Below are 72,089 nucleotides of genomic sequence, written 5' to 3'. Positions count from 1 at the left end.
TTAAATTGCACTGCAATCTGGAGCTAAGATGAGGCAGGCCCAACCTAGTAAAGAAGTTGAGTGAATTTTGAGGTTGGAAGATCTACTGCCATTTCTTGGCATGATAGCACAGTTATATTCATGGCTAGTAGGTGTTCCAACCCTCATCATTCAATCCTGTCCGCATCCCGTTCATCCTTCATTTTCCCACAACCCTTTTACACACCCATGTAGCCACATATTTTCCCTGCCTCACATTCTCAGTTATGTTGTATGCCTGCTAGTCATAGATGCTCACTCTCCCAGTATCCACCATGTTCAGAGCTCATCAACTAAATAGTAATGCTGGTAAGACTTTGAAATGTTTAATAAATAAATACTTTTTAAAAAAATTCGCCGTTCAATATCCACGTGGAAAAATTTACCTTTCTTGCAAGCTCATAAATCTATCAGTTTGTCAGCTGTACTCACGCTAAAAGCACATTTAACCCCTTTAAAATCCAATAATTCTGTTTAAATAAACAGAAAAGCATTTTACAAATCATAAAAAGATATATCTAATCTCAGCTCATAGAACTGTCAATCAGATAAGAATACCAATCCTTTTCCTACCAATAAACATTCCACACAGGTCTAAATTAATTAATCCTGTAGAAATGAATTCATACTATCTATTGAATCTTTAGAGTGAATTAAAATAATTCTATGACAGCATGTACCAAATAGAAAATCAAAGTGATTTCACTGTTTTGTGGTCAAGGGTTGAAATGAAAAGCTTGAATGAACAGGAGGTAGTCCAAGCTTTGTTGCTTTAAGTAATGCCTATTCCTTTCCTGAAGTCTGTTGTGGAAAAACACAAACGCTAAATGAATTACACTTAAATCTGTGCTAAAGTATATGACCAAATAACACTGTTAAAATGCATTTTTTAAATGCTTTAGAAAATGCCTATTTGATTCCATAGGTTCTATCAATCTCCTGCCAGAATTATTGTGGGAGACAGGTAGAAACTTATAAGGTTGACAGAGACATTGTTGTTTTTGTTACCATTATTTTCAAAATTTTTTACTATTCAATATCCATTTTTTTTCACAGTTATTTTTATTTAGCTGTCCATTTCTTTGCATAGAAAAATGAAAGTGATGCTATTCTTGAAACAAAAGTAGATAATCATCTGCAAAATCACCACTGGTTTCAGTCATGTAATGATGCAGTTTTGTTGTAGCACTCATAACAGTTCAGCAATCAGGGTGATGGGAAAAGAAGAGGGGGAATTGCAAATGGATTGCAATGTCCCAGGCTCTCACAACAGCTCAGGGATGAACAAAACTGAAAGCCAGTCAAGACATAACCAGGAGATAGTAACGACTGCAGATGCTGGATGCCAGAGTTCATGACGAAAAGTTTTGCACCAAAACCTTGACTTTCTTGCTCCTCAGATGTTGTCTGTGCTCTTCAAGCTTCACATCTCAAGACATAACCAGTTTGTCAATTAATAATTGAAACTACTTTTTAAAGTGAGATATTTCACAGCATTCATTTATTAAAACGGCACATGACAAGGTTAAAGCAAGGCATGCCAAAGTTTGCAGCCAACAACAGAACTGGTTGCCAACTGTGCCTTAATAACCCTGAGCTGGCACATTTATATGGCAATGAAATTGGGGACCTCCTTTTCAGAGGGGTTTCCAGTCTGCAAAGTGACAGTCAGCAGACTTGGACCATCTGTTGCATGAACACATCCAGCCAAGCTTTAGTATGCAGCAGGCAATGCCATGGCAGCTGCAAGTTTTAACCTTTTTTTTCTGGCTCCAAGCCAATTTTTTAATATTTGTAATCTTTACCTTAATTTTGAACTGATTAAGGTTTTCATTACTCTTTACTTCTGGGAAGGTGTAAATTCGTGGAAATGTCATGGATGAGTAAGCAAGATTTGCAGGTGCAATATTGTTGATGCTTGTGCGCTCACACACTTAGAATGGTCAAAATTAAAAACCAATTCTGTTTTACTCTATAGGGAAAATCTCTTCACTAGAGGCTGTTGGAGGCAAGGGCATTGAATGCTGACTTCACTATGAATCAAGACATTATGAGTAATAGGCAGGAATGTAGAGCAGAGACCACAATTAGATCATAAGACATAAATGAATGAGCAGAAGCAGGCTATTCAGCCCATTAAATCTGCTCTAATATTTAATAAGATCAAGAATGGTCTAAAAGATCCTCAATTCCACTTTCCTGCCTTTTCCTAACATTTCTTAATGCTCTTATTCATAAAACTCTAGCTATCTCAGCCTTCAATAGACTTGACAGCCCAAGCAGTACAGTCAGCTGTGGAAAGGACTCTAATAATTCACTATCCTCTGAGAGAAGAAATTCCTCCTCATCTCTGTTTTAAAAGTGGAATCCTTATTCTGAGATTATGCCCTCTGAACCTGGACTCTTCCACAAGGCAAAACAACTTTACTGCATTTACTCTGTCTAATTTCCTAAGAATCTTTTTTAGTTTCAATATATTCACCTTTCAGCCTTCTGAACTCTAATGAGTACAGATGAAATTATTCAATCTGTCTTCATAAGACAGCCCCTCCATACCTGATACCGACCGAGTTTACTTTCTGTGGACTTTCAATATGTCATTCCTTGGATAAGGGGAATAAAACTGCTCAGTATTTCAGCTGGGGCCTGATTAATTCCTTATAAAGTTTTAGCAAGACCTTCTTATTTTTATGTTCCATTTCCTTTGAAATAAAGACCAACATTTAATTTGCCTTCCCTACTAATTGCTGAACCTATTCTTGTATTTTTAAAAAAGGTTTAAATGTTCAGACTCCCAAATCCACCTGTGTTATAGTTTTCTGCAGTCTTTCTCCAATTAAATAATATTCAGCTCCTCTATACTTCCTGCCAAAATGCTTAACCTCATATTTTCCCACATTATGTTCTACCTGTTGAATTTTTGCCACTTGCTTAACCTGTCTACCCTTTATAGACTTTTTATGTCCTTTTCACCCCTTGCCTTCTCACCTACTTTATGTCATCTGCAAACTTAACAATATTACATTCACTTTCCTCATTGAGGTTATTAATATGCATTCATAGATTTCATAGAATACTTAGTGTGGAGACAGGCCATTTGGCCCAACAAGCCCACACTGACTCTCAGAAGTGTAACCCAGCCAGAGCCATTCCCTGGCCCTATCACTCTACATTTCCCCTGAATAATGCACCTAGCTTACACATCCCTAAATACGATGGGCAATTTAGCATGGCCAATTCACCTAACCTGCACATCTTTGGACTTTGGGAGGAAACTGAAGCATCCGGAGGAAACCACACAGACACAGGGAGAAATTGAAAACTCCACACAAACAGTTGTCCAAGGCTAGATCAAACCCAGGGCCCTGGCACTGTGAGGAAGCAATACTAAACACTGAGCCACCATGCTGTCAATTATTTTAAACAATTGTGGACCAAGCACTGATCCTTGTGGCATTCCACTAGTAACATGTTGCCATCCTGAAACTGCCCCTTTTTTTTGAACTCTCAATCTTGTATAAGTTAGCCAGCCTCCTAATTATGCTAATGTACTACCTCCAACACATGGATCTGTCTTATTAAGGAGCCTAATATCTGATACCTTATTACATGCATTTGAAGATCTAAATGTATTGCATCCACTGCTTATACTTTATCTACCCTGCTTGTTACATCCTAAAAGAACTTGAATAAGCTTGTCAGACATGATTTTCTCTTCATGAAGCCATTTTGACTCTGCTTCATCATATAATATTTTCTGAATAAAGGACATGAAGCTAACTGGCATACAGTTACCTTATTATTTTTATCTACTCCTTTTCAAATAAAGGTATTACATTGACATTTTACCAAACCCCTGAGACCTTTCCAGAATCTAAAGATTCTTGGAAGATTACCAACAATGCATACAACATCTCTGTAGATCCTTCCTTTAATATTCTAGTATTCATCCCATCAAGTACAAAAGTCTTAGTGGCATTTAGGCCCATTAGTTTCCAATCGCTTTTTCATCAGTAGTATTTATTATATTTATTTCTTCTCCTCCTTTTGCTCCTTGAATATTTAGTACTTTTGGAATGCTTGTTAGTGTTTTCTACTGTGAAGACTGATACAAAACATTTATTCAATTCCTCTCTACCTTTTCCAGGTTTTCCATTATTATTTCCTCAGCCTTATTTGCCAAGAGGCCTATGTTCACTTTGGCCTAGCTTGCTTTTTGTATGTTTCAAACAATCTCTCATTTTCTGTCTTGATATTACTTGTAAGTTTACACTGAAATTTATCTTCTTGCTCTGTTATTTTTCATCCATGATCCTGCTGAATGGCAGAATAGGCTTGAGGGAGCTTCATGGCATACTCCTATTTCTGTTTCATTTGTTTTTATGTTCTTATGTGGCCCTCACCTGGTTCTGAGTAAAGGTCACTGGACCTGAAATGTTAACTCTGATTTCTCTCTACAGATGCTGGAGACCTATTGAGCTTTTCCAGCAATTTTTGTTTTTCTTTCTGATTCCCAGCATCCACAGTTCTTTTACTTTTTCGTTAGGTTTTAACTATGTACCCCACCCGGAAGCACCCATTTCAATCAATTCTAGCTCCATAAAAGCACATTCTGTTCTTAGAATAACTTGCCAGTCCATGGATATCTGCCAAAAGACCAGTATCACTTTTACTTGTGCCATTTTTAAAAGGACGCCTGCACTAGGACAAACATTGGCAATCCACTTTGCTCCTCATCAGCAATGCAACAACACAGCAAGCACAAAGCAATTGCTGCTCACTGCACATAGCTGGAAGATTGGAAAGACAAATCAGGGCAGGAGTAATGCACTTAATGGTAAGATCCTGGGGAACGTTGCTGAACAAAGAGACCTTGGAATGCATGTTCATAGCTCCTTGAAAGTTGAGTCGCAGGTAGATAGGATAGTGTAGAAGGCGTTTGGTACACTTGCCTTTATTGGTCAGTGCAGTGAGTATAGGAGTTGAGAAGTCATGTTGTGGCTGTACAGGACATTGGTTAGGCCACAACTGGAATACCATGTGCAGTTCTGGCCTCCCTGTTACAGGAAGGATGTTATGAAACTTGAAAGGGTTCAGAAAAGATTTACAAAGAAGTTTCCAAAGTTGGAAGGTTTGAGTTATAGGGAGAGGCTGAATAACTGGGCTATTTTCCCTGAAGCATCAGAGGCAGAGGGATGACCTTTTAGAGGCTTATAAAATCATGAGGGGCATGGATAGGATAAATAGACAAGGTCTTTTCCCCAGAGTGAGGGAGCCCAAAACTAGAGGGCATAGGTTTAAAGTGAAAGAAGAAAGATTTAAAAGCGATCTAAGGGGCAACTTTTTCATGCAGCATTTGGTGTGTGTATGGAACTAGCTGCCAGTAGAGGCTGGTACAATTACAACCTTTTAAAGGCATCTGGATGGGTATATGAGTAGGAAGGGTTTAGAGGGATATGGGCTAAATGCTGGCAAATGGGATTAGCTCTACTTGGCATATCTGGTCAGCAAGGATGAGTTGGACCGAATTATCACTTTCCGTGCTGTATATCTCTGTGACTCGATGACTCTATGGCATCCCTGACATTCCTTCATACTTTTAATCCATTTCTTTCATCACTGTTTTATCAGTGGGTCACACTTTAATCTGTCCTTAGGCAAATCCTATCTAAACGCCATATTTAGGCCTTCTGATCAAAAGCTGTCCAAGCAGAGAATTGAATGTGGCTAAGCTCTTGAATTGATTGTAGATTGTGCCCGTGACTAACATATGAGATCCCCCTGAACGATAGGGCCCTTGCGTGACTGAACTGAAGACTAGCCCCTACCCTCGATATGATTTGGTGTGAATTTGCCATATAGAAAGTCAGCACATGACGCAGTTGTCACATTGATGCCTCGGTGTGTGCTGTACAGCAAGATGCCCACTCTCCAAACCTAGACATATTCTTACTGACAATTAGCTTGCCTCTGTGTCTGTGCACAACAGCATATCATTGCAACAGTGCTGATAGACGTTGGCTGTATTTAGTGTCACACACTAACAGGCAAAGCAAGGTAAGTCATGCATGCTGCGAGCATGCAGGCCAATGTTAAGTGAGTGAGTGAGGGAGAAATTTGAAAAGAAAGTCTTAAGATACAGCCTGGTCCAGTCTCTAAACAGGGTGCCCAAAATTGTCCTTACAGTAGCCTTTCAATGCTTATGGCCAGTGTGTCCTGCAATGCAGGTCTGTGCTTCCAAAGCAACCTGCCATAATATCAGAGAGGTGCCTTGAGGATTCTGATTGGTTGGCAACTCTAAAATGTCAACATCCTTGGATGAGGCATGCATGCAGCTAGAGCACATGGACAGTGCCCTGAGATGCTGAGTAATATAGAAGCTCTTTGCAGCCAGTGGTGAGCTGAAGTTGCCAGGTACAACTTTGTCTTCCACGTCAAGAATTCTTGGCATTGAGTTTGCTCATGGCTGGTGATAGAATGAGAATTGCGAATTAACGAGGTGAGGTATGCAGTGCAGAAGGTCATTAACAAACAGTAATCCCTTAATAGTCAACTTGCTGCTGCCTTGAGAGAATCTCATCTCAACATCGAGAAGATGCTTGAAAGATGTAACAAGTTCTTCCCAATGCTAAGACAGACCCTGCTGAAGTTCTTGTATGATTCTGCAACATTTATCATCATAATCCATATTGTTTGGGCACCTTTAAAAATCTTGCCAATATGTACGTGAAGTTAAGTTGTGGTTCCTGTCTGGTTGATGAAATGCTTTGTCTGATCATTATCGACCTGATCCCCATAGGCACCCAGTTATCCAGACTGTGTCCATTTGACTGTTCCAATTGCCCTGCTTGGTGTTGTCTCTCACCATTGCCACCTGCTGCTAAGGTTTCCATTATATTAAAACTTGCCTTTTGACTAATTTTTCTAAGTAAGTCTGTTTTCTCTCCACAGATGCTGTCAGACTTGCCGAGATTGTCCAACAATTTCTGTTTTGCTATTTATAACTCAGTATGAACAATAATTTATGTTCTGTCTGTTCCAACTCTTGTCTTTTCTTTATATTTTATTTTCACTTATCTCCCTTTAACCTAATAAGTAAATTAGTTAAGTAAAACAATACATAGCTATCTATAGCTGTGTTTCTTTTTAAATCATTAAGTTTAACTGGAGCATTTATCTTGTTATGTTGAACACTAAATTCACATTATTATGTAGAGCAAGATAAAACAATGGGTAACAAAAAATGAGTTCTATGAATATGTGCATCCTTAATCTCCAGTGGTGACCATGTCAAAGCATTCGGATACAAAAGAGGTAATTTCAGCTAAATACATCAATTTAATATCAGTGTCATTAGGGATGTAACTAGGTTGACCACCAGATTTGGACTATGGTATCGCATGGCATTAACTAGCAATTCCAGCATTCAGAAACATGCCAGTAGTTTTAGAACATAGAATATATAACATTACAGCACAATATAGGCCCTTTGGCTCTCAATGTTATGCTGGCCTTTTATCCTACTCTAACATCAAACTAACCTACATACCGTTATTTGGACTCAAAGCTGCTAGTCAACAAAAATGCTTGATCAAAGTTTGTGAAAAGATTTGTAGTTCTGGTGCTCGTTGTTGTGGTTCTGTTCGCTGAGCTGAGAATTTGTGTTGCAGACGTTTCGTCCCCTGTCTAGGTGACATCCTCAGTGTTTGGGAGCCTCCTGTGAAGTGCTTCTGTGATCTTTCCTCCGCCATTTGTAGTAGTTTGAATCTGCCGCTTCCGGTTGTCAGTTCCAGCTGTCCGTTGCAGTTGTTGGTATATTGGATCCAGGTCGATGTGCTTATTGATTGAATCTGTGGATGAGTGCCATGCCTCTAGGAATTCCCTGGCTGTTCTCTGTTTGGCTTGTTCTATAATAGTAGTGTTGTCCCAGTCGAGTTCATGTTGCTTGTCATCTGATTGTGTGGCTGGTTGTGTCGTTTCATGGCTAGTTGGTGTTCATGGATGCGGATCGTTAGCTGTCTTCCTGTTTGAAGCAGCAGATTCAAACCACTACAAATGCCAGAGGAAAGATCACAGAAGCGCTTCACAGGAGGCTCCCAAGCACTGAGGATGTCACCTAGACAGGGGACGAAACGTCTGCAACACAAATTCTCAGCTCGGCGAACAGAACCACAACAAAAATGCTTGATCTATCAACCAGGGACAACACAGTTCCAACCTTGGCTGTCCTCTCACCCAACCAAAGCCCCTTTTTGATGAAAGTGTCTGTTTTTTGTGCAAGCAAAGGCTCAAATCCCTGTAAACAGAGTAGAGATAATCAGGGTTCACCACATCAACTCCAATCTAATTTCTGGCCATTCTGTCACACCCCCTACATTAGTTGATGCCAAAAGAGTGTAACATCGTTCATTTTTGAATTGATTCTTCAAGAAGAATGCTGTGAGACTTTTCCAAAAGATGTGTTCTGTTCATCTTCAGACTCATCCTTATGATCATTCTCAAATGTTGTTTGTTCCTCAACAGTCCTATTGCTATTTCATTATTTCACTATTGAAGAAAATAGCTTTGTTGAGTCTCATGTGCACTGTACTTTTAATTGTAGATCCTGGTCTGTCTGTTTAATATCCCTTTTGATTTGCTGTTGAAAATGTGCATGTTCTACCTGTTGTCAAGTTTAACATAGAAGTCAGTGGGTGCCACTGCGGCCTTGGTACTTAAACAGAAAGAGAATGTTTTTGAATGTGTTTAAGTTGTCTTCAACTGAGAGATTGATTAAAAATTTGCACAGCTATTCAGTTTAAATTCTTACCCCATGTTGCCCTTGCTAAAACTGATTCACTCAACGATGAAACCCCAGACCATTTTGAGCTTAATTATTTATAGTTATGTATGACTAACTTTATCATTTATCATTACACAGAGAAACTTGCTCTCATACTTACTCTTGTGTACCAAGCTTCATATCACAGTATTTGAGAAAAAGCCAGGCAAAGTCATCAAAGTACAATAAGTATGCTAAACATAACAAAAATTCAGAGACTCATATTTTGTGAATTATTTAGTCAACAAAGCATGCTTTTCATTATTCATTCACAGGATATAGGCGTCACTGGCTGCTCAGCCAGAGTTGATTGCCATCCTCAACTGCCCCAGAGAAATGGTTGTGTATTGCCTTCCTGAATTGTTGCAGTACTTGGGGTCATCATACTATTCCATTGTGGAAAGTAAACTGATGGTAAATGATAGATGCTTTCAAAAATGTGTTTCTAATCAGCCTCTTCAGGCATGTTATGACACAGCACTGGACCAATTGAACGTGATGCTGGACCTTCTGGCCTGGAAGTAGGACACTATCATTACACTATAAGACACTTAGCATGGATTCACACTAACTTTAAGAGGAACTTCTCTAATTTCCTTTCAAATCCAAGATGACAGTCATCGTGGTCTTATGGAACCTTGCAGGCCTAACTGTTTCAAGAGGCCAGATCAGCTTGAATAGCACTCCCCCAACTGTTGGATTGGGGAAGACTCAAGACAAGTGTCTGACGTCAGGATGGGTAGAACTGTACTAGTTCCTACATTTTCCCAAGTGCGCACTGGAATGTGCAGAGCTGGACAGCCCAAATCTTGGAGAACACCAAACCAAGAAAACAGAGGTTTCTGTGAAATCAAATGATAGTGACACAGTGAGGCGTTATCTATAGATACAACACCTCAGGTCTGATGTCCTAGTACTAATTGGAAGAGGCCATCTCAAGATTTGGAAAAAATTTTTTAAAAATTGTACTATCTTATTTTCTCTCATCAATGTTACCATTAGGTAAGAATGCAAAAATGCAAGCTTTTATGGTGAAGGTTTCCAAAGATTTTCACACATTTGTTCTGCCTTTCTATTTCTTTGCATTCATTATTTGCTTTAAAATCCTATTTATTTGCAATCACATACTTTCAAAATATTGACAGCCCTCAAAATAGATTTGCAAGTAAAGATCAGAAGGGAGGCAAAATTTGCCTTGCAGCAAATGTAGTGAATTTTTAGAATGTGAGTGGTCTAAATTAATGTTCAGTTGGCAACTATATCATATTTTGGTGTTAGTCATTACATTTTCCACTTATTATCACCAGCTGAATGGTGTGGGACAATAGCTGCACTCAGTTCAGAGCACACTTTTGAATTATGCTGCAATAACAGCATATTTTAATAACCTGCCTCAGTGTTAGTCTGTATTTCCATACCTAGGGCTTATTGCCTTTGGAAATACACATACATTATAAATAGTCAGTATTGCTGATGATTCAAGCATGAATTTTGCTCTGTTACCAGCTGATAATGACTATGCTGTGCACCAGCATTGATAAAATACACTATTAAGCTGATGTTTAGAGTGTCAAACAATGAAACATTAGGAATTATAAATTTACCTGCATCACCTTTTTGAGCTCAGATGTCATGATTTGCAATCCGTCCATTATGCTTCTGTTGGACATGGACAACATAAAATTTGTTGGTGTCACCTCATCGCTTTGACCATAGTGTACATGGATGATTGGCACTTTTTCCATGCTCTCGCCTTATTGTGAGCATTGATTAGCACAATTGATGAATCAGTGCACTAAATGCTAGTGGTGTCTCTGGATTTGAATATTAGCTATTTTACAAACAAAAAGGGAAAGAGAACGCTCTCTTCCTATAAGTGAATGATAGTCATTGATGAAAGGGTCAAAAATCCAGAGGAAACTCTTTTAAGTTATGCGCAGTGGAGCCAAGACAAAGAGGGGGCAAGTGTTTTTCATTCAGCAGTGAGTAGTTAGGAACTGTAATGCACAACCTGAGAATGAGGTGGAGGAAGATTGAATCATGGGCTTCAAAAGAAAATTAGTTGGACTCATAGATGTTTGCAGCACAGAAAGAGGTCATTTGGGATGTTTTGTCTGCAGTATTTATCAAAGAACTGACTACACTAATTTCATATGTTAGCTCTTGGCCCACAGAGGCCCACCTTTCAGGCAGTGAGTTTCAGAAACCCACCATCCTTAGGAGAAAGCATTTCATCTCAACTTCCCTCTTAGCCTTCTTCCTCATACCTTACATCTATGGCCCTGGTTCTTGACTGCTCTACTAACAGAAAACAAATGTTTTCCTATCCACCCTGACTTAATCTTATACACCTTGATCAGTTCCCCTCTGACCCTTTGCTGTTCAAAGGAAAATAACCTATCCTATCTAATGTTTCCTCATAAATCAGAGTGTTCAGCCAGGCAGCATTCTGGTAAATCTCCTCTGTATCTTCTGTAATACAATCACATCCATCCCAAAATGTGGTGACCAGAATTGCACACAGCACTCTGTTTGAAACAACATTTTATACAGTTTCAGCATCATCTCCCTGATAATTACTGCTACAAGCAAAATTCAAGGGTGTTGAACTAACTGAGACACTATGACTCTTTTAGATGAATCTCCGAAGTGGGCATTGCCTGACTAGTTGCCTATGGAGCTGGGTATGTATGTAGTTTTCAACTGAAAATGTGTTGCTGGAAAAGCGCAGCAGGAGAATCTACGTTTCGGGCATGAGCCCTTCTTCAGGAAGGTTCCTGAAGAAGGGCTTATGCCCGAAACGTCGATTCTCCTGTTCCTTGGATGCTGCCTGACCTTCTGCGCTTTTCCAGCAACACATTTTCAGCTCTGATCTCCAGCATCTGCAGTCCTCACTTTCTCCTATGTACGTAGTTTTGCCCATTGTAGTACCTCTGATAGGCCCCGCCAGAATCAGCAGTGGGCCACTTTTGGTTATGGATGGAGGTGCTGAGTTGGCTGGCTAAATCAATCGACGGGGAGTGCAACCAACCACTCATGGTTTTGACTGGGGTGGAAGTGCTGTATATTCCCGAGATAAAAGCTATGAGGGGCTGTCAATCCGCACGGATTGGGGTCTAGCTTCATTTAAAAAACAACTAGAATTGACGGCTGACCCCTCGAGTTTCCTTAGGGCAAAGTCTTAAATAGTCCAGTTGGGATGTTCTGGCATTGAAAAATGTCCCTATAGGGGGAGTGGCAGCATCTGGTGTTAAATACCAAGTGCCATTTAACATCCAATATCGAGTCATCTTGGCTGGAAACCTTATGACGAAGACCATTTGCTTATGCTCCCATTCCGGTTGTCAGGTGTGAGGACTGGGATTCACAAAGATGACTCACTATACTCTTTGTTGGATGGCATCCCCAATAGTTAAACAACAAATCAAGTGATGAGTGGTCTACCTGGAATGGTCTTCAGTCAGTTACTGATTGTGGACCAGAGCCATGTTTGTTGACGCGATAACCCATTGTACTGTCATTACCCATTCCTCTTAACATCACTGGCTTGGTAGAGGCATTATGCCCATTAAGAAGTGACATAAAAATTCGGACAAGGCACTCCGATGTTTCAAAAAGAGAGTTACCCCAGTCAGGGGTTGAACAGCCTTCTTCTATGTTGTAGCATTTCTTTGAATCTACTTCAGGATATCAAAGGATGCAAAGAGCTAAGAAGGTAAATGGAGCTGAAAAAGATCAGTCATGAACAAATTGATTGGTACGGCAAGTTAAAATGGCTGAATAGCCTATGTTCCTATATTTCTGACATCTTCCTAAGGCAATCAGAGGCTAGATATTCTGCACTGAGTAATTCACCATCTGAATCTCCAAAGCTTGTTTACCATCTGTGAGGGCCAGTTAGAGAGCCAGAGATGGATGCCAAAGAAGTGGGTCAGCTTCAAAGTCAGAAGCAGGGAAAGGAGAATTGAAGCCGATCAGTTAGAGCAGTGGAGGATGGAAATAACAGCATGAAGATTCACAGGGTGGTCAGTTATAGTGTTGTGGTGGAGGAACAGCAGTGGGGAGAGAGGTGAAGTGGTGAGTTATACCATGAAGGAGGGGAGAACAAGAAGGTAGAGGTCAAGTAGTCAGCGAGGGCAGGAAGCGAAGGGCTGGAGGGGATACTCAGAGCATTAATATGCAGCATTCTCTTCACCCACTACAATACGATCTACAATCTCAGCTCTCTCCATCATTGAAGAAAAACCGTGGTCTACCATTGCAGCGTGGTAGTCAGTCTGTAGTGGCCTCCCATGTTAAGGGAAACCATGCACAGGCATCTTGCAGCCTCTTAAACTGGAGGTTGGGACCTGGAAGACAAGAACCTCATGGACAACTCCAGCAATGAGAGTCCTGAACATGATAACATCTGGTCTGGGTGTGACACAGCTGGCAGGTGAAGGTAAACTCAAAGAGCAAAATGACAGATGTTCCATCTTCTGGAAGGGTAAAACCAAGGAAAAATACTGGCTTCACCATCTCAAAAAGAGAATAACATTGAAAAAAAGAACAGAAGTCAATTCAGATAATTCTCTCTATTTGCCTGGATGTCTGCAGCTTCAATATCACCCAAGAAGCTCAACACCTTCCGGGATAAAGCAGAATACTTGACTGGAATACAATCTACTCTCCACAATGCTCAATCGCGCAACCACCAACACTCCATAACAGCAGAGTGTACTATATATAAATGTCTTACAGAAATTCACCAATCCCTCTTCAATAATATCTTTTGCAAGGTTAGTAGACACTGATGAAAAATGAATATTTTTTGTTAGTATTCACACAGATTAGCAGATCACTTTCACTTTGGTAATAGTCACCACAATTCAGTTACGTTTACTTTAGCTATGGAAAGGGACAGGTATATTCAATAAGGCAAGAGTTACAGCAGGGGGAAAGGCAATTATGATGTGATAAGGCAAGATTTAGAATGCATAGAATGTGGAAGGAAACTGTAGTGGATTGAAGTATGGAGCTTGTTCAAGGAACAGCTACTGCATTTCCTTGATAAGTATGTACCTGTCAGGCAGGGAGGAAGTGGTTGAGCAAGAAAATCGTGATTTACTAAAGAAGTTGAATCTCTTGTCAAGAGGAAGAAGCTGGCTTATGTAAAGATGAGATGTGAAGGCTTAGCTAGGGCGCTAGAGAGTTACAATTTCGCCAGGAAGGACCTAAAGAGAGAGCTAAGAAAAGCCAGGAGGGGACATGAGAAACCTTTGGCAGGTTTGATCAAGGAAAACCCTAAAGCTTTCTGTAGGTACGTTAGGAATAAAAGAATCACGAGAATAAGATTAGGGCCAGTCAAGGGTAGTAGTAGGAAGTTGCGCGTAGCATCTGAGGAGATAGGAGAGGCACTAAATGAATATCTTTTTGTCACTATTCACACAGGAAAAAGACAATGTTGTCGAGGAGAATACTGAGATACAGGACTGGATTGAGATTCATAAGGAGGAGGTGTCAGCAATTCTGAAAAGTGTGAAAATAGGTAAGTCCCCTGGGCCAGATGGGATTTATCCTAGGATTCACTGGGAAACTAGGGAGGAGTTTGCAGAGCATTTGGCATTGATCTTTATATCGTCATTGTCTACAGGAATAGTGCCAGAAGGCTGGAGGATAGCAAATGTTGTCCCCTTGTTCAAGCAGGGGAGTAGAGACAACCCTGGTAATTATAGACCACTGAGCCTTACTTTGGTTGTGGGTAAAGTGTTGGAAAGGATTATAAGAGATGGGAGTTAAAATCATCTAGAAAGAAATAAGTTGATTAGGGATAGTTAATACAGTTTTGTGAAGGATAGGTTGTACCTCACAAACCTTATTGAGATCTTTAGGAAGGTGACCAAACAGGCAGATGAGGGTAAAGCAGTTGATGTGGTATATATGTTTCAGTAAAGCATTTGATAAAATTCTCCAGGGTAGTCTATTGCAGAAAATACAGAGGCATGGGATTGATTTAACAGTTTGGATCAGAAATTGGCTAGCTGAAAGAAGACAGAAGGTGGTGGTTGATGGGAAATGTTCATCCTGGAGTCCATTCACTAGTGGTGTACCACAAGGATCTGTTTTGGGGCCATTGCTGTTTGTCATTTTTATGACCTAGATAAGGGCATAGAAAGATGAATTAGTAAATTTGCAGATGACACTAAAGTCGGTGGAGTTGTGGACATTGCAGAAGGATGTTGCAGGTTATAGAGGGACATGGATAAACTGCAGAACTGGGCTGAGAGGTGGCAAATGGAGTTCAAGGCAGAAAAGTGTGATGTGATTCACTTTAGAAGGAGTAACAGGAATACAGAATACTCAGCTAATGATAAGATTCTCAGTCATGTGGATGAGCAGAGAGATCTCAGTGTCCATATGCATAGATCCCTGAAAGTTGCCACCCAGATTGATAGAGTTGTTAAGAAGGTGTAGAGCATGTTAGTCGAAGAGCGTAGTGCTAGAAAAGCACAGCCAGTCAGGCAACATCCGAGAATCAATGTTTCGGGCATAAGCCCTTCATCAGGAATGAACTTTCTGCTGCCTACAACAGTAGTAGATTCACCAACTTTAAGGGCATTTAAATGGTCATTAGATAAATATATGGATGAAAATGGAATAGTTTAGGTTAAATGGCCTTCAGATTGGTTTCACAGGTCAGCACAACATCAAGGGCCGAAGGGCCTGTACTGCATTGTAATGTTCTATGCTTCATGTTCTATGCATGGGAACACCACCATCTGCAAGTACCCCTCCAAGTAACTCCCCATCCTGAATTGAAAATACATAAATATTCATTCACCGTCTCTGTGTCAATATTCTGGAATTCCCTCCCTAATGGCATTGTAAATCTACACATGGACTGCACTTGTTCAAGAAGGGAACTCACCATCCTCTTTTCAATGGCATCTAGAGATTGGAAATACATTGTGATCAAGACAGAGGTGCTAATAACCTAACAATATATTTTAAAATCAAATGACTGTCATGGTTTACAACAGAAGAGGAGTGGAAAACTGCAGGGTGAAAGCAAAATGTCATATGCATTGTTTACAGTCACTTTTCAGTGTTTACAATTACTGAATAGTAGATACATTTGTAATATTATATTCCATAAACAATTATGGAATAAATGGAAAGTTCAGTTGTAAGTTACTGAGTATGGAATTCATCCTAGCTGTGAATGGATCCAGTCATGCTTACTTAACGTGAAAGGATTTGCATCTATTTTGCAAATTTTGGCAGGGCCTGTCTTCACCATTGTTGCACTCAGTTTTAATCCTTCAAAGCTTCTGGTCAACTGAGTGTTTCAATTTTCCACAAGCTAGTTTTGTTATTTCAAGGCTCAAAGTCTCCACTTTATTGACGTTTATAACTGTATAAGAGTTCAGTTCAAAGATAAATTAAATGCAGTTAAATTTACTGCTAAGTTCGCTAGGCCAAACCTGACCAGTGTTTGTGAACAAGTTAAAGGACCTTACAATATTGTCTGACTGAGGATTGCCAGCTATATTGGAACATTTATTTCTTGAGAGTTATACTGGAAAATCACTGAGAATACTGACCTCCAACTAGGAGGTCATCTTCCTCTGTGTCAAATATGACTTCATCCGGCAAAGAGTATTCTTGTGGTTGCCATTCACTTCAGTTTTGCTAGGGCTCCTTGATACCACACTCAGGCAAATGCAGCGTTTGATGTCAAGTGGTGTCACTCTCACCTCACCTCTGGGATTCTGTTCTTTTGTCCATTTTTGAACAAGGATTGTAATGAGGTCAGGAGTTGGGTGGACCTGATGAAACTCAAACTAAGTGTCAGTGAGTGGGTTTTAGCTGAGCACATCAGTTTGAAAGCACTACTGATGATACCTTCTATCACTTTACTGATGATCAAGACTAGACTATTGGGGAGGAAATTACACGGGTTGGATCTGTCCTGATTTTTGTGCACAGGACATGCGTCGGGGAATTTTCCACATTGCCTTGTCAATGCCATGTTGTAGTGATACCGGGGCAGCTTTGCTAAGAGGGTGGCAAGATTTGGAGCTCAGACCTTCCTATACAATTGCAAGGATGTTGTCTAGATATAGTCTTCACAATATCCTGTCTTTCCAGCCATTTCCTAATGTCACATGGAGTGAATTGAATGGAAACATCTGAAGAAAGCTGTGATATCACTAACTTAGAACTGCTGGCTGAAGGTTGTTACAAACAATCTGCATTATCTATTGCACTTATGAGCAGGGCTCTCCATTATTGAGAATGAGGATATTTGTAGAGCCTCCTCTTCCATTGAGTTGGTTGACTGCAGAACATTGGCTGTGGGATTGCTTAACTCTGTCCATTACCTGCTGCATATGCCATTTGGCATGCAAGTTTTCCTGTTGTTACCTATTGTTTAGATATACCTGGTGTTGCTCCTGATATGTCCTCCAGCACTCTTCCCCTAGTATGATGGTAATGGTTGAGTAGGGGACATGGTAGGCCATGAGGTTGCAGTTTGTGTTGGAGTACAATTTTGCTGTGGCTGATGATTCACAGTGCTTCATGGATGCTCAATCTTGAGTAGTTTGAAGTCTACCACCCACTTAGAACTGTGCCAGTGCCACACAACCCGATGTAAGGTATCATCAAAGTGAACTGTAAAATTCTCTATACTGCAAATAGAAGCTATTCGATCTATAGAGTCTGCACAACCCTCCAAAGACCATCCCACCCAACCCCCAACCCAACTTTATATCTGCAGTCCACATTTCTCATGTCTAATCCATCTAGCCTACACAATCTTGGACACATAGGACAATTTAGCATAGCCAATCCACTTTAGCTGCACCTGTTTGGAGTGTGAGAGGAATCCTGGGCACCCGTTGGAAACCTACACAGACACTGGGAGAACATGCAAATTCCACACAGATAGTGACCAAAGGCTGGAATCTGACTCAGCAATGCTAATCAGTCAGCTATCATGCTACCCCAGTCTCCATGTATGTGTGTGTATGTGTGTATAGGGTAGAGACAATACATGGCAATTACAATGCCAATTACCCTATTTGGCATGATGCCATGCAACATCATGGGATCAAGGACAACTACCTCCTGACTGTATGCCACTCTGCTAGGTATGTCCTGCCAGTGAGATAGGACATATCCAGAGGTAATTACATTTCTTACAGTGTGAAAACAGGCCCATCAGCCCAACAAGTCCACACTGACCCTCTGAAGAGCAACCCACCCAGACCCATTCCCCTACACCTAACATTACACGCAATTTAGCATGGCCAATTCACCTAACCTGCACATTTTTGGACTGTGGGAGGAAACCGGAGCAGATACAGGGAGAACATGCAAACTCCACACAGACAGTTGCCTGAGGTGGGAATTGAACCCAGGTCTCTGGCGCTGTGAGGCAGCAGTGCTAACCACTGTGCCACCGTGCACATGGTGTTGGCTGGATAATTGGAAGTTATGCTTCTGTAAGTACGACAATGTCAGGCTCTTGTTTGACCAGTCTGTAAGAACAGCTCTCCCAATTTTGTCATTAGTCCCACATGTTAGAAAATAAGTCTTTGCAGGGTCGACAGGGCAAGATTTGTCATCTTCAGGAGCTTTACTCAATATCAGGTGGTCTGTCCATCTTCATTTTTTTTAGACTTTCTAGCAAGTGATAACAATGAGTGCTTGCTAGGCCAATACAGGTGACAGTTAAAAATCAAACATATTGCTGTTGGTCTGAAGTCACATAAAGCCAGATCAGGTAATGATGGCTGTTTCCTTACCTACATGTCATTTTCTGCTTGCTTTATTTCAGCCAATATTGGATTCTCCATGTCATTACCTTGGATCCCATTAGTTCTTACTTTCTTGACTAGCTTGTAATGGGGGACCTTATCACAAAGGTGGATAAAGCCAATGTAGATCATATCAAATGCATTATCCTAATCAAAACTCCCGGTTACCTCCCCAAAAATCAAATTTGTTAAACATTATTTTTCTTAATAAATCCACAATAATGATTGATCCACAGCTCTCTATGTGCAGATATATTTCTTTCTGATAGCTTCCACACCACTGAGTTTAAACTGATTGGTCTATAAATTTCATGGTTTATCCTTTACTCCCTCTTTTGAAATGGAACAATGTTAACAATCCTCCAGCACCTCACCTATTGCCTGAAGTCATTTGAAAATAACTGCCAGAGCCCCTAATATCTACTCCCTCACCTCCTTCAGAGCTTAGGATTTATCTTATATGGGCCTGTGGACTTATCCACTTTGAAGACTACTAAACCTTTTAGTCCTTCCTCTCTCTGTGTATTAATTTCTTCTGATGTTTCACAGTCCCTTACCTGATGTTTATACCTGTCTCATCCTTTCCATTGAGAAGACTTATCCACTTATTAGGGACTCTGCCCATGTCTTCTAGATCTATATAGCTTTATTATTTTTACATTTCTCTGAAATTTGATGACATATTATATCCCCTACCTGTCTATTTGTGGCCCATAGTACAAACCCAGCAGCGTATTTGCCCCTTTTCTTGTTTTTAATTTCTATCCACCTGGCCTCATTTGATAATCCTTCAAATAAATCATCATTCTAAACTGCTTTACCTGATTCCTTGATGAATATTACAAACTCACCTCCTCTCCACGCCCCTCACTACCTCATCTGAATATCTAAGAAGCAGAAATGTTGAACTTCCAGTCCTGTCCAACTTCCAGCCAATTCTCAGCCATAGCTATAATATCATACTCCTCCCTGCCTATCTGTTCCCTCAGATCTTCTACTTGATTCCTCAGGATCCTTGTATTAACACATATTCTTTTTAGTCTTGCTAACCTCATTTCTTTCTTACCTAGTCTATGTTTCCTCTGCTTTCCAGATTCACTCGAATTTTTACTTCTAATTCCATCTCAGCTTCTCTCCTCTCTGAATTATTTGCTCAGGATCCAACTTCCCCGCCAATCCAGTTTTATCCATTCTAACAGCATTAGCAAATTTTGCTGTTCCTGTTCAGATGCAATTAATCCACCTTGAATCGATCCCAATTGAGCCAGTAATGGTCACAATGCCTCAGGAATCTAAATCCCTCCCTCCTGCACTCTCTCTCCGGTCACACATTCCACTGTGCTTTCCCTCTGTTCCTAACACTCAATAAAGTATGGCACCAGGAGATATTTACTATCTTTGAAATCCTGCTTTTCAATTTCCTACAAAATACTCTAAGGTCTTTTTGCAGGATTTCATTCCTCTTTCTTATCCTGTCATTGTTCCCAAACTCTATTTATCTTTATCCTCCTGAATGTCGTGTAGTCAGTCCATGGTGTCTTTAACCCTGGCACCCAGGAGGAAACTTTCTTCTAGCAGTTACATCTATGACTGTAAAAGCACCTGTCTACTCCCCTCCCTCATGAATCCCGTACTGTTATTGCACTTCCATATTCTTCCTCTTCCCATGAGCAGCTGCACGACCCATCCCCTATTACAGGGTCCACAGCTCGCCCTCTTTTCTCTGGGATGTTGACTGCTTGTCACACAATCCTCAGCTTCGTGATTGCTCTCCTCTTAAGCAGATATCTTCTAAAAACTATTCCAGCTTTTAGTTCCAACATGGTTTATTATGATGAGTTTAAATTCCTAACAACTCTTCGCATAGAAGAAATCAAAAATAATTTACACATGGGAACTCAAGAATGCTACAGTGCCCCACTTTTTGAAGTTGGTCACTGCCAATATCTCTAAGAATATAATCGTTTTGTACTGCCCCCTCCCTTCTTTGTCACATTCAAATGGTTTGAACAACATGCTGCATTGGATAATTCATTAAATTTGCCACTATGGTTCATCAACTGAAGGAACACGAAAGCTGAACCATAATAAAACCAGTGCAGTCAAGCTAATTGTTCATTTTTGCTGACACTTATGCTTGAAAAATTGTAAATGAAGCCATGATAGTAATTGGCTAATTATCCACACTTCATTGAATGCCAGCCTTAATTTTTGAAAAGCTTCCATGCATTACTGAGCTAAAAGAGCCTGGCACCAGTTGGTAAATAAACCTACACTCCCTTTAAATCTCACAGTCTCCTAAATATGAACAATCGTGACACATACTGTTAATCAGATGTTCAGAGAAAATATCAGACAATTTTCTTCATGTGAGCTGAATAACTTGATTAGCACAAATTATCCTCTCGTCAGTCTGTAGTGTTATGTGTGATTCGATCAGCCAAAAATTATTCCTCATCTCAAATCGATACACAGAATAGAACCATAAAAGCAGTCGAATTCCTGAAATTTGTTGTCATGCAGTACTGAACAGAGCAGATGGCCAGGTACAGTATACTGATGAAAATCTCAGGAAACCTTTTTTTAAATCCCGTTTTAATAAAATTATATCCAATGAGTAACACTAAACCTAAAAGAATGAGCAACAGAATTGGCTGACTCAAGGAAAATCATCTGTATTAACAACCCTGTAACAATGGTAACCAGTATAAGAATTCTCATTAGCAAATGCTTCAACTGAAATAGCTCAGAAATGTTCCATCACAATACATTCATCATCCTGTTCCATTAGCTTACAGTTTTTACGTAGAATTACACACAGAGGATTGATTTTAATTGTTTCCATATTGCAGAAAATGAATGGATGTGGATTAACCACTGACTAGACACCACGCAATCTATCTTTCCTTTGGCTTCTATTTCCTTGTTAGTGAAAACATTTAAAATCAATCCCATACGTTCTACTGCACAGAAACTGACATTTATCTGTTGTTTCTTATTGACATGAGTCTGGACTCATTCTACTTACCTATTCCCATTTTGTTCCAGATCTTCTGTTCCTATTGCTGTATTAGACTCTGGGTGCCAACCACTAGTAACTTATGTTTGAGGGAGCAGATATCACCAATCCTCCATTTTACTCTTAAAATGACAATCTTTAGCAGGTAAAAATGACCCCTTCTCCCCATGGGGCACTCTTTCCAAAGCAACAAATGGTTAATTGACATTTATAGAAACAAAACTAACCAAATCAAATAATGATTTTCAGGGAGAGATGCACCTGTGGTGCTCACTGGACTCCAAAGGCCTCTGTATGGGCCTCAGGACCCATCTAATTATCAGTGGCAGAGGATAAGCCATCTAAATACTTTGTGAAAAAGATGGAACGCATGCACATAACTATAGGTTTGCATTTAATTGGCGCTCTGTCAGAACTTCAGTTCTTTGAAGAATAAATCAGTCTTCATTTTATGGATCAGCAAATAAACAACAAAGAACAATAGGCAGTCAAGCCACTTTTCCCTTTTGACACTGGAGGTTTAAGAAGAATAAAAGCTTCCAAAATTTCAGATGGTAACCATAAATCATAGAATTCCTACAGTATAGAAACAGGCCCTTTGGCCAAGCAAGTCCACACCGACCCTCCAAAGAGTATCCCACCCAGACACATTCCCCTACATTTACCCCTGACTAATGCACCTAACCTACACATCCCTGAACACTATGGGCAATTTAGCATTGGCAATTCACCTAACCTGCACATCTTTGGACTGTGGGAGGAAACCGGAGTACCCAGAGGAAACCCAGCCAGGCTTAGGGAGCATGCGCAAACTCCACACAGACAGTCGCCCAAGGCTAGAATTGAACCTGAATTCCCAGTGCTGTATGGCAGCAATGCTAACCAGTGAGCCACCATGTTTCCCTCCTGACAAGAATATTCAAATCTTACAAGATTAATTTAATACGGTCTCGAGTTCATGTCATACTACTAACAACCAGGAGAAGTAATTGACCAATTCACAGGCAGATATCAACAGAAAGGTACAGGACATGGCACCTTAGCAGAAAGAATTATGGAGCCAGTCAATTCCCCAAACACCCATCAAATCTGTCTGAAAGACACATCTGGACAAATCCAAAGAATATCATTGATGCTCAAGTTCAAAGCAATTTAAGCAGGCCAACAGCATCTGAGCAATCAACAGATTCATTGGAGCATCTAAATCATGTATGAGAAGTAACTTGTCACACTTACCAAGAAAATGTCCAGCATTCAGGACATATGTAAACTGTATTCCACAAGAGGACATTGGGCTAAAATGTGAAAGAAGTCTAATCACCCTATGCTAACCAGGAGCAGCATACAAGGCAGGGTCAACCAAGGAACAATGCAACAGAAGCTTGCAAAATGTTATTCTTGGTGCACAAGAATACGTCAATGAAGTCCAAGAGATAACCACAATGTTACAGTTAACAAACCCCAGTCAAATAGAACTTGACATCCCACATGGACATTGCAAAAACACCTATTCCCCTCCAAGTAACATATCCCAAAAGGAATAGATAAGTTATATTATATGTCAAGATTAACACTGGTTTCAGGGATAACATCATCCCTTATTGCATCTTTAAGAGATGTACTCAAGAAACTATCACTATGCCGTGTTGTCCACAAGCAATCAGCTAAATTCTTACAATGGATCTAACATCCCATGTACTAGTATTATTTGCCTAAAATGCCAATATGGATCCTTAGATTGATACCTGAAACCTTTTACATTGTGGAATGAACAGATGAACCTTTTTCAGTAATTTGCCAGTGCGTACAGACCTATAGGTTATTATGATTTGCAAGGTAACAAACCTGCCAGTTGCAACAAAAAAGGTTCCACACTCCAACTTCAAACTCATTTTGGTCACAGCTGGACAGATCAGATCCAGCAAGTTATATCAAAGGATGACCAGCTGTAAATAGCTCAAAAAGATTGTAACCACTCAGATGGCTTGAACTCATGCAATAGGTTTGTGAGCTGATGCAGTCATGAGATGAACTAAGACTCTCCAAGAATGTAATCTTTAAGGGCAAACTAGTCATAAATATTGCAACAGATATTTTCCATGTCCAAGGACACTATTACATTCTGGTGATTGACTATTTCACAAAGTTCCCTTTTGTACATCAAAAAAAAACCACTAGTGCAATGGTTGTTGACACATTGACAGCTATATTAAGTACGTTCAGTCCATTTCAATAAATTGTGTTTGACAATAGTCTGCATTTTTTCCCAGTATATATTATATACTACTTCTCCTCATTACCCTCAGCCAAATAGTCTCACTGAATGCACAGCTCATTCTGGAAAATCTATATTTATTAACTGTAAAGTGACTGGTCAAGATTTTCAGATAGCCATGTTAAATCGCTAAGTTATTCCTATAAGCAGTGATTTACCTTGACTGGCTGTTTTAGTGTTTGGGAGACAAATCCACACAGTTCTTTCCTCCCATGCTGTCAACTAACAACTACAAGAATATTGTTGGGAAGAAGGGAGAAGGGAAGTTGGGAAGAATAGTGCAGAAACATGATCAATGATCATGTAGAACATTATCTATCTTGAACCAGGTAGAAGCATGGGAGTTAGAGATTTTCACACAAACATGTGTTCATGTAAAGATTTTGTAATGTTATGTCCAGCCTAAGCCTTATGATTTTGTAAAGTGCAATGGTCAGGTCCTACAAATAAATGGACAATGTAACTAAACTGCAGATCATCCACAAGTGAAGAGTGACACTGAAGACATCATACCAGGTAATAACCAAACAGCTATCACAAATGATACATATTTTTCCACAGTGACAAATAGAACAATTTAGAGTGAAGCTTCACCACTCAAAGTCACTATAATTATATAAGGACCCAGTCTGGTCATGTCATGCATCCAGCAGGGCCTTAACTGAATGCATTGAAAGAATCATACATATGTATCCTTGTGCATGTTATCTAAACAGGATTTACACTTTTTTAAAAACAGGGCTTCCCAAGTGAAGTCAAGACCCCAAAAGGAATCCAACATTTACTCACTGAAATTCATTACCTTACATAGCATATACAATTCCCAGTTTGTTATCTCAATGTTTTATTATTTTCAAAATGTTCTCTATCAATTGCAATCTACCCAATGCAAGAGAAAAAGTGCCAAAAGCCAAAGGAATCAAATTCATAGGAAGCTTTAGCAAGGAAATATGCCATTAAAAATATTGGCATCTTCAAAAGCCTAAAAGTGCCCAAAGAATTTGTGCTTTCACCAATGTTTCAAGTTATCTATATCCTTTATTGCAATTGTATGATATTTGCATTTGATTCTATGATTGTAGAGAGATTGTGGTAACTAAAATCAAAGCAGAATGAAGTCTATGAAATCCATATCAAATGTGTTAATCTTCAAATTTCAGCACTAGTAATTTCAGTTTTGGTTTATGTTTATAAACTATTCCAAGGCTTTTGACATTGCCCAGCATTATGGTCTCTGAAAGAATTTGATGTACCCAAACATCATTTGTGACAAACATAGTTGCTATTAAGAAATTATGGTTACTGTCTTTACCAAGATGGAATATGCTAACCAGGACATGATGAAAGAGAAGGAAATTCAGTTGTTCAAATGATTTCAAATTGATAAGGAGGCATTGACTAGTGCTGTCTGTACTTAAAGTTGACAAGGCACTGGGACTGGACTTGATACATCCAAGGATACTGAGGCAACTACGATTGGAAATTGCAGATGCTCTGACCATAATGTTTTAGAACTTCTTAGATTTAGGTGTGGTATCAAAGGACATGAGAATAGCAAATATTCCCTGTCGTAAGGATAAGCCCAGCAATTATGGACCAATCAATGTACCTTCAGTAATGGGAAAAGTTGTAAAAACAATAATTCAGGACAAAATCAATACTCACCTGATCAAATGTAGGTTAATTAAGAGAGCATGCTTCTGGGAATATCATATTTAATTAACTTGATTCAGTTGTGGCACGGTGGTTAGCACTGCTGCCTCACAGTGCTAGAGACCCAGGTTCAATTCCTGCCTCAGGCAACTGTCTGTGTGGCGTTTGCATATTCTCCCTGTGTCTGTTTGGGTTTCCTCCTGCAGTCCAAAAATGTCCAGGTTAGGTGAATTAGCCATGCTAAATTGCCTGTAGTGTTAGATGAAGGGGTAAATGTAGCAGAATGGGTCTGGGTGGGTTGCTCTTTGGCGGGTCGGTGTGGACTTGTTGGGCCAAAGGGCCTGTTTCTATACTGTAAGTAATCTAATCTAAAAACAAATATGGAGATAGCAATGTAAAGCAAAGGGCACTGTTATTAAGGGATTGTAGAGCAGAGGAGTTTGGATGTAAATGTGCGTAAGTCCTTAAAGATAGCAAGTCAGGTTGAAAGAGGAGTTAATTTCATACAATAATATGGACTTCATTAATAAAGGTAGAGAGTACAAAAGAATTTGTTGAAAACATATACTGCACTAGAGTATTCTGTAGCACCAAATTTTAGTATAAGCATGAAGGCATTGGAGAAAATGCAGAAGAGGTTTCTGAGAATGATTCCAGGGATAAGAAGTTTCAGTTCTGAAGACAGATTGGAGAAGATGAGATTATTATCGTTGGAGAAAAGAAGGCTGAGAGGAAATCTGATTGATACATTCAAAATCATGAGAGGTTTGGACAGAGAAAAAGGAGAAAATGCACCCACTCAGGAAAGGATTGAGAACAAAAGACTTCAAATTTAAAGCAATTAGTAAAAGAAGTAAAAGCAATACAGGAGAAATATCTTCGCACTGTGACTGGTCAGGATCAGGAATAAACTTCTTGAGTGTGCAGAGTTGACAGGTTCAAGCAAGGCTTTCTAAGACTATTAGATGATTATTTGAGAGGAAACAATATGCAGGGCTATAGGGAAGAAAGCAGAGGTATAGCACAAAGTGACAGAGGAGTTGAAGAGTCAGTAAAGTCACGATAGGCTGAATGGCCTTCTTCTGCACTGCAACAATTCCATGATACCGTGAAATCCTTCAGGAGTTGTCAGAGTTTGTGATGAGTATAAAAAACAGTTTTAGTTTGAGAATGGAGTTAGGCAGGGATCTCTTCTGCCATAAATTCTGTTTAATTCTGCAGGAGAGAAGATAATGGGGATGGTGCAGGAGGGAAAGGTGGCTAAATCATTGCTAATGCAATCTCAAATATTTAGAGGATAATATCACAACTTGTTATAGCAACTGCTGTGCCCAAGATTGCAATAAATTACAGAGAGTTGTGAATGCAGCCAGTCAATCATAAAAGCCAGCCATCCTTCCTTCTCTCTACACATGCCGTTGGCTCGGGAAAGCACACAATATAATCAAAGATCCTTCTCACTCCTGTTATACTCTCTTCCATTCACTTCGATTGGGCAGAAGATGCAAAAGTTTGAAAACATTATAGGATGTTGAGCAGATTTAAGAACAGCTTCTTTTCTGTTGTTATCAGACTTATCAAGCCTTTCACATATTAGAGTTGATCTTTCTCTGCACCTTCTCTGTAGCTGTGTAACAGTATATTTTGTATTCTGTTCTATTACTCAAGAGTACTTATGTAAGGTATAATTTGTCTGGTTGGTACACAAAACAATAAAGCAAATCCAGCCATAACTCAAAGGAGATAGCTGGATACAGATCAGTTGCAGATATGGGCTTGGGAAATGGCAGATGGAGTTTAGATTAGATTCCCTACAATGTGGAAACAGGCCTTTCAGCTCAATAAGCTCACACCAACTCTCTGAAGAGTAACCCAGACCTATTTCTCTCTGATTAATCCACCTTGGGATAACATAATAGCTCAGTAGTTAGTACTGCTGCCTCACAGTGGCAGGTACCTGGGTTTGATTCCAGCCTTGGGTGACTGTCTGTGTGGAGGTTACGTGTATTGACGTTTTAAGTTTTCCCACTTAAAAAGGGACCTACCTTGGGAGTTGGGCCTCCATTTTTGAAAGAGCAGCAAGGAGAGAAGGTGGAATGAAGCAAGGGCTGCCGGGAAGGGTCAGGATTTGGGCAGCAGCTAAACCCGAGATACTACACGTGTAGTATTACCCTCCTGCCGGAAAAAAAGGACTCTGTAAAGTAAGCCTTTTGTTCTTTCTTTATGTTTCTTTTTCATATATTTAAGTGCATTGTTTGGTTTTAGTTAGTTGATATAAAGCTAACCTTACAATGGCAAGGGAACCTCAGACCCGTTGCATGTGCCTCTTGCTTGTTGTGGGAGCTCAGGAATGTGGCTGACGTTCCTGACTCTTACACTTGCAAGAAGTGTGTCCAGCTGCAGCTGTGGTTTGACCGTATGACGGCTCTGGAGCTGCGGACGGACTCACTGTGGAGCACCTGTGATGCTGAGGAGATTGTGGATAGCATGTTCACTGGTCACACCGCAGGTTAGAATTGCTGAGGGAGACAGTGAATGGGTGACTAAAAGACAGAAAAAGAGTAGGAAGGCAGTGCAGGTGTCCCCTGCTGTCACCTCCCTCCAACAGGTACACTGTTCAGTGGCGGGCACTGCGGTTCAGAAGGGCAGGAAAAAGACTTGTAGGGCCATAGTCATAGGGGATTCTATTGTGAGGGGAGTAGATAGGCGGTTCTGTGGCCGAAAACGGGACTCCCGGATGGTATGTTGCCTCCCAGGTGCTCGACTCAGGGATGTCACTGATCGGCTGCAGAGCATTCTAAAAGGGGAGGGTGAACAGCCAGTTGTCTTGATGCATATATACACCAACGATATAAGTAAAAAATGAGATGAGGTCCTGAAAGAAGAATTCAGGGAGCTAGGAGAGAAGTTAAAGAGGAGGACCTCAAAGGTAGTGATCTCAGGATTACTACCAGTGCCACTTGCTAGCCAGGGTAGAAATGAAAAAATAGGCAGGATGAACACGTGGCTTGAAAGATGGTGTAGGAGGGGTTCAGATTTGTTGGACATAGGGACCAGTTCTGGGGAAGATGAGACTATTACAAAATGGATGGTCTACATCTGAACCAGACTGGGAACCAACGCCCTTGAGGGAGGTTTTGCTACTGCTGTTGGGGAGGTTTTAAACTAATGTGGCAGGGGACTGGGAACCAGAAGAGAATACAAGTAGGCAGCGAGGTGGAGACTGGAGACTGTAAGAATTATGAAGATAGCATTAATAACGGGAAGAATAGGCAGAGAGCAGATGAACACAAAAGAAGTGGTGGCCTGAAATGCATCTACTTTAATGTAAGGAGGATAGTGTGTAAGGCAGATGAACTTAGGGTTTGGATTGGTGCCGGGGAGTATGATGTTATTGCAATCACAGAGACTTGGTTGAAGGAAGGGCATAATGGACAATTAAATGTTCTAGGATATAGATGCTTCAGACAGGACAGGGAGGGAAGTAAGGTGTTAGTGGGGGTGGGGGGGAGCGGAGGTGGGGGTGGTTAGAGCTGCATTGCTGGTCAGGGATGATATCATGACTGTGCTAAAGGAGGACACTATGGAGGTCTTTGGTAGTGAGACATTATGAGTGGAGCTGAGGAATAAGAAGGGTGCAGTTACATTGTTGGGGCTGTATTACAGACCTCCCAACAGTGAGCGTAAGGTAGAAGAACAAATAGGTAAACAGATTATGGAAAGATGTAGAGGCGATAGGAGAGTGGTGATGGGAGATTTTAATTTTCCCAAAATTGATGAGGATACACTTAGCGTTAGAGGTCTGGATGGGGTAAAATTTGTAAGAAGCGTCCAGGAGAGTTTTCTAGAGCAGTATGTCAATAGACCTGGTATTGGGGAATAAGCGAGGACAGGTGGTAGAAGTTGCGGTGGGGATTTATTTGCGAACAGTGACCACAATTCTGTAAGTTTTAGAACACTGGTAGACAAATATGAGAGTGGTCCTAAGGGAAGAGTACTAAACTGGGCCAAGGCCAATTATATCAAAATTAGGCAGGAGCTGGGAAATGTGAATTGGACACAGCTATTTGAAGGGAAGTCCACATTTGAGATGTGGGAGGCTTTCAAAGATAGATTGAAAATAGTGCAGGATAGGCATGTCCCGTTGAAGGCAAAGGATAGGAAAGGCAAGATTTGTGAACCGTGGATGACAGGAGAAATTGTACGACGAGCCAAGAGGAAAAGGGAAGCATACATAAGGTCTAGGCAGCTAAGAACTGAATGGACCCTGAAGGAATATCGGAAGAGTAGGACAAGTCTTAAACAAGGAATCAAGCGGGCTAAAAGGGGTCATGAAATAGCTTTAGTTAGCAGAATTACGGAGAAAATCAAAGCATTTTATTCTTATATAAGAAGCAAGCAGGTAACTAGAGAAAGGATTAGTCCACTAAAGGATAATGAAGAAAGGCTGTGTGACAAACCTGAGAGAATGGGTGAGATTCTGAATGATTACTTTGCATCAGTGTTCACTGAAGAGAGGAACATGATGATTGTTGAAACTAGAGATAGAAGTTTGATTAGTCTGGATCACGTTGACATAAGTAGGGAAGATGTGTTGGGTAGGCTAGAAGTTATTAAGGTGGACAAATCCCCAGGACCAGATGGGATCTATCCCAGGTTGCTGAGGGAGACGAGAGAGGAAATAGCTAGGGCCCTGACAGATATCTTTGTGGCACACGTGAGGTGCAGGAGTACTGGAAGGTTGCTAATGTTGTCCCATGTACAAGAAGGGTATCCAGGTAATCTCAGACCGATGAGTCTGACGTCAGTGGTGGAAAATTTGCTGGAGAAGGTACTGAGGGATAGGATCTATTTATATTTAGAAAATAATGGGCTTATCAGTGATAGGCAACATGGCTTTGTGCAAGGGAGATTGTGCCTTACCAACTTAATAGAGTTCTTTGAGCAAGTGACCAGGTTGATAGATGAAGGAAGGGCTGTTGATATCATATACATGGACTTTAGTCAAGTGCTTGATAAGGTTCCCCATGGTAAACTTATAGAGAAAGTGAAGTCACATAGTGTGCAGGGTGTTCTAGCTAGGTAGATAAAGAACTGGTTGAGTAACAGGAGACAGAGTAGTAGTTGAAGGGAGTTTCTCGAAATGGAGAAAGGTGACCAGTGGTGTTCCACAGGGATCAGTGTTGGGGCCACTGTGGTTTGTGATATGTATAAATGATCTGGAAGAGGGCACTGTTGGTATGATCAGCAATTTTGCAGATGATAAAAGTTTGGTGGAGTAGCAGAAAGCATAAGGGACTGTCAAAGACTACAGGAGGATATAGATAGACTGGAGAGTTGAGTGGAAAAGTGGCAGATGGAGTTCAACCCAGACAAATGTGAGGTGATGCATTTAGGCAAGTTTAATTCTACAGCGATTTACACAATGAACGGAAAAGCCTTAGGAAAGTTGATGGGCAGAGAGATCTGGGAGTGTAGGTCCATTGTTACCTGAAGGTTGTTGCACAGGTGGATAGAGTGGTGAAGAAGGCATATAGTATGCTTGCCTTCATTGGACGGGGTATTGAATACAAGAGCTGTACAAGACATTGGTTTGGCCACATTTAGAACACTGTGTACAGTTCTGGTCCCCAGATTACCAAAAGGATGTGGACGCTTTGGAGAGGATGCAGAGAAGGTTTGGAGAGGATGCCTGATATGGAAGGTGCTAGCTATAAAGAGAGGTTGAATAGGTTAGGTTTGTTTTCATTAGCTAAAAGGAGATTGAAGAGGGACCTGATTGAGGTTTACAAAATCTTGAAGGATATAGACAGGGTGGATAGAGATAAGCTTTTTCCAAGGGCAAAGGATTAAATAACGAGAGGTCACGCTTTCAAGGTGAGAGGTGAAGAGTTTAAGGGGGATACAGGCGGCAAATACTTCATGCAGAGGGTGGTGGGTGTCTGGAACGCACTGCCAGCAGAGGTGGTAGACGCAGGCACGGTAGAATCATTTAAGATGCGTCTGGACAGACACATGAGTAGGTGGGGACCAGAGGGATACGGATGCTTAGGAATTGAGCGACAGGTTTAGACAGTAGATTTGGATTGGCTCAGGCTTGGAGGGCCGTAGTGGCTGTTCCTGGGCTGTAAATCTTCTTTGTTCTTTCTTCTATTCTCCCCGTGTCTGCGTGGGTTTCCTCCCATGATCTAAGGATGTGCAAGCCAGGTGAATTAGGCATAGGTGAGGACTGCAGATGTTGGAAACCAGAGTTTAGATTAGAGTGGTGCTGGAAAGGCACAGCAGGTCAGGCTGCATCTGAAAATTTTCCTGCTCCTCGGATGCTGCCTGACCTGCTGTGCTTTTCCAGCACCATTCTAATCTAAACATAAGTCAGGTGAATTAGCCATGCTAAATTGCGCATTGTGTTAGGTGCATTAGTCAGAGATAAATATAAGAAAGGGGAATGGGTCTGGGTGGGCTGCCCTTCAGAGGGTCAGTATGGACTTGTTGGACCAAAGAGCCTGTTTCCATACTGTAGAGTATCTAATTTAATCTAACACTATGGACAATTCACCTGACCTGCATAATCATCAAACTGTGGGAGGAAACTGGAGCACCCAGAGAAAACCCACACAGATACAGGGAGAATGTGCAAACTCCAGACAGACAGTCGCCCAAGGCCAGGATCGAACCTTGATCCCTGGCTCTGTGAAGCAGCATTGCTAACCACTGAGCCACCATGCCACCCCAAACCTATTGATAGGTTTAATCCAGGTAAGTGTGTGGTGCTGCACTTTGGGAGATCAAGTTTTAAGGAAAGGTATGAGGTAAATGGCAGGACACTGAACAGCATTGATATACAGAGGGATCTTGGGGTTCAAGTCCATAGCTCCTTGAAAGTGGCAACGCAAGTAGATAGGATGGTGAAGATAGCATATAGCATGCTTGCCTTTATTAGTTGGCGAACTGAGTACAAGAGTCAAGATGTCATGTTGCATCTTTATAACACTTTATTTAGGCCACACTCAGACAACTGTGCTCAATTCTGGTTACATTACAGGTAGGATGTGGAAGCTTTGGAAAAGGTGCAGAAGAGGTTTACCATTACCCTTCCTGGATTAGAGGGTATGAACTATAAAGAGAGGCTAGAAAAACTCGAGTTGTTTTCTCTGACATGGCAGAGGGAGACTTGATAGAAGTCTATACAGCTATGAGATGCAAAGATAGGTTTGATGGTCAGAATCATTTTCCCAGAGTTGAAATGTCTAAAATTAGAGGGTATGGACTTAAAGTGAGGGGGGGAGGTTTGAAGGACTGTGAGGGACAAAGTTTTTACACAAAGAGTGGTAGGAGTGAGGAATGCGCTACAAAGGGTGGAGATGGAGGCAGACAAGATCAGGGTTTTTACAAAACCTTTAGATAAGCTCATGAATATGCAAGGTTGGAGGGATATGAACGAAGGGCAGGCAGCAGGGATTAGTTTAATTTGGCATCATGTTCAGCACGACTTCATGGACTGAAGAATCCATTCCTGTGCTGTGCAGTTATATGTTCTAACCATGATTTTGAAGCTATTGCAAAGATTTGGTTTTGGGAGGGACAAGACTGGCACTAATGGTCACAGATATACATGGTTCAAATGACATAGAGAAGGATGTAAAAGAGATGGGAGAGTTGTGTTCCCAATAAGGGAGAATATAACAGGGAGGACTCCTTGGATGGTTCAGCTAGTGAGACCCTATGGATACAGCTCAAGAATAGGAAGGCTGCAATCATTTTGATGGGAATGTACCATAGATGTCCCAACAGCCAGCACGTGATAGAGGAGCAAATATATGGCAAATTTTGGAAAAATGTAAAAACAACAGAGTCGGTATGGTGAGTAGTTTTAACTTCCCCATGGAGTTATTTAGTGCCAGGATGGGGGACTGTGGAATTTGTTTGGTATATCCAAGAATTTTGTTCTGAAACTATATGCAAATAGTCCAACTTGGGAAAGGGCCATACCAGACCTGATATTGCAGAATAAGCCAAGCTAAATATTCAAATTTTCAGTGGTGCACCATTTTGGGAATGGTAACCATAACTGTATAAGTTTTAATTTATAGGTAAGGACAAGAGTAGTCCTCAGGTAAAAGTATTAAATTGGGGAAGGCTAACTGATACAATATTAAGCAGGAACAGGAGAATGTAGATTAGGGGAGGCTGCTTGAGGATAAACCCACATCTGCATGTGGGATTCTCGCAAGTTGATTAGAGTTTAGGACCAGCTTGTAACTATAAACATGAAGCATAAGGATAGCAAGATTTGGGAACCTTGGAAGGCAAGGCAAATTTATTGTTTAGCCAAAAAGAAAAAGGAAACATATGTAAGGTTTAGGAAAGTGAAGACAGAGAGAGCTCTCGAAGAATAAAAAGAGATCAGGAAAGAACTCAAACAAAGAATTAGCAGGGCTAAAAAAGGCCATGAATTCCCTTTGGCAAACAGGATTAAGGAAAATCCCAAGTTCTTCTCTGCATATATAAAGAGCAAGAGGGTATTTAGGGAAAGGGTAGGTCTACTCAAAGACAAAGAAGGGAATTCATGCGTGGAGCTAAATGAAGTGGGTTAGGTCCTTAATAAATACTTTGCTTTGGTATTCATAAAGAAGAAGGACATAGTGGATGGACATGCTGAAATTGTGGGACATGATACAAAAAAGGAGGAGGGGTTGAGTATTTTAAAAAGCATTAAGGTATATAAGTCCCAGGATCGCATGGGATCTATCCCAGAATGTTGAAGGAGGCAGGTGAGGAAATTACTGGGGCCTCGTTCTCGAACTTTACATCCTCTTTAGACCTTTTGGAGAGGTCCCAGAGGGCTGGTGAACAGCCAACATTGATCCTTTGTAGTGATGTCCAAATTATTCTTATAATCAGTCAAGTTGCAGAGATGCATTAAACCACCAAGACTCTACTCGATAGACCAGAGGCAACTACCCTCATGCACACAAGACCACATAAGTCTCTAAAGAATCAGTATGTTGTCTTTATAGACTTTAACAAAGCCTTTGACAAGGTTCCTCATGGCAGGCTGATGCAAAAGGTAAAGTCACATGGGATCCGTGGTGAGCTAGTAAGATGGATTCAGAACTGGCTTAGTCATAATGGACAAAGAATAATGGTGAAAGGTGTTTTTCACATTGGAGACCTGTGACTATTGATCTTTCACAAGATCTGTTTTGGGATTCCTGTTATTGGTAATGAATATAAATGATTTGGAAGAGAACGTAGATGGCTTGATTAGTATGTTTTGCAGACAACACAAAGATTGTGGGGAAGCTGCTGGTAGTGAGGATTACCTATGCATAGAGCAGGATCTCAAAATGCTAGAGACTTGGGCAGAGAAATGGCAGAAGGAATTTAAGCTGGACAAATGTGAGGTGATGCATGTTGGAAAATCTAGTGCTGGAGCAAAGTATACCATAAATGGTAGAATGTCTAATTGCATTAACAGACAACAGGATCTAAGCGTGCAGATCCACAGTTCCCTGAAAGTTGAAACATAAGTGAATAAGGTAGTTAAGAAGCATATGGCATGTTTGCCTTCATCGATTGGGACATAGAATATAAAAATTGCCAAAGCATGTTACAACTATATAGACTATTACTTAGGCCACATTTGGAATTTTGGGTACAGTCCTGGTCGTCACGCCAAAAGGATGTGAAGGCTTTGAAGTGGATACAGAAATAGTTTATCAGGCTGTTGCCTGATTTGGAGGATTTTAACTATGAGGACAAGCATGTTTCTTTTCTCACTTGAACATTCAAAGATGAGGGGTGACCTGATAAAAGTTTACAAAATTATGAGAGGCATAGATAGAATAGATAGTCACACTTTTCCCAAAGTAGAAATATTAATTACTAGGGGACATAAGTTTAAGGTAAAAAGAAGCAATTTTAAAGGGGATATGAGAGGCAGGTTTGTTACACAGAGTATGGTAAGTACCTGGAATGCACTGCTAGAGGAGGATAGAAGTAAATACAACAGCAATGTTTAAGAGGCATCTTGACAGATATATGTATAAATAGGGAATATAGAGATACGGGCAGGGTAGAGGCAAAAGGTTTTCACTTTAGAAAGACATCGTGATGCAATCCTGGTGGATTGAAGGGCTTCTTCCTCTGCTGGACTGTTCCTTGTTTTTTTTATATGGTTTTGGAAGGGTCTGAATGGGGTTAATATCTGCTTGATTGTTATATACACCACACACAATGTAATTATTCCATGTGGACTTGGGGTGAAAGTAAAGTCAGATCTTGTGGGAGACAGACCAAGTCAAGGTCATCCCAATAACCTTTGTAGTGATGTCCAAATTATTCTTATAATCAGTCAAGTTGCAGAGATGCAATAAATCACCAAGACTCTACTTGATAGACCAGAGGCAACTACCCTCATGCACACAAGACCACAGAAGTCTCCAAAGAATCTACATACTCAGAAGATAAAGGTTGCAGCCCACACAATACTTTGCTCAGTGCGTTGGTTCTTTCAGGTGTGGAGGTCAGTATTCAAATTCATCACATTTCCAACTTGCTAGCTGTCAAATGAAATAACTAGAGTGAATGATCCCTCTTCCTGCCCTCTATGATTAGTCATCTGATCCACTTTCAGATTGAACAAGGCTCTGCAATAACAGCACTACTCACATTATTTATCTACATGCACGAGAGGTCATAGAAATTAGAGTTTTTTTATTTGTTCATGGGATGTGGGTGTCACTGGCTGGGTGAGCATTAATTCTTGAGCCTAGTTACCCTTGGTGAGCTGCTTTACTGCAATTTTCATAGGAAATAAATGTCAGCATTCAGACAGGTCCTCATGCAATCTCAGATTGTCAACTTTAAACCCCCACTGGATATTCCACTATAATTGCTGTCAGAATGATTTCTGAAGTTGCATACATATATTTATTTCTATTTTCTATCCAGAATTGTAAAGCCATCTCTGAGGACCAATATAAATTTTGATGCAAGTGGTGTGAATTATAAAGAGGTTAGTATAAATGTTCCCAATTTGTCAAGGAGGAACAAACAAGCACAAATCTAGTCAGAAAGATTGTCTCATTATCAGTGTTTGAATTACATTAAAATGAATGGCTCTAGTGAAAGAATTTAGCAAAGATTAGAAAACAAGTGTTTAACACCATAGAGAAGGATTAAAGTGTCTCTCCTCAGTCTTAAGGGATAATCATTATTATAGACCAAATACATGAACCTTTTCAAATGCTAACTGTTTCAAAAGATCAGCTTTCTGATTCACTGGACTGGCAAATTCATAAGTTGCTAATTGTGTTTAATAATGCATCATTTGCAGACATCAGGGCAATCAGACTTTTAAATGACCCAAAGAAACTCAAAAGAAAAAAAAAGACTTCAGATTTTGTTAAGTGCTGCGAGCAGTCCATTACATGTCTTAAAAATCAACTTTTTTTTTGTTCCATACACTATTTCATGCCATTGATATAGAATCATAGAGATATACAGCATGGAAACAGACCCTTTGGTCCAACCCGTCCATGCCAACCAGATATTCCAACCCAATCTAGTCCCACCTGCCAGCACCCGGCCCATATCCGTCCAAACCCTTCTTGTTCATAGACCCATCCAAATGCCTCTTAAATGTTGCAATTGTACCAGCCTGCAACACTCCTTTTGGCAGTTCAATCCATACACGTACCACCCTCTGCATGAAAAAGTTGCCCCTTAGGTCTCTTTTATATCTTTTCCCACTCACCATAAACCTATGCCCTCTAGTTCTGGACTCCCCCACCCCAAAGAAAAAACTTTGTCTATTTATCCTATCCATGCACCTCATGATTTTATAAACCTCTATATGATCACCTCTCAGCCTCCGATGCTCCAGGGAAAACAGCCCCAGCCTGTTCAGCGTCTCCCTATAGCTCAAATCCTTCAACCCAAGCAACATCCTTGTACATCTTTTCTGAACCCTTTCAAGTTTCACAACATGCTTCCAATAGGAAGGAGACCAGAATTTCATGCAATATTCCAAAAGTGGCCTAACCAATGTCCTGTACAGCAGCAATATGACCTCCCAACTCCTGTACTCAATACTCTGACCAATAAAGGAAAGCATACCAAACGCCTTCTTCACTACCCTATCTACCTGCGAGTCCACTTTCATGGAGGAACAAACCTGCACTCCAAGGTCTCTTTGTTCAGCAACACTCCCTAGGACCTTACCATTAAGTGTATCAGTCTTGCTAAGTTTGTTTTCCCAAAATGCAACACCTCACATGTATCTAAATTAAACTTCATCTGCCACTTCTCAGCCCATTGGCCCATCTAATCAAGATCCTGTTGTAATCTGAGTTGACATTCTTTGCTTTCCACGACACCTCCAATTTTGGTGTCAGCTGCAATCTTACTAACTATACCTCTTATGCTCACATCCAAATCTTTTATATAAATGATGAAAAGTAGTGGACCCAACACCAATCCTTGTGGCACTCCACTGGTCACAGGCCTCTAGTCTGAAGAACAAACCTCCATCACCACCTTCTGTCTTCTATCTTTGAGCCAGTTCTGTATCCAAATGGTTAGTTCTCCCTGCATTCCATGAGATCTAATCTTGCTAATGGTCTCCCAATGGGAACCTTGTTGAATGCCTTACTGAAGTCCATATAGATCACGTCTACCACTCTGCCTTCATCAATCCTCTTTGTTACTTCTTCAAAAACACACAATCAAGCTTGTGAGACATGATTTCCCATGCACTAAGCCATCCCGAATCAGCCCTTAAATTTCCAAATACATGTACATCCTGTCCCTCAGCATTGCCTCCAAAACCTTGCCCACCACCAACGTCAGGCTCAGCGGTCCATAGTTCCCTGGCTTGTCCTTACCACCTTTCTTATACAGTGACACCATTTTAGCCAAGCTCCAGTCTTCCGGCACCTCACCTGGGACTATCGATGATACAAATATCTTGGCAAGGGGCCCAGCAGTCGCTTCCCTAGCTTCCCACAGAATTCTAGGTTACAGCTGATCAGGTCCTGGGGATTTATCCACCTTTATGTGTTTCAAGACATCTAGCACTTCCTCGTCTGTCATATGGTCATTTTTCAAGATTTAGATTAGATTCCCTGCAGTATGGAAACAATCCCAACAAGTCCACACCGACCCTCCGAAGAGTAACCCACCCAGACCCATTCCCTACATTTACCCCTGACTAATTCACCTAACACTATAGGCAATTTAGCATGGCCAATTCACCTGACTGCATGGGATTGTGGGAGGAAACCGGAGTGCCCGGAGGAAACCCACGCAGACACATGAAGAATGTGCAAACCCGAGGCTGGAATCAAACCTGGGTCTCTGGTGCTGTGAGGCAGCAGCGATAATCACTGAGCCACTGTGCCGCACCATGCCACCCGGTGTCACTATCTATTTCATTATATTCTATATCTTCCATGCCCTTTTCCACAATAAACCCTGATGCAAAATACTCATTTAATATCTCCCCTATCTCCCGCGGCTCCACACAAAGGCCACCTCACTGATCTTTGAGCAGCCCTATTCTGTCCTTAGTTACCCTTTTGTCCTTAATGTATTTGTAAAAACCCTTTGTATTCCCCTCAACTCTATTTACCAAAACTATCTCATGTCCCCTTTTTGCCCTCCTGATTTCCCTCTTAAGTATACTCCTACTTCCTTTATACTCGAAAGATTTACTCGATCTATCCTGTCTATACCTGACATATGTTTCCTTCTTTTTCTGAAACCAAACCCTCCATTTCTCTCAGTCATTCAGCATTCCCTATACCTACCAGCCTTTCCTTTCACCCTGACAGGAATATATTGTCTCTGGACTCTCATTATCTCATTTCTGTCGGCTTCGGGTGTCCCAGAGGTGTTCTCTGAAACATTCCACAAGTAGGTGGCCTGTCTCCCCAATATAGAGGAGGTCACATTGGGTGCAACGGATGCAGTAAATGATGTGTGTGGAGGTGCAGGTGAATTTGTGGCGGATATGGAAGGATCCCTTGGGGCCTTGGAGGGAAGTAAGGGGGGAGGTTATTTTCCAAGACTTGGTCAAGTTTTGCAACTTCTCTAGTGGGTACATCCACATACTGAATCAGAAAATTTTCTTGTACACACTGAACATTTCCTCTCCATCTAAACCCTTAACACTATGGCAGTCCCAGTCTATGTTTGGAAAGTTAAAATCCCCTGCCATAACCACCCTATTATTCTTACAGATAACTGAAATCTCCTTACAAAGTTGTTTCTCAATTTCTCACTGATTAGATTAGATTACTTACAATGTGGAAACAGGCCCTTCAGCCTAGCAAGTCCACACTGACCCGCTGAAGCGCAACCCACCCAGACCCATTCCCCTACACCTAACACTACAGGCAATTTTGCATGGCCAATTCACCTAACCTGCACATTTTTGGACTGTGGGAGGAAACCCATGCAGACATAGGGAGAATGTGCAAGCTCCATACAGTCACCTGAGTGGGAATTGAACCCGGGTCTCTCGTGCTGTGAGGCAGCAGTGCTAACCACTGTGCCACCGTGCCGCCCATTGTGCCACTGACTATTAGGGGATCCATAATACAATCCCAATAAGGTGCTCACCCCTTTCTTATTTCTCAGTTCCACCCAAATAATTTCCCTGGCTGTAATTGCGGGAATAAGTCCTCCCTAAGTACAGCTGTAATATTATCCCTTATCAAAAATGCCACTCCCCATCCCCTCTTGCCTCCCTTTCTGTCCGTCCTGTAGCATTTGTATCCTGGAACATTAAGCTGCCAGTCCTGTCCATCCCTGAGCTACATCTCTGTACTTGCTATGATATCCCAGTCCCATGCTTCCAATCATGCCCTGAGTTCATCTGCCTTCCCTGTCAGGCCTCTTGCACTGAAATAAATGCAGTTTAATTTATCAGTCCTACCTTGTTCTCTGCTTTGTCCATGCATGCCCTGCCTTTTTGACTGCCTTTTTGTCTTTTCTCAGATTGATCTCTTTCCTCACTATCTCCCTCAGTCCCACCACCACCCCCCTCCACCTTACTAGTTCAAATTCACCCCCCTCCCCTCCCCGAGCAGCTCTAGCAAATCTCCCTGCCAGTACATTAGTTCCCTTCCAATTCAGGTGCAATCCGTCCTTCTTGTCCAGGTCACCTCTGCCCCAGAAGAGATTCCAATGATCCAAAAATTGAATCCTTCTCCCATACACCAGCTCCTCAGCCATGCATTCATCTGCTGTATCCTCCTATTCCTACCCTAACTAGCTCATAGCACCGGGAGTAATCCAGAAATTACTACTCTTGAGGACCTCCTTTTTTAAATTCTTGCCTAACTCTCTATATTTTTCCTTCAGAATCTCATCATTTTCCCTTCCTATGTCATTGGTTCCAATGTGCACAATGAGCTCCTGCAGGGCCCTCTCCCCTTTGAGAACATTCTGCACCCTCTCTGAGACATCTTTTGTCCTGGTACCAGGGAGGCAACACATCATTCTGATTTTTCACTGCTGCCCACAGAAATGTCTGTCTGTGCCTCGGACTAGGAAATCCCCTAACACAAGCAATCTCTTGGAACTCGATGTACCCCTCATTGCATTAGAGCCAGTCTCAATACCAGAAACTTGACTGTTTATGTACATTCTCCTGAGAATTCATCAACCTTACATTTTTCAAAACAGCATACTTGTTTGAAATAGGGATAGCCACAGAAGAATCTTCCACTAATTGCCTACCTCTCTTACCTTTTCTGGAGTCAACCCATCTATGTGACTGTATCTGTGACTTTTCTCCCTTCCTATAACTGCCATTCATCACACCCCCTTGCTCTTGTAAATTCCTCTTTGCATCTAACTGTTGCTCCAACCAATCCATTTGATTTGATAGGATTCAGAAAAAATGGCATTTATTGAAGATATAATCCTCGGTAACACGTAAACTCCCACAAGAGCATATCATTCTACTAAGGGCCATTTTTGCCTCATCCAATCTGCAGACTCAGAAAATAGCACCATCTTATTCTGTTCCACTGCTCCAGGCTAAACACTGCTCCAGGCTAACTTAATAATTATGGCTTATATTTTTCAGTTTAATCAAAAGACATATCCCAATAAAACATACAATCAAGAAAGAACCCACTCTACTCACTACTGCAGACTTACAGTAAGGCCACACTTTAAATTTTTCACTTATCTGTTTCTGTGCTGTGACCTCATGTGGTAACTCTCAGGTTAGATCTCCACTAAGCCGTTTCCCTTTAATGGGAGAGCCCTCTGGAACTATGGTAACTTTACCTATCATTACATGAAGCTCCTCTATTCGCTATTTTAACAAAATTAAACCCCAGATATTAATCCCTATCTCAGTGCAAATTCTACTACATGCTATATGCATAATCACACTGTCAATTTTTGCAATCTCTTACTCTCCAGCCATAACCCCAGCTTATGATTGAAAGTACGGGCCTTGTTCCCAATACTGTTTTGTCCATCGTTTTTGTGAAAATGTCAAATACATTCCTGTGTTTATTCATTTTCTGCGCAGGGCTTTCATTTTCTCATGGGAAATAAACGTTAGCATTCAGGCAGGGAATCACAAATCAGGAATCAAAATGCATGTATGGCAGTGTGAATGTGATTCCTGTAGTTAAAAATGTTCAGGACAATAGGAATTAGGTTGTTGTATATCCTGTCCCATAATTTCTAGGATATGTGGAAAATCAGAAAGACTACTAAGGGTGCCAAATATTCATTTGCAATCATATGCTTCACATTAAGTCCACAAACCATGGCAGCTACATCAAAGAACACTGATTTGAGTTGGAACTTCAGAAATATAAGCAGGAGTAGGTTATTCAGCCCATCAAGCCTGCTCCACTAATTACATCAAGGCTGATCATTGACATCATCATCATCACCTTCCCATCAGATCTTCATATCCCCTAATCCCATTAGTCTCCCGAAACATGTCAACTTCTGGCTTGAACGTGTTCAATGATGGAACTCTGGGGCAGAGAAATCTAAAGATTCACTACTCTCTAAGTAAAGAAATTTCTTTTTATCTCTAACTGTAAGTTGCCTGTTGCTTTTTCTGAGCTACATTCCCTAATTTGAGATTTTTCAGCAGGTAAAGCATGTTTTCTGCAGCTACACTGTCATGCCCTGGAAGAATGTTGTAAGCTTCAATTAAACCACTTTGGATTGTTTGAAATTAAAGGAAAAACAAACCAGTTTCCTCAGTCTGTATCATAAAACAGTCCCACAGGGATTAGCCTGATGAACATTCATCATTCTCTAGCTTTGGCATGTAGAAGATGAGACCAAAATGGTGCACTCTACTCCAGGTGAAGGATCAAGAATATTCTGCACAACTGCAACAAGATAGCTTTATTTCTGAATACAAAACCATTGTTTCCAGTTTAACAAGGGATTTTTTAAAGAGCTGTGCAACTACTTCAAGAAAGCTATACAGGAATGACTTTCATGATCTGAAGATATACCAAAGGACATTCGAGCCATGAGATACTCTTAAAGTGCAACTCTAATGTAGAAAACGGAACAGCCAATCTGCACACAGTACTCACAAAAAGCAATTAGATAAATAACCAATGATCTTTTTTCTTTGGTTGAGGGGTAGAAATTGACCAAAACACCAAGAGAATGCACAGATGAAGAATCCACTGAATCTTGTGAATAAACTATATTGATTCAGCTCATCTTGTATACCACATAATGGAGCTCCAGTGCACTATGTTCATTCATTTCCAAGCCTTCCTCTGGGATTCTGTCTCTATTCTTCAAATACAGTCCTGGGATCTTTTACAACAGCCTGAGAGATTGAATAGGGCTATGTTTAAATTTCTCGTCTAAAAGACAGCATTCAAATTATCTGTACCAGCCTGTAAAATTTGACTCAAACTCAGAAACTTCTGAGTCTGAGGTGAGGGAGCAGAAAGCTGCTTCGTAATGGAGCGCATTGAGAAAGTTGACTGCCAACATGAGCTTGGAGGAGAAATTGAAGAGGGAGATTATCTTGGAGAATGAGGATGAACATATTGCATTGACCTGCTTTAGTTATGTGAGATGGAGATTGAGGGCAGCAGGAAAATCCAAAAATACAGGGAGTGCCAAATACCCAGATGCAGGTTTAGATTTAAATATTTTTTCTTTGTTTCTTGGCCAGTGGTTAACTGAATTGACAGACATGTTGCACATCAGTTTGGGAGGTCAGAGTGGAGGAGGTTAGGGTTGGAAATCATGGTGACTGTGGACAGCAATACCATGGTTGCAAGAAGATCATGAAGGCTAGCTGTGTGTAGGTTGGGGAAATGGTTTGAGAAACTGGGAAGATTATATACGATTGATGGGAGATTTTTGCTGCTGGGTCAGGAAAAGAGGGGTCAGAGGGTGAGAAACAGAATTTGGAAGTGGGAGTGAAGATCAAACGTTGGTGGTAGGCATTATATTGTTTTCCTTAACGTAAATATAATAATCAAATGGCAAGAATTGATGAAACAATAAGATGGCTCCTTTGTAAGACTAAATATGTGGAAAATTAACTAGGAAGTTAAGTATATATGGATGACCTCTATAAGGGCTCTAGTGGTAGTACCTCTGTCTTGGAAGGTCCAGGTTCAAGTCTACCTGCTCTAGCGGTGCAGCTTAACATGTCTGACAGGTTAATTAAAAACAAATCTATATGTCTGACCTTGGCTGCAGCTACTTATAAATTGACTCCAAGACATAGAACTACTGGATTACATCCTATGGAGGTGTTGGCATTTGGTGTCAGCTTAAGATACACTACCTTGAAGGTATATGTGCCTCATATCGCAACAGGAGTTGTTAAAGGTGAGAAGAAGTTGATCTGATTTTGCAAGGTGGTGGGATTTATCAGGTAACCAGGTAAGTTGTTGAAGAGATTCACAAGGGACAGGATTTACATGTATTTGGAAAGACAAGGACTAATTAGGGATAGTCAACATGGCTTTGTGTGTGGGAAATCATGTCTCACTATCTTAGTTAGGTTTTTTGAAAAAGTAACAAAGAGGATTGATGAGAGCAGAGTGATTGACATGATCTATATAGACTGGTGTTTGACAAGGTTCCTCATGATCAGCTGGTTAGCAAGATTAGATCACATGGAATACAGGGAGAACTATCTATTTGGATGCAGAACTGGCTCAAAGGTAAGTGATGATGGAGGGTTGCTTTTCAGACTGGAGACCTGTGACCAGCAATGTGTCCCAAATATCAGTGATGGGTCCACTGCTTTTTGTAATTTATATAAATGATGTGAACATAGAAGGTATGGTTAGTAAGTTTTCAGATGACACCAAAATTGGAGATGTAATGGACAGCAAAGTACAACAGGACCTTGATCAGATGGGCCAATAGTCCAATGAGCATATGGTGTTTAACTTAGTCGTGCCGCATTTTTTAAAGGCAAATCAGGGCAGGACTTATGCACTTAATGCTAAAATCCTAAGGTGAACAAAGAGACCTTGGAGTGCAGGACTTGAAAATGGAATCACAGGTAGATAGGCAGGTGAAGAAATTGTTTGGTATGCTGGCCTTTATTCATCAGTGCACTGCGTATAGGAGTTGGGAGGTTATGTTGCGGCTCTATGGAATATTGGTGAGGACATTTTTGGAATACAATGTGCAATTCTGGTCCCCTTGTTATAGGAAGGATGGTGTGAAACTTGAAAGGGTTCAGAAAAGATTTATAAGGATGTTGCCAGGGTTGGAGGGTTGGAGCTATAGGGAGAGGTTAAACAAACTAGGGCTATTTTCCCTGGAGCATCAGAGGCTGAGAGATGACCTTATAGAGGTTTATAAAATCATGAGGGGCAAGGATAGGTTAAATAGACAAGGTCTTTTCCCCGGGGTGGGTGAATCCAAAACGAGAGGGCATAGGTTTAAGGTGAGAGGGGAAAGATTTGAAAGAGACCTAAGGGGCATGTTTTTCACACAGAGGGAGGTGCGTTTATGGAATGAGCTGCCAGAAGGAAGTGGTGGAGGCTGGTACAATTATAACATTTAAGAGGCATCACAATGAATTTATGAATAGGAAGGGTTTAGAGGGATATACACAAAACACTGGCAGATGGGACTACATTTATTTATTTAACTCAGCGTGGAGTTGGTTTGAAGGGTCTGTTTCCATGCTGTATATCTCTGTGACTCGATGACTCTCAGAAAGCAATTTTTTTCACAAACTGTGGAGGAAATATCCCACCCCCCCGATCTAAAAGTATTGCTGGAAAGGTCCTGATCAGCTGGGCCAGATCTTCCTCATCTCCCTTAGGCTGCCAGGTCTCCTGAAATTAGTGATACCTAGCCTAGAAGAAGTAAAAGTAAATGTCTGTAATAATTTGAGCCAAGTAACCTTACGAGCAGATATAAATGACTGACCAACCTCTTCAGAACTGTTCTCCATCATTCACACTATGTCAAAAATCAATGTTGGACATGGATCAGTTTAGATTTCTCATTTTTTAAAAAATATTTGCCTCTCCACTCCTGTCTACACTCAAGAGTTACACCAGTAATTCCCTCGCCCATCAATTATCACATTTTAATGAAAGGGAAAAGGAAAAGAAAGAGGAAGGTAAAAAGTCTGTTCTGTTCACTCACAGAATATGGTTGCCAATGGCTGGACTAACATATATTTTTGGTCTCTCTTTCCTTTGAGAAGGTGGTGGTGAGCTATCTTTACAAACTGCTGCAATCCATTTATGGCAGGTAGACCCACAATGCTGTTAGGGAGGAAGCACCAGAAATTTGACCCAGTGAGTTTGAAGGAACGGCAACATATTTCCAAGTCAGGATGTGAATGGTTTGGAGGGAAACTTGCAGGTCATGGTGTTCCTACATATTTGCTGTCCTTACTTTTCTACAGAGGCTTCACATCAAATAAAGTTTCTCTCTGACAGCCAGCTGAAAATCCCTTTGACCTTCCCCATTGCTCCGACAACCAGCTGAACATCAAACACCCAAATCCCTTCAACAGTTGATTGAATGCTTAAGTTCATCCAGCACTCAATGGAACTGCTTTCCAACCATACTGGGTGAGCAACATGGAGATAAGACCTCATACTGCCTATTGATGGGTGTATTTGGAGTTCACCTGAACCCATGCTTGCTTGACACCTGCACTTAGTTAAAGTTCCATTTTATTTTCAGTCTGAGCATCACCATGAACATTAAATTCAACCAGCTGGATTCTTTCAGAGCTTTGTTACTATGGCTTAGAACAATTATTTTCAGATTCTGTATTGATTTGCTGCTGCACTCATGGCAGTTCACACATAAAATTTGTCATTAATTCCAATGATTGAAGAGAGTGCTAGGAAGCATCCAGTTTGATTAATAGGAGTGTGGCGATTTAATATCACTTTTGTGAACATAAGTTTATCCTTGTGTATTAGAAATGAGAAAATTAATGAGTACTCTTTTTCATTTTGGGGAACTGAAATATGAGCCAAGCGGAGGAATCATACTTTAACAGCTTTGAACTAATGGAGTAGCTTCAGAGAAATTGACAAATCTGATTGCTGAATGAGGTGTGTAAAAAGGCTACTGCCCAAAGGTCTTTATTTACCAGGATACATATCATGACATAAGCTGTCACATGAAAATGAAAAGTCATATTACCAGAACATCCGCTTTCTTAAGAAAAACAAAAAGGTTTTCACCATTGTTTTTACTTATTCCTTATATATAATTCTTTAAAAAATTATCATGCATCAACAAACAAAGTACTTTCATGACTGTCCCAATTCTGCCTGTTCTGACAGTCATTGTACGCATAGGGCAATATTTAATGAAGACTTCTGCAATCCTGCTACCTACTGCAGAAGCCATGTTGTCTGTTCAAAGGATTTCCACCGAATGAACTGGTGCTCAGGCATGTAACTGAACAGCAATGGATCTTCCCTGGGATTGAGGATCCAACTCTAGAAAAGGGAGGTGAGATGTTCACCTGTCAGGAAATGTCAACCAATCAGTTAACAACTGGGTCACTGAAGAGAAGGTGGCTACTGATGGACAGCAGCCTCCCAAGGATGAATGATTAGATTAGATTCCCTACAGTGTGGAAACAGGCTCTTCAGCCCAACAAGTCCACACTGACCCTCCGAAAAGTAACCCACCCAGACCCATTTCCCTCTGATTAATGAACCTAACACTATGGGCAATTTAGCATGGCCAATTCACCTGACCTGCACATCTTTGGACTGTGGGAGGAAACCAGAGCACCCAGAGGAAACCCATGCAGACACGGGGAGAATATGCAACCTCCACACAGACAGTCACCCAAGGCTGGAATCAAATCTGGGACCCTGGTGTTGTGAGGCAACAGTGCAAACCACTGAACCACCGTGCCGCCCCTCCCACTGTGCTGCCCCTCAATGTCCTTGGACCCCAGGTCACGGATGACTGATGACTTCAGGGAGTTTCCAGTGAAAAGGGTGGTGTTTGGCAACAAGAGCAAGGGATGTGGCTCAAAATTTGAACTCCCTCTTTCTGATATTGATCGCTCAATTATACTCCAAGTGCCTTCTAATAAAGGGTCCCATCTGGGACCATGCAAGTAACCCATGGGGTTTTTTTTCTCATGAATTTTGGTGGTGGTGCAGGGAGGTGACCCATGGGTGTATTTGCCACAGATGTAATTTGGATGGTGGCAAGAATGTAGCATGGTCCCGATTCACCACCCTCTTGCATGATAAAATTTGCTATAACTGTCCGTGGTGGGCATTCAGATTTTTTTATGGTAAGCATGCAAGATTCTGTTAACTGTTCATCTGTTTGGGATGGTATGAATAGCTCTTTGGTTGCTTTCCTTGTACTAGCTGATATATACCTTATTCTCACTGCTGATGTTTGACCAGTAGAGCACTTCTTTTACCTTCATCAGACTAGGTTAAATTCCTTGGTGATTTGTGTGGATGCACGTTTGTATCTCTTTTGTCACCTCTTTAGTGGTGATGACCCTATTTACTTCATATTGTAAGATAACTTATTTTCTATTTAGTCAAAACATTCTCACATCAGCAGATATCGTTGGTAGCTTCAGACCATCTTTTCATCATCACTTTATCTCATCCTTGTTTCCCATTTCATGCTTTGATTGATCTAAGCAAGTCACTTGACTGTCATAGTCAATAGTTCTGATAGAGTTTCAGAGTTGTAGCTTCTTATTTAATCTCTACCAGTATGATGTGGAGGTGCCAGTGTTGAACTGGGGACGACAAAGTTAAAAATCACACAACACCAGGTTATAGTCCAAAAGGTTTATTGGAAATACAAGCTTTTGAAGCACTGCTCCTTTGTCAGGTAGCCAGCTGTAACCTGGTGTTGTGTGACTTTTAACTCTACTGGCATGCTCAACCTCTTTCAAATGCAGCCCTCCATCCCCCTGCCAGCATTGCAAAGTGACCATTCTGTCTGTGACCCTTTGGTCCATATCACTTCAACTCCTTTTCCCTTCCCATTGCAACTTCCCATACATTGCAGAGGTGTAACAGCTCCCAGTTTATCTCACCTGTCCTTACTGTCCAATGCCCTAAACACGTCTTTCACAGGAAGCACTAATTCATGTGCACTTCTTTCAGTTTCATCAAGCTTACAATGTAATTCCATCTCCCCTGGGGACACCAAAAATAGACTGGATGACTATTTTGCGGATCATCTTTGCTCAGTTCTCAAATGTTAAGGAGCTTTCTGTCACTTTCCTGTCACCACTTTGTTGTCATGTAATCCTGTGAAGTCCAACACAGCTGAAGGAACAGTTTCTTATTTTCTAATTAGACACATTACAACCTTCTGAACTCAACACTGAGTTCAAAACTTCAAACCTTGAATTCTGTCCTTCATTTTGAACTTTCTCCCCATGTTGATGCCACTAACATATTATCATGTTGTGCTTTCAGGCAGACTTGTCCTTTATTCTGCTATTAACAATTATATGGGCCAATACTTTGTCCCTTTTATATGAGCACTGACACTTCTTTTGCCACTCCGTGACATCTTTCTCATTTAATCTCCCATATAATTGACCTTTCTTTTCACTTTACCACAGCAATCTCCTCCTCTCCTCTTTGTCAACAACATAAAATTCATTACCTATGTCCATTTTTCCAATGAAGAGTCATATTCAACATAAAGATGTTAACTTTATTGCTTTCTCCAGAGATGCTGTCAGATCCTTTGAGTTTCTCTGCAGTGCTTTCTTGTTTAATGTCAAATCTCCAGCAGCCACAGTATTTTGCTTTTACATAGAGTCGACATCTTCTGCTAACATATTGGAACATATGAAAGCAGTTTGAGAAAGAGGCTTTGATGTGACTTGTAGTCAGGTTCCATGATCACTTCCTGGCTCTGAAACAGGTATTGATTAAAATGCTCACAAATAAGGACAACAGGCCAGAAGCCTTTCTCAATCTGTGTGTTGTGTTGTTCCATTTGCTTTAATGCCCTGGATGCAAAGGCAACTGCTTGTGGCAAGTCCAGTTTTACTAACATCACACAGCAGAATGACTTCATCATTGACATTGTAGCACCACAGCACTGACGCTAGTTTCTTGATGTGAGTGAAATCTGCTTCTTGTTCTGTGCCCCATTGAACATCCTCAGCAGTAAGATTGCATAGAGGTTCACATGATGATGACAAATTGGGCAAGAATATAGAGTCACAGAGTTAGATTAGATTACTTACAGTGTGGAAACAGGCCCTTCGGCCCAACAAGTCCACACCACCCCGCCAAAGCGCAACCCACCCATACCTTTACATCTACCCCTTACCTACACTACGGGTAATTTAGGATGGCCAATTCACCTGACCTGCACATCTTTGGACTGTGGGAGGAAACCCGAGCACCCAGAGGAAACCCACGCAGACATGGGGAGAATGTGCAAACTCCACACAATCAGTCGCCTGAGGCGGGAATTGAACCCGGGTCTCTGGCGCTGTGAGGCAGCAGTGCTAACCACTGTGCCACCGTGCCACCCACCGTGCCGTTCTACAGCATGGAAACAGGTCTTTCGGCCCAACTTGCCCATTCCACCCAGTTTTCACAATTAAACTAGTCTCATTTGCAAGCATATCAATCCCATCCATGAACCTGTCTGAGTGTTTCTTAAATGACGAAATTATGCTTGCTTCCACCATTACCTCTGGTAGCCTGTTCCAAACACTCACCACCCTCTGTGTGAAACAAATAGCCCCTCCGGACCTTTTTGTATCGCTCCCCTCTCACCTTAAATCTACATCCTCTAATTTTAGGTTCCCCTATCATGAGGAAAAGCTATTGGTTATCTACCTTATCTATACCTGTCATGGTTCTACAGACCTCTATAAGGTCACCCCTCATCTCCTACATTTCAGGGAAAGAAAGTCCCAGCCTATCCATCCTCTCCTTGTAACTCAAGCCTTCCAGTCCCAGTAGCATCATAGTAAGTATTTTCTGCACTGTTTTGAGTTTAATGATGTCCTTTCTACCATGGGGTAACTAAAACTGCATGCAGTACTCCAAATGTGACCTCACCAATGTCTTGTACAGCTGCAACAAGACGTCCCAACTTCTGTCCTCAGTGCTCTGACCAATGAAAGTAAGCATGCCGAACTTGACCAGACATTCACAACTCAAACAAGTTGTTGAGCTAGTTCACAGCTGTTTATTGCTGTAGCTCTGCGACAACTCAACCTATCAGGAGGACGGTGAAGTGATTTCACTGTCAATACATGACCTACGTATTTGATTTCAATCGCCTTCAGTTTCATCTTTTTCTTGTTAGCTTCAACTTCTCCCTTTTTTATTAGATTAAAAGGAAAGGAAAGGAAATATAGTTGCCAGAAATAGTAATAAATCTGAGGATTGGGAGGTTTTGTTTCAGAATACAACAAAGAAGGACCAAGAAACTGGTGAAGTGAGGGAAAATAGAATTAAAATGCATTCCAGAAAAAAAATTAACAAAATGCTGAAAAAGCTTCTTTAGCTTTGTAAAAAGAAATGACTGAACATAACAAATGTGAAACCATTAGGGTTAAAATGGGGAATAGAGCAATGACAAATAAGGTAAATGATTACTTTGTGATCATTTTCCGAAGAGAATATAAGAAATCTCCTTAAATTAGAGATTCAAGTGTTTAGGGAGAATGAGAAATCAAAGGGAATTGGTATTAGTAAGAGTGTTGTACCAGAAAAATTAATAGGACTGAAAGTTGATAAGTACCCAGGTCTACATCCCAGAGTATTAAAAGAGGTGGCTATAGAGGTAACTGATGCAGTGACAATTATCCCTCAAAATTTTAAATATTCAGGGATGATTCCTGCAGACAGGAAACAAGCAAATGTTAGCATGGATTTGCAAATGGAAGATTGAGTTTTATGAACATTTTGAATTTTATTGAGGATGTTACTAATGAAGTTGATAAAAGAGAACATTTGGATTTTCAGAAGGCTTGTGGTAAGGACCCCCACAAAAGTTTGTTTAGAACAATTAAAGTGTATGGAGTAGGAGATAAGGTACTAGCATGGATTAATGATTTACAAGCAGGTAGAAAACAGAGAGTAGGATCAAATGGGCCATTCTCATATTGGCAGGCTGTGGCTAGTGGGGTGCCACAAGGATCAGTACTTGAGCCTCAGCTGTTCACAAGAGATACTAATGATTTGAGGTGAGGACCAAATGTAATACAGTAAACTTTGTTTTAACTGGCATTTTATGAAACAGAATTCTTGGTAAGCCAATAAAAAAGATATGACTCAGATATCACATTATACTGTATTATTCTGTGCCTTCATTATAGTTTTTTAATTTATTTACCTCAATGTAAATATACTTGTTGTTCAACAGAATGGCCACATGAAATATCAACAGTTGATTCAATTTGGAATCAATTTTTCCTCAGATACACAATCTACTGAGACGTTTGAATAGTCTGTTCAGGGTGAGAGTAAGCACACTCTCTGCAAAGTTGCATCATTATTTAAGTGATTTAAACTGTAAATGAAGTATAACAGTGATGTATATACCTCCTGCATTATGTTGCTATTACTTAGTGTATATTTTTATATTGCTTATGCAGACCTCTTGTTTATCAAGGATATTTGATCTATCGACACTCCTTGTCCCATAGAATCCGGATAATAAACATTTTACAGTATTTAGAGTCATAAAGATGTACAGCATAGGAACAGACCCTTCGGTCCAACCCATCCATGCCAACCAAGTATCCCAACCCAATCTAGTCCCACCTGCCAGCACCGGGCCAATATCCCTCCAAATCCTTCCTATTCATATACCCATCCAAATACTTCTTAAATGTTGCAATTGTACCAGCCTCCATCACTTCCTCTGGCAACTCATTCCATACATGTACCACCCTCTGTATGAAAAATTTGCCCCTTAGGTGTCTTTTATATCTTTCGCCTCTCACCCTAAACCTATGCCCTCTAGTTCTGGACTCCCCAACCGCAAGGAAAAGACTTTGTCTATTTATCCTATCCATGCCCCTCATAATTTTGTAGACATCTATAAGGTCACCCCTCAGCCTCCGAGGCTCCAGGGAAAAAAGTCCCAGCCTGTTAAGCCTCTCCCCATAGCTCAAATCTTCAAACCCTGGCAACATCCTTGTAAATCTTTTCTGAACCCTTTCAAGTTTCACAACATCTTTGCAGTAATAAGGAGACCAGAATTGCATGCAATATTCCAACAGTGGCCTAACCAATGTCCTGTACAGCCGCAACATGACGTCCCAAACCCTGTACTCAATACTCTGACCAATAAAAGAAAGCATACCAAATGCCTTCTTCACTATCCTATCTACTTGCGACTCCACTTTCAAGTAGATTTAAACATGCACTCCAAGGTTTCTTTGTTCAGCAACACTCCCTAGGAACTTACCATTACGTGTTTAAGTCCTAATAAAATCTGCTTTCGCAAAATGCAGCAACTTGCATTTATCTGAATTAAACTCCATCTGCCATCAGGTCAAGATCCTGTTGTAATCTGAGGTAACCTTCTTCACTGCCCACTACCTCCAATTTTGGTGTCATCTGCAAACTTACTAACTATATGTGTTATGCTCGCATCCAAATCATTTATGTAAAGACAAAAAGTGGAGGACCCAGCACTGATCCTTGTGGCACTCCACTGGTTGCAGGCCTCCAGTCTGAAAAACAACCCTCTACTACTTCCCTCTGTCTTCTACTTTTGAGCCAGTTCTGTATCCAAATCCCTGTTTTCTGTGAGATCTAACCTTGCTAACCAGTCTCCCATGGGAAACCTTGTTAAACGCTTTACTGAAGTCCATACAGATCACATCTACCACTCTGCCCTCATCAATCCTCTTTGTTACTTCTTCAAAAAACTCAATCAAGTTTGTGAGACATGATTTCCCACTCACAAAGCCATGTTGACTATCCCTAATCAGTCCTTGCCTTTCCAAATACATGTAAATCCTGTCCCTCAGGATTCCCTCCAACAACTTGCCCACCACTGATGTCAGGCTCACTGGTCTATAGTTCCCTGGCTTGTCCTTACCACCTTTCATAAACAATGGCACCATGTTAGCCAGCCTCTAGTTTTCCAGCACCTCACCTGTGACCATCGATGATACAAATATCTCAGCAAGAGGCCCAGCAGTCACTTTTGTAACTTCCACAGAATTCTAGGATACATCTGATCAGGTCCTGGGGATTTATCCACCTTTACCCATTTCAAGACATGCAGCACTTCCTCCTCTGGAATAGGGACATTTTGCAAGGTGTTACCATTTATTTCCCTACATTCTATATCTTCCATATCCTTTTCCACAGTAAATACTGGCGCAAAATGCTCATTTAGTATCTCCCCCATCTCCTGCGGCTCCACACAAAGGCTGCCCTGTTGATCTTTGAGGGGCCCTATTCTCTCCCTGGTTACCCTTTGTCTCTACTATTTTTGTAAAAATCTTGAGGGTTCTCCTTAATTCTATCTCATGTCCACTTTTTGCCCTCCTGCTTTATCTCTTAAGTATACTCCTACTGCCTTTATACTCTTCTAAGGATTCACTCGATCTATTCTGTCTATACCTGGCATATGCTTCCTTCTTTTTCTTAACCAAACCCTCCATTTCTTTAGTCATTCCCTATACTGACCAGTCTTTCCTTTCACCCTAACAGGAATATACTTTTTCTGGATTCTCATAATCTCATTTCTGAAGGCTTCCCATTTTCCAGATGTCCCTTTACCTGCAAACATCTGCCCCCAATTAGCTTTTGCCTAATACCTAATACAAAATTGACCTTTCTCCAATTTAGAACTTTAACTTTTAGATCTGGTCTAACCTTTTCCATCACTATTTTAAATCTAATAGAATTATGGTCACTAGCCTCAAAGTGCTCCCCCACTGACACCTCAGTCACTTGCCCTGCCTTAAGGCTAAGGGTGAATGCCATAAAGAAACAGTAAAGTGACTTCAGGAGGGTTTGTACAGGGTTTATGAATGAGCAAGAACATAGATCGAATATGATGTGAAAAAAATGTGAGTTTATCCAGTTTGGTAGGAGAAATAGATGTGCAGAGTATTTCTTAAATGACAAGAGATTGCAAAGTGTTGATGTACAAAAGATGTTAATAAGTCACTGAAGGCTAAAATGCAGCTGCAGCTGGCTATTAGGAAAGCTAATGGAATGTCAACTTTTATCACAAGTGTTTGAGTATAGCAGTAGTAAAGTACAAAATTCTTTCCAAGCTGTGCAGTCACATGGGCATGCAGCTGCTCAGACGTTCTATGCACACCAATTTGTATGCAAACACATTGACTTCTAGTTCCAGAAACTACTGTTGCACAGAAAGCACATAGGTCCAAACAGCAACAGGAAAAATTACAGAGAAGGTAGGTGAAATGTTTACTTCATTTGAACAGAATTTTAATTAGTTAACACCCATAGTCCTGTGCATAGTTTTGGTCTCCTTATCTCAAGAAAGATATTACTGCCATAGAGGGAATGCAACAAAGTTTCACCAGATTTGTTCCTGGGATGAAGATAGATTGGGCAAACTGGACTGATATTCTTAAGAGTTTCAAAGAATGAGAGGTATTCTTATTGAAACCCATAGAATCTTTAAAGGTATAAGACCATAACAGACAATATAAGAGCAGAACTAGGATATTCCCCCCATTGAGTCTACTTTGCCATTTAAACATCGCTGATATGTTTCTCAAACCCATTCTCCTATCTTCTCTCATAATCTTTGATCCTCATACTAATCAAGTGGTTATTATCTCTATCATAAATCCACTCAATGACTTGGCCTATGGACCTTTATTCAGCAATGAGTTCCACAGATTGATCACATTCTGGCTGAAGAAATTCCTCCTCATCTCAGTTCTAATGGGTTGACCTTTCACTCTGAGTCTGTTACTTTGGATTCTAATCTCTGTTACTAATGGAAACATCTCCGTGTCCATTCTATCCAGGTCTCTGAGTATTCGGTAAGTTTCAATGAGATCATTTCTGATCTTCCTAAACTGTATCAAGTGCTGATCCAGAGTTATCACTTGCTTCTCATATGACAAGTCCTACATTCCTGGGATCATTCTTGTGAACCTCCTCTGAACCCCATCCAAGGCTAGCACATACATTCTCAGATACAATGTGGTTCACAAGAGTCTTATACTGCCTCAACAGTACATCTCTCCTCTTTTATGCTAGCCCTCTCAAAATGAATGCTAACATTGCATTTGCCTTCCTAACTGCAAACTGAAGCTGCTTGTTAACTTTGTGAAAATCCTGAATTAGGACTGCCAAGTCCATTTGTGCTTCAAAGTTTTGAAGACTTTCCCCATTTAGAATACAGTCTATGCCTTTATTCTTCCTACCAAAGTCCATAACCTCACACTTTCCCACATTTTATTCCATCTGCCACTTCTTTGCCCACTTTCCTAGTCTGTCCAAGTCCTTTGCAGCCTGATGGCTTCCTCAACATGACCTACCCCTCCATCTCTCTTTGTGCCATCTGCAAACTTAGCAACAATGCATCAGGTTCTTCATCCAGATCATTAATTATAACATGAATTTATGGTCTCAACACTTACCTCTAGGGTCACTGGCTGCCATCCTGGAAAAGACCCCTTTATCCTTACTCTCTGCCTTTAGATAGTCAGACAATCCTAGTTTTCCCCATAGGCTCTTACTTTATTTAGCAGCCTCCTGTGCAGCTACTTGTCAAGGGCTTTCAGGAATTTAAATAGATCATGTCCACTGGCTCTCCTTTATCTAACTTGCTTGTTCCCTCCTCAAATAATTCTAACACATTTGTCAGGCATGACTTCCCTTTGATCATGTCGTACTGACTCAGTTCTATTTTATCATGCACTTCCAAGTACTCTACAATCTCATTTATATTAATGAACTCTAAAATCTTATCAACAACCAAGGTCAGGCTAATTGGCCTATAACTTCCCATTTTCTGCCTCATTCCCTTCTTAAAGAGGGATGTTATATTAGCTATTTTACAGACAGGTTTCCCTTGTTTGGGCAGTATAGAACCAGGGGGACACCACTTAGGTCGAAGGTGAAATCAAGAAGGACAGATGATCAGTAGGGCGGTGTTGGCTTGCCTTTCCTTAAAACAATTTACACAACTCCGATCAGAATGGTATGAATGAATTTTCCCAGATGTCCCACAATACCAAAGTGGTCAAATCAATTCAAACTCAAGCCAGTACCAATGCAAAACAGTCCCACTTTGTTAGGAACAAAATTACAATAATCTTGAACACCAATCGAACTATTTCTAATCCTATTTGACCCCTTAATGTCACAATACTTCCCAAGTACGTTGTAAATTTAGGCAGTTGCATTCTCCATGGCTGTGTCTTTGGGTCTGCGAAGCTGCTTTCTTCCTCTTTCTCTGGATGGTCAGCTGGTCTCCGTCTCTTGCCAACATATTCTCCTCGGAGAGACTCAGACAATTCCACGAGATTCCAAGATTGAGGTCTGTAAGTGAACCTTTTTTTTTAATTTACCTCTTAGATGGCTTTCTGGAACTTTCTATAGTTCTGGCCAATCAGGGAGATACGTGTAATAATTAGAAACAAGCGTCAATTGTTTAGATGCCATTGCTATTATTCGTTTCTTTGTGTAGCAGGAATCTTTCTGTCTGGCCTCATGGATAAGTTGTTGGGATATGTCTGACCAGGAGAACTGTTGCCTTTTACATTATGCTAATGTCATTAACACCTGGATGTTGTGTTTATACTGTGCCTGATGTGTGGATTTTGTGATTTCAGATTTCTACTTGACCAAAGTACCCAATGTCTTTTGCTGTTAGGCCACGGTAGCAATCTAACTGTGCTTTAGCAGCCAGTATCCTGTTACAGCAGGAAACTCACAGCTGAGGGTATTCCAAAGAGGAGAGACTGTGTTGGCCCCAAATGATATAGTTGCGAAATGGATACAGCAGTGATGATGGTTCAAACAGCGCTATTGTCATATACAATGCAGAGGAGAGGTGAACTGATCTGAAGGAGACATGTGGACCAGCTGGTCACCACACCTGATCAATAGGGGGACAGTTCCTCTGAATAATGAGCCAGTCCAAATGGAACCAGTGATGCTGATCAAGTCATGTCTCTCCGAGCTAGGGTTAGCCATACACAAGGAGGAGACAACAGCAGTGTCACAGGACAACAACAGCCAATCAGAGAGGAATATACCTGTGGAACAACAGGAGCTTTGGGAAATCCAGGTGACTACATTTGAAAAGTTCCTGAGACAAAGAGATAGTCTTCAAGAAATAACCATCCCCCTAAGAGACAAATCATATCAATGTAAACTATGGAAATGCTGTTTTCTTTTTCCATGTTTTGTTTTGTGCCTATTCCTAATGTGATTTATGTATGTATATATATATATATATATATGTACTTCAATAATAATTTAATTGTTGCATATGTGCTTATTAATGGAAGTTTTAAAATAAGCAAGGAGGAGTGTTTTGTATGTGGTTGAGGATGTGGACCTGTTTAGAGAGTTGGTCAGGTGACCCAAAGGGGCCGAGTTTGAGTCCCATCTAGAACTGACTGTGGAAGTGTGAACATCATCAATAAAGTGCTCCTGTTTGTATTTACCATTCATCTTCATAGTTTCTGTTCTCAAAGGACCCATCAATGTAAAAATTTTCAGTTTGGCAAAATAGAGTGCCACAGGATTTGTGTTCAGCATTAATTTACAATCTATATCAAAGACTTGAATGAAAGGCCAAAACATATGCTACCAAATTTACTGACAACACTCAAATTTTCAGAAAGGCAGGCTGTGAAGAGGACACTGGAGTTTGCAAACCAATATAAATAGTTTTAGTGAGAAAGATTGTTCTGATGTGATAAAACGAGAACAGGTTCCCTTTGGCAGGAAGAATAGAGAAGCAGTATATTATTTAAATGGGGGAAACTGCAGGACATGAAGCTACAGAAGAATTTCGGTGTTCTATTACATAAAACACATAAGTTAGTTTATGGTATAGTAAGTGAGTAGGAAGGCAAGTGGAATGCCACGATTTATTATAAGGGAATTGGATATAAAAGTAAAAATATCTTGCTGCAGTTGTACAAGACATTTGTGAGACCATATCTAAAGCATTATAGATTTAAGAAAGGATATAATTATATCAAAAATAGTTCAGAAAGGTCCAGGGAACACATTGGTTGAAGGGCTTATGACAAGTGAAAAATTTGGATAAGTTGTCCCTGTGTCATTCGAGGTTTAGAAGAACAAAAGTGAAACGTATAAGATTTGGGGGGTTTGACAGGATGGATATTGAAAAGTTAGTTCCTCTAGTGGGATAAGGTAGATCTGGGGGGATCTCAATATTGGAGATATGGAGGAATGTAGAGTTGAGGCTATTATCAGATCAGTCATGATCTTATTGAAAAGTAAATTTAACTTGATGGGTTGAATGGCCTACTCTTGTTTATAATTCATATTTTCTAATGTTTATATGGCACCTCTCAGTTGTTACCATCTTTTTCTCAGTAATTCTGCCATTCTCCCAGTGAAGTTATAGTAAGAGAATCAGAAACTGATTTCAAGCCCTTTGTGTCTTTCATGTTAAAATGTTCAATGCCCGCCCAAATAATACATAAAAGGGTTAGACGATAACACCTAAAGACATATGAGCAAAAGTAAGCCATTCAGCACATCGAGTCTGCGCCACCATTCAGCCATCAATACACAAAACAACACAGCTTTGGCAGCACACTGTGGTAAAAAATTCTATTAATTCTACTCTCTGAGAGAAGAAAATCCTCCTCATCTCAGTCCTAAATGTGTGATCTCTTATTCTGAGACTATGCCTTTCTGGACCTAGGCTCTCCTGTAAGTGAAACAGCATACCTGCATCTTCCTGGGAGAAAGTGCAGAGTGCAGATGCTGGAGATCAGAGTCAAGAGTGTGGTGCTGGAAAAGCACAGCCAGTCAGGCAGCATCTGAGGAGCAGGAGAATCAAGAAGGGCTGATGAAGGGCTTATGCTGCCTGGCTTGCTGTGCTTTTCCAGCACCACACTCTCGACTACCTGCATCTTCCTGTCAATCTTGCATGTCTCAATAGGCTGCCTTTCATCCATATGAACTCCAATTAGTACAGGCCTAACCTATATAACCTCTCCATTTCTGGTACCATCCCTAGTATCAGCCTAGTGAACCCGTCTCCAATGCCAGTACAGCTTTCCTGAGGGACCGAAAACTGTCTATATTATTCCATTATGGTCTCATGTGTGCCTTGTACAGCTTTAGCAAGACCTCCTGGGTGACACAGTGGTTAGCACTACTACCTCACAGTACAAGAGACCCGAGTTCAATTCCCACCTCAGGCGACTGTCTGTGTGGAGTTTACACATTCTCCCCATGTCTGTGTGGGGGTGCTCTGATTTCCTCCCACAGTCCAAAAATGTGCAGGTTAGGTGAATTGGCCATGTAGTGTTAGGTGTATGGGAATGGGTCTGGGTGGATTGCGCTTCGGTGGGTTGATGTGGACTTGTTGGGTTGAAGGCCTGTTTCCACACTGTAAGTAATCTAATCCTACTTTTATACTCCATTTCCTTTGAAATAACGCCCAAAATTCAATTTGCCTTCCCTGTAACCAACTGAACTTGGATGCAATATTAATTCAACATAAAAGGGAAGATTTTCACTATTGAATCAGGATTATCCTTAAATTAGGATCTCTAAATAATGGGAAGGAAATTAAAGTTTCTTCCTGTATTGAAATGATTTAAATCTGCAACTGCTATCGACTCTTCCAGTTTGCAAATTATCTGTGGTTTGAGTAACAGTCAAGTTGGCAATGTTTAAGCAGATGGTTTGGAGAATTTAAAGCATTCTGTGCCTTTGTTTAATATCAGTGTAGGAGGTGCCTGTCTTAACCCATAAACAATATCCCTCTGTCAAATTTAAATAATTCAAAATTCAGTGAGTCATATTGATATTTGGCAGCAACACAGGCAGGCAATATCTTCTGTCAGGTACCCAATCATACACATGCCATTTCTTTCTGTCAGCCCTGCCAGTAGTAATACATCACCAGCATCATATTGTTAAAGAGAGAGAATGTGCTGTAAATAAATGTCGGCAGCATAGTATGGACTTATACATTATATTTGTACAAACTGAGTCCAACTTAATTTGTTCCTTGCCAACCAACACGGTAAGGAACTGACGGTTTGTTATCACATGCCAGAATACAACTGGGTGCATGATTCACAAGACAGAATTCGAGGCTAGCCAGTTCTCAGTAGAAGACATGATTGATTAATGCAAGGAAGGTCTGCTTTCGAGCATGGTTTAAACCTTACTAAATGCTGACTGATGTTTCCAGTGAATTGACAGTTCCTTGTTTCAAATGAAGAGCTACATTCATTTAAAGCAATGACAGCTGTCCAATATTTTATGTGAAACTGTTGTTTGTTGTACATTCAAGAGCGTTAGCTGTCTGAAGCAATGCCACAAAATAGTTTTTCATCTATTCAACTCTTCTGTAGTGAGTTGATTTCCAGCTGTCTTGGGAATTATGTGTTTAAAAAATATAATTTTGTACCAACCTATCTGCACATATTATGACACACCTTCACGGTGGGTGGAAAATCAATACCTCTGTGGATCAGAAGTAGAAACGTTACCACTGTGCCACAGACCTCTAAGATGTGTGTGAATGAAGGGCTTTTAACTCTGAGATTTGTGAATGTGGGGAAGTTCTGAACACTGTTAACTTATTTTGAAATTATTCTGTTCAGTCATGTTATGATATTCTTCCAGCACAATAAAACTTGAACCTAAACCTTTATGAACTGCTGAACATTAAATCGCAAGTAGTTAAGTAGATGATTATGGTTAATTGATGAAGTCATTGACTGAATAGATATAATGGCAGACAGGAAGGACTTCTATGTGAAAATACTTCCAAGACTGAGAAGTTAATGAACTCTATCTACAAAATATTTTGTTGTTTTTTTTGTTTGGTTGCTAAGGGAAAGGGCATTATCACAGGCAAATTGCAGTGCTCACGTTTTGAAGGGGGGCAAGCAGGGTGGGAGTACAGGGGTCAGCCACCTCTGTAGTGGTCTTGAGAGGAGACTTGTAAGGGGGCTGTGCATGGTTCTTCCCCCAGCTGGGTGCCTCCTTGCACTGTTCTGACTCCTTTGAGGAAGGGGCACTTGGAGTGAGAGGTAAGTTCTCATCCCTCTTTCACCATGCCTTTGGTCGTGATAACTGATGGCTGAGGCAATGGAATGCAAATCTGTGTACAGCGGACCCTAAGAATGCTGGGCCTGGCTCTCCATCAGAGTTGTCAACCTGTCCATAGGTGCAGACAGTCATGCTTGGGAAAACTAGGTCCCCACAGCATAACTGTACTCCTGAAACTTCTGGGCAGTGATAGCCATTGCCTTCCACATACCAGTCTGCTGTTCCTATTCCTCCTTGTGAATGTGCATAACGTCCATGATTTCTGACCCAATGGGATTCTCTTCTGTCTGGTGCTAAACAGGTGCCTGCTGTCTGGCTGTCCTCTGAGAGCCAGTGACCTGGGGTATTTCTCCTTGATCAGCTGTGGAGCAGTCGCAGTGAGGTGCTCACAGATTTGTGCTCCAACATGTTATAGACCTATGATTCCGTCTGAGGAGTCGATATCTGAGCTGTAGAGGGGTACAAGAGGCATACTTGCCAAAATGTCCTCTGAGGCCTCGGTACTCTCATCTTCAGAGGTTGAGGAGGTGGCTTCTAGGGGTGCTGGTTATTTCACTGCAGTGATGATGTTGTAGATGCTAGCAGGACCTGCAAGACAGAAGACAGAAGGTGTCACAACCAATGCTTAGAAGTAGTGTGCAATGAATAAGACTGAGCTTGGAGTTCAGGTTCATAGCTCCTTGAAAGTGGAGTTGCAGGTAAATAGGATAGTGAAGAAGGCTTTTGGTATGCTTTCCTTTATTGGTCAGAGTATTGAGTACAGAAGTTGGGAGGTCATGTTGTGGCTGTACAGGACATTGGTTAGGCCACTTTTGGAATATTGCATGCAAATCTGATCTCCTTCCTATCAGAAGGATGTTGTGAAACTTGAAAGGGTTCAGAAAAGATTTACAAGGATGTTGCCAGGGTTGGAGGATTTGAGCTATGAGGAGAGGCTGAACAGGCTGGGGCTCTTTTCCCTGGAGCATCGGAGGCTGAGGGGTAACCTCATAGAGGTTTACAATATTATGAGGAGCATGGATAGGGTAAATAGGCAAAGTCTTTTCCCTGGCGTGGGAGAATCCAGAACTAGAGGGCATAGGTTTAGGGTGAGAGGGGAAAGATGTAAAAGAGACCTACGGGGCAATTTCTTCACACAGAGGGTGGTACGTGTATGGAATGAGCTGCCAAAGGAAGTGGTGGAGGCTGGTACAATTGCAACATTTAAAAGGCATTTGGATGGGTATATGAATAGGAAGGGTTTGGAGGGATATGGGCCGGGTGCTGGCAGGTGGGACTAGATTGGGTTGGGATATCTGGTCGGCATGGACAAGTTGGACCGAAGGGTCTGTTTCCATGCTGTATATCTCTATGACAGTGGAGTTAGTCTAATAGTTGCAGTGGAATGAGGAGTGGTACTTACATAGTTAGAATCATAGAATCCCTACAGTGTGAAAACAGGCTTTTCGGTCCAGCAAGTCCACACCAACCCTCCGAAGATTATCCCACCCAGACCCATTCCACTATTACTCTACATTTACCTCTGACTAATGCACCTAACCTACACATCCCTGAACACTATGAGCAATTTAGCATGGCCAATTCACTTAATATGCTCATCTTTGGATTGTGGGAGAAAACTGGAGCAAACTTACGCAGACACGGGGAGAACATGCAAACTCCCTACAGACAGTTGCTCAAGGCTGGATTCGAACCTTGTCCCTAGCACTGTGAGGCAGCAGTGCTATCCACTGAGTCACCATGCTATCCCATTGATGGGATGTTTCAACATGACCATAGGAGTGGTCCTGGTCTTCTCCAGTGAGGGCAGAATTTTCTCCTTTGTGACCTATTTTGGGCTGTTCTTACCTGGAATGAGAGAAAGGGAGGCATTGAGTGAGGCAAAAGTGGATGGCACAGCTCTGAGTGACAATGCAAATCAAAGGTATGTTGGGTGAGCGAGTATGCATTGCAAGAACATGCAAGGTTAGTTTTCTGGGAAGGGGAAATGAGAATAAGTGGGGAACGATGTTGTAGGCAATAGTGAGAGGAGAAGAGCAGGAATCTTGGTGGGAGGTGGGTGCAGTAACAGAGATAGAGTAAGTATAAGATAACAGAAAGAAGATGGTGGCATTTGCCAGGGGAGCAGATATGGTCATTGACCTACATGGAACAAGGTGGACATCTGTCCGGATTGTTGAGATGGCATTGACCTGGATGATAATTTTGAACTGGCTGTCAGTGACTGGTTAATGATGTCCTCTACCTTTCCTCTAGGAAGAAGATGCCCCTCATTTGCAGCATCCCTTCACCAGTAGCTATAGGTCCCTATAGGAGAATCATGGTCCCATCTTCCCTGCTCCGATATGTTTAAATTCTATCCTTGACAAAGCAAGGCATATTTGGAATGCCAAACTACATCCAGGTGCACAGTAGCCTTTCAAAGATGGCATGGGCACAAGGGGATCCCAGTCTTTCAGCAGATTTCCATTGAATTGGAAGTTGTTCCAATGTTATAATGGGGTTAGGATCAGAAGTGACGGATGCTTTAAGGAAGGATAGGTAGTTGATGAGGTGATTTTGGTAAGTTAGAGCAAACAAATTTGGTAGGCCTCATGACTCAACCCAGCTCACACATCCAAAAAAAATCACAAGGTTTAGCTGAATGTCTCTGTCAGAGTTGAGAGTATTTGAAGTTGTCAGATTTTTCTTTAAGTAAGTGTAAAGGAAAGAACAAAACAACAGACCTCTAGAGTGGAATAAAGGAGACATTAGATGAGAAGAATGTATGAACAAGGAACAAAGTTAGACCACTCAGCCCTTCGTGCCTGCTCCCCCATTCAGTAAGATCATGGTTTTAGATTAGATTACTTACAGTGTGGAAACAGGCCCTTTGGCCCAACAAGTCCACACCGCCCCGCCGAAGCGCAACCCACCCATATCCATTCCCCTACATCTACCCCTTACCTAACACTACGGGCAACTTAGCATGGCCAATTCACCTGACCTGCACATCTTTGGAGTGTGGGAGGAAACCGGACCACCCGGAGGAAACCCACGCAGACACGGGGAGAATGTGCAAACTCCACACAGTCAGTTGTCTGAGGCGGTAATTGAACCCAGGTCTCTGGCGCTGTGAGGCAGCAGTGCTAACCACTGTGCCACTGTGCCATCTGCTTTTAAGCCCAACTTTAACTTCCTGCATATTCCCATAATCTTTTATGTTCTTAGTTATCAAGAATCTACCTACTTTTGCCCTAAAAATATTTAAAGATGCTACACTTACTGCCTTTTGAACAAAGGAATTTTAAAGACTCACAAATTCCTAAGAGAAAAAAGTTTCCTCATCTCTCTCTAAAATGGGTGACGCCTTGTTTTTAAACAATGATCTCTAATTCTAGGTTTTCTCAGAGGAGGAAACATCCTTTAAACTTCTGCCCACTCAAGTCCCCTCAGGATCATAAATGCTTCAACTAAGTCACTTCTGACTCTTGTAAACACCGAAGGATACCAGCCTAGCCTGTCTAGCTTTTCCTCATAGGGCAATCTGCTCATTCCAGATGTTAGTCTAGTAAACTTTCTCTGAGCCACTTCCAGCATCTTAACATCTTTCCATTAGTAAGGTGACCAGTGCAGTACACAGTACTCCAGATGAAATCTCACCAATGCATGGATAAATGAATTGAATGCTCTTGTATTCAATTCCCTTCATAATAAACCATACTATTCAGTTAGCCTTCCTGTTATTTGCTGTACCTGCAATTCACACACTTGGACACCCAGATCTTTCTGTATCTCAGAGTTCAACAAGTTCTCACCATTTGGATAAATGCTTCCTACTTATTCTTTGTGCCAAAATAGACAATTTCACACTTTTCCACATTGTACATCATTTGTCAGATTTTGTCCACTCACTTAACTGATCAATATCTTTTTATATTCTGTTCATAACTCACTTCTCTACTTATCTTTTTGTCATCAGCAAATTTAGCTTCAGCTTCATCCAAACCATTTATATGAAATCCCCAGTTCTAAACCTGGGGTGTTTCACTCCTAACATCCTTCCAGCCTGAGAATAATCTCACCTAGCCCTAGTGTCCCAGGGACAGTTGCAAAAGATTGGAAAATGGCTAATATAACACCTGTTAAGCAAGAAGGGAAAGAGAAGATGGACAAGTGTAGGCCAGTTGGCCTGACCTCGGCCGTTGGTAAGATTTTAGGGTCTATTATTAAGGATGAGATTGAAGGGCACTTGGAAGTGCATGGTAAAATAGGGCTAAGTCAGCAAGGCTTTGTCAAGGGGAGGTCATGTCTGACAAATCTTTTAGAATTCATTGAGGAGGCAATAAACAAGTAAGACAAAGGAAAGCTAATGGATATGATCCATTTGGATTTCTGAAAGGTGTTTGTACAAGGTGCTGCACAAGAGGCTGCTAAACAGATAAGAGCCCATGGTATTAGGGGTTGGGACTGGATAGAGTATCAGTTGACTGGCAGAAGGCAGAGGGTAGGGTTGAAAGGGTCTTTTTCAGGATGGAGGCTGTGACTAGTGGAGTTCTGCAAGGGGAATGGCTTCAGATATTTGGAGCACAAAAAGACGTAGGTGTCTCAGTTCAGGTTTCTCTTAAGGTTAACATTCAGGTTCAGTTGGCAGCTAGGAAGACAAATGCAATGTTTTTTTTATTTCAAAAATATATTTTATTCATAAAATACTTTGATGGTCTGTACAGTTGGTCATGACATACATACATAAACATTTGCATACAGCGGTCAGAATTTATCATTCATATATACAGGTCTGTAAGTTTATCAATCATATATTCATATATTTAGCTGAGGCATCAGCAGAGCCCAAATGACTCTGTTCTTCTTTAGGCAGGCTGATCTGGCCATCAGGGTGAGGGTGGCATTGGGTGTATTTTTTCCCCCGTTGCACAGATCTTTATACATCGAGTCCCTTCAGACCCGGTCCATCTTTGATCTCAATATAAATTGGAAGATGGCCCGGGTGACTGCAGCGGTACAGGGTCTGGGAATAGGCCAGACCTGTGCCACGTATAACAGCAATGACAGTGCCTCACACCTGATGACCAGGTTTTTTCCCGCGATGGAGAGTGACCGTAGCTTCCATCTACCCAGTTTCAGCCTCACTTTGCTGATATGTTCCTCCCAAGACTTGGCGCACGCACCAGCCCCCCCGAACCAAATACCCAGCACCTTCAGGTGGTCGGTCCTGATGGTGAAGGGGATCAAGGATTGGTCGGCCCAGTTCCCGAAGAGCATGGCCTCGCTCTTGCCTCGGTTTACCTTGGCCCCCGAGGCCCATTTGAACCGGTCACATATGCACAAGAGTCTGCGCACGGACAGTGGATCTGAGCAGAAAATGGCAACGTCATCCATGTACAGGGAGACCTTAACCTGCAGGCCCCCGCTGCCAGGAATAGTCACCCCTCTCAGGTTCGCATCCTTCCTGATGGACTCAGCAAATGGCTCTATGCAACACACAAACAAGGCGGGTGAGAGGGGGCATCCCTGCCTGACTCCAGATCTGACTGGGAAGCTATCTGATTCCCACCCATTGATTGAGACTGCACTGACAATGTTGGTGTAGAACAGTCTGATCCAATTGCAGATTCCCTCCCCAAAGCCCCCCATTTTGAAGAGAATATCTCTCATATACCTGTGTAATATCCTGTCAAAGGCTTTCTCCTGGTCCAGGCTGATCAGGCAAGTGTCCAACCCTCTGTCCTGCACGTAGCTGATCATATCCCTGAGGAGTGTGAGACTCTCAGCGATCTTCCTGCCTGGTACAGCACAGGTTTGGTCAGGTTGAATCACCGACCCCAGAGCAAACCTTTGACAAAATTTTGTAATCCGCATTCAACAGTGAGATTGGTCTCCAATTTTTGAGTTCCTCCCTCTCCCCCTTCAGCTTGTAGATGAGGGTGATGATGCCTTTCCTCATGGATTCACTCATGGTACCTGCCCGAAGCATACTGACATACACCTCCAGCAGGCCCTGGCCATTCAAGTCCCACAGAGCAGAATAGAGCTCGACCGGTAAGCCGTCACTTCTGGGAGTTTTATTCTTTTCGAAGGACTCGAGGGCCTTGGTCAGCTCATCCAGAGATAGCGGTTGGTCCAGCCTCTCCTGTGTTCTGTCATCTAAGACCTCTGTGATAGAGGACAGGAACGACTTGGAGGCCACGCTGTCGGTCGGCTTTGCATCATACAGACTGGCATAGAAGGATTTGCTGATCCTCATGACGTCAGCCTGAGATGACGTTACCGAGCCATCTTCTTCCTTCAGGCTGCTGAGCACAGAGCTCTCTTTGTGCATCTTCTGGAAGAAGAAACATGAGCACATCTGTCCTGCTCCACCGAGCGGACTCTGGACCGGAAGATTATCTTGGAGGCCTCCGAAGCAAAGAGCAAGGCTTGCTGGCCCTTCACCTCCTTAAGGTCCTCCTTGACATTGACCCCCATCGTCTGCAGCAGGAGCAGGTTCTGCATACTTTCCTGGAGCTGGGACAGTTTTCCCCGCCTCTCTCTCACCTCCTGAACACCTTTGAGGATAAAGAACCTCTTGATGTTCCCTTTTACTGTTTCCCACCAGTCGGCTGGAGACTCAAAGAGGAGCTTCACAGTTCTCCAACCTGCGTAGTCCCTTTTGAGCTCCTCAATGTTTCCTGGGGTCAACAGCTTTTTGTTGAGCTTCCGCGTTCCCTTGGAGCCCACTGCTCGTCCTGTAGGTGACAGTTGGCCAGCAGGAGGCAGTGGTCAGAGAAGAACACCGGCTTGATCTCGGTGGATCTGACCGAGAGCGTTCGGGACACAAACAGGCGTTTTTTTTATTTCAAAACTATACTTTATTCATAAAATACTTTAATGATCTGTACAACTGGACATGCCATACATATGTAAACATTCCATTTGTTTTCATACCGAAAACAGCGTAATCATTCCTAGTTACAGGTCGGTACGATTACATTTTTAGCTGAGGTGTCAGCGGAGCCCAAATGACTGCGTGGGCCCCCTGTTCTTCTTTAGGCAGGCAGATGTTACACGATGGTCTTTCCCCACCGCGCCTTAGTGGCAGCTGCCCCAAGCTTCAGCACGTCCCTCAACACGTAGTCCTGGACCTTGGAATGTTCCCGTCTGCAACACTCAGTCGGGGTCAACTCCTTCAGCTGGAAGATCAACAGGTTTCGGACCACCTAGAGAACATCCTTCACCGAGTTGATGATCCTCCAGGCACAGTTGATGTTTGTCTCGGTGTGCATCCCAGGGAACAGGCTGTACAGCACGGAGTCCCGTGTCACGGCGCTGCTCGGGACGAACCTCGACAAACACCACTGCATTTCTCTCCAGACTTCCTCTGCATAGGCACATTCCAAAAGGAGGTGTGTGACTGTCTCGTTTCCCCCCTGCAGCCGCTTCAAGGGCAGCGTGCGGTGCGGCTGAGAGTCCGGGCGTCCATGAAGGATCTTACAGGCAGAGCCCTTCTCACCACCAGCCAAGCCATGTCTTGATGCATGTTGGAGAGTTCTGGCGATGAAGCATTCTGCCAAATGGCTTTGACAGTCTGCTGAGGGAACCGCTCGATAGGATCCGCCCTCTCCTTTTCCCAAAGGGTCTCAAGGACACTACGTGCTGACCACTTCCTGATGGACTTGTGGTCAAAGGTATTTTTCTCCATAAACTTCTCCACGAAGGACAGGTGATACAGAACGGTCCAACTACTCGGAGCGTTCCGCGGCAGCGAGGCCAGGCCCATCCTTCACAACACCGGGGACAGGTAGAACCTCAGTACATAGTGACACTTGGTGTTTGCGTACCGGGGATCCACGCACAGCTTGATGCAGCCACACACAAAGGTGGCCATCAGGGTGAGGGTGGCATTGGGCGTGTTTGTTCCCCCATTGCACCGGTCTTTGTACATTGTGTCTCTTCGGACCCGATCCATCTTTGATCTCCATATAAATTGGAAGATGGCCCAGGTGACTGCAGCGGTACAGGGTCTGGGAATAGGCCAGACCTGTGCCACATATAACAGCAATGACAGTGCCTCACACCTGATGACCAGGTTTTTTCTCGCGATGGAGAGCGACCGTAGCTTCAATCTACCCAGTTTCTGCTACACTTTGCTGATACGCTCCTCCCAAGACTTGGCTCATGCCCCAGCCCCCCCGAACCAAATACCCAGCACCTTCAGGTGTTCGGTCCTGACGGTGAAGGGGATCGAGGATTGGTCGGCCCAGTTCCCAAAGAGTATGGCCTCACTCTTGCCTCGGTTTACCTTGGCCCCCGAGGCCTGTTCGAACTGGTCACATATACACATGAGTCTGTGCACGGACAGCAGATCCGAGCAGAAAACAGCGACGTCATCCATGTACAGGGAGGCTTTAACCTGCAGGCCCCCGCTGCCAGGAATAGTCACCCCTCTCAGGCTCGCATCCTTCCTGATGGACTCGGCAAATGGCTCTATGCAGCACACAAACAAGGCAGGAGAGAGGGGGCATCCCTGCCTGACTCCAGATCTTACAGGGAAGCTATCTGATTCCCACCCACTGATTGAGACTGCGCTGACAATGTTGGTGTGGAGCAGTCTGATCCAATTGCAGATTCCCTCCCCAAAGCCCATTTTGAAGAGAATATCTCTCATATACCTGTGTGATATCCTGTCAAAGGCTTTCTCCTGGTCCAGGCTGATCAGGCAGGTGTCCAACCCTCTGTCCTGCACGTAGGCGATCGTATCTCTGAGGAGACTCTCAGCGATCTTCCTGCCCGGCACAGCACAGGTTTGGTCGGGATGAATCACCGACCCCAGAGTAGACCTGACCCGGTGGGGGATTACCTTTGACAGAATTTTATAATCCGCATTAAACAGTGAGATTGGTCTCCAATTTTTGAGTTCTTCCCTCTCCCCCTTCAGCTTGTAGATGAGGGTGATAATGCCTTTCCTCATGGATTCACTCATGGTACCTGCCCGAAGCATACTGACATACACCTCCAGCAGGTCCTGGCCATTCAAGTCCCACAGAGCAGAATAGAGCTCAACCGGTAAGCCGTCACTTCCGGGAGTTTTATTCTTTTCGAAGGACTCGAAGGCCTTGGTCACTCATCCAGAGATAGCGGCTGGTCCAGCCTCTCCTGTGTTCTGTCGTCTAAGACCTCCGTGATAGAGGACAGGAATGACTGGGAGGCCATGCTGTCGGTTGGCTTCGCATCATACAGACTGGCATAGAAGGATTTGCTGATCCTCATGATGTCAGCCTGAGACAATGTTATCGAGCCATCTTCTTCCTTCAGGCTGCTGAGCACGGAGCTCTCTTTGTGCACCTTCTGGAAGAAGAAACATGAGCACGTCTCGTCCTGCTCCACCGAGCGGACCCTGGACCGGAAGATTATCCTGGAGGCCTCCAAAGCAAAGAGCGAGGCTTGCTGGCCCTTCACCTCCTAGAGGTCCTCTGTGACATCCACCCCCATCGTCTGCAGCAGGAGCAGGTTCTGCATACTTTCCTGGAGCTGGGACAGTTTTCCCCGCCTCTCTCTCGCCTCCTGAATACCTTTGAGGATGAAGAACCTCTTGATGTTCCCTTTTCCTGTTTCCCACCAGTCCGCTGGAGACTCAAAGAGGGGCTTCAAGGTTCTCCAACCTGCGTAGTCCCTTTTGAGCTCCTCAATGTTTTCCGGTGTCAACAGCTTTGTGTTCAGCTTCCACGTTCCCTTACCAGCCTGCTGCTCGTCCTGTAGGTGACAGTCGGCCAGC

Source organism: Chiloscyllium punctatum, chromosome 5, assembly GCF_047496795.1.
Source record: "Chiloscyllium punctatum isolate Juve2018m chromosome 5, sChiPun1.3, whole genome shotgun sequence".
In the NCBI taxonomy this organism is placed as follows: Eukaryota; Metazoa; Chordata; class Chondrichthyes; order Orectolobiformes; family Hemiscylliidae; genus Chiloscyllium; species Chiloscyllium punctatum.
Note: the sequence above shows the minus strand (reverse complement) of the source record.